Source organism: Zingiber officinale, chromosome 4A (assembly GCF_018446385.1).
Source record: "Zingiber officinale cultivar Zhangliang chromosome 4A, Zo_v1.1, whole genome shotgun sequence".
Taxonomy (NCBI): Eukaryota; Viridiplantae; Streptophyta; class Magnoliopsida; order Zingiberales; family Zingiberaceae; genus Zingiber; species Zingiber officinale.
Window position 1 is genome coordinate 4,424,379 of NC_055992.1, and position 68,392 is coordinate 4,492,770.

The window sequence follows — 68,392 nt, forward strand, 5'->3', positions numbered from 1 at the left end:
AAACTCAAATTTTGGATTTAGGGTTGGGCAATCAATTGGTGTAATTGATTGACCCCAAGCAATCAATTAGTGTAACTGATTGGGAGCTTTTTGGGGAGCACATAAGGTGCCAAAATAATTAGGCAATCAATTCTGATATCACAAATCGATTGGACAGTTTTTGCGAGGAAACAAGAATGGTGCTAAATTGATTGGGGCAATCAATTTAGCAGGACCAATTGATTAGGATAATTAATTGGGAGTGCTCTCTCATGAAAACAAAAGGCTTCGGAATCAATTCACTCGATCGATTGGGAAGTTATCAATCAATTGGTATTGGTTAGGCGAAAAAAGCTATTCTGTAAGTTTTCAATGATTGATCTAACTTGACAATCGATTGAGGGTAAGACCAATCAATTGGGAGACATTTTTTAGTCAAAAGGAACCCTAACAAAGGGGTTCTCGTGGACATTTCAAGGAGTCAGTTCTTGAGGGTATGGGAGGCAAGTACTGTTGCATTTCTTACCACCAAGAGATAATTCAAATTGAAAAAAGCAAGCAAAGTAAGGTTCATTGTTGTAAAGTCATTTTTGATTGTATTTATCTTTCCATTCTCGTTTTTTTGTTGTGCTCTTATAAGAACATCTTGTATAAGGTTTTTTCTCCTTTGGAAAGTTTCTAAAAAGGAGACATTTATAGTGGAGTTGTGAGTGAACCATTGAATTAGTCACCTTAAGGAGGTGGATCCAAGAAAAATCAAAGTATTAATATTGTACAGTCTTCACTTCAGTTACTGTTGCAACATCAAGTTTAAGAAGTGAATGAAACTATTCATCCCCTCTAGCTCATACGTGTCTTAACAGAAAATTTGGCAAAAAATTGCCAATGGATTTTTTTTACTTTTTATTTACACCGCAGATTTGGAACAAAAATAAAAGTATAAAATAAATTAAAGAGCCTGAGATGTTATATTATGATATTAGCATGTCATCTTTATATTTTTCTTTTCATTGCGATTATAAACTAATACAAATCAAAAATACAAATCAAATACACAAATGAATAGTTGTCCTATTCATTGCGATGAAATGATGAATTAGACCATCTAAGTATCTTAACACTATTTCGGTCGCTAATAACTGATCTTGTGATGAATTTTATAATGAAAGTTTTTTATTGTTAATTTTGTAACAAAAACTTTTTATTACTAATTTTGTTGTTGAATAGAAATGATTTCTAATTTTATCGCTAATTTTGTTATAGAATTATGGCGTATTTTTTTCTCACTAAAATTCGTAGCTAAATTCATATTTTTTTTATAGTGATTAGGTGAAATATACGGTGATTCTAATACAACATAGATAAAATAATAACAAAGTTAAAAATAATAGCCAAAAATATACTCGGTGAGTCAAAGCGACATGTAACTCCAAGAAAAAAATTAATCTTGATGATGAAATAAAAAAGTACAGGAGAAAATGAAGAAAAAATAAATAGTCTATAAGGAATTATATATTCGTAAGACTACAAAAAACTTTAAACAATATATACAATAGCCAACAAAAGGCTAAGAAAATAGTGAATGAAATAAAAAATACTATTTTTAAACGACTATATTGAAAATTAGATACAAAGAAGGGGAATGAGATGTTTACAAAATAGCTAAAGTGAGAGAGAAGAAGACAAAAGATCTTATCCAAACAATATGTATTAAAAATGAATGTAATAGGGTACTAGTAAATAATAGAGAGATATATTTTCATTAACTTTTTAATAAATGTTTAGGTGATTAACTTAACTTAGGTAAATTAAGTAGGTCAAATGAGTATAGAAATTTAAATTTTTATTATTAAATTTAAACTTCAGAAGTAGACAAAGTTTTAAATAAGATGTAAAATGGAAAAGTCGTTGGACTAGATGATATTTTGATAGAGATATGGAAGTGTCTAGGGAAACAAGGTATTAAATGACTTATAAAATTATTTAACATGATATTGAAAATAAAAAAAATACTTGATCAGTGGAGGGTAAGTACTTTAGTTCCCTTATATAAAGATAAAGAAAACGTATAAAATTGTGTAAAATATAGGGATATTAAACTAATGAGTCATACCATAAAATTTTGAGGAAAAGTAATAGAAAAAAGATTAAGAAAGGTGATCACGATGACTAAAAATTAATTTGGGTTCATACTTGGAAGGTCAACAATAGAAGTTATACATCTTCTTAGACAACTAATTGAAAAGTATCGGGAGCAAAAGTAAGATCTACACATGATATTCATTGACTTAGAATAAGCTAATAATAGAGTTCCAAGAGAAATTATATCAAGAATTCTAGAAATGAGAGGTGTTAGCATAACATATATTCAATTGATAAGGTTATATTTGAGGATATAACAATTCAAGTGAATACTTCAAGCAGATTAACTAAAGTATTTCCAATAGAGATAGAGTTACATTAAGGATTAACTCTAAGTCTCTATCTTTTTACACTAATCATGAACAAACTCACTGGAATGTGTAGGTATTTTTTTTCTTATATTGAATGAAACTATTTTATAAAATTTAGTGTTTATTTATTTCTAAATGTAAATTATTTGGAGTTTATTTATTTGAAGAACATTGAAAATTTGAAATGGAACAAAAATTGGGTTAATTGGTACCTGAACTGAATAACCCAAATTAGTTTCAGGTAATTCGGTTTGGTTTATAGTTAATTCGGTTTGGTTATTTGTTGGATTTAGAAAACTATAAAATCCAAATAACCCGAACCGAATAATTCAAATAACCCAAACCGATCCAAATGAACACCCTTAACTATTAAGATATGATATATGTTATTGATCTGGTAGCAAAGGAGGGCTTATGTACGGAAGGACACGTGGAGGTCAAGGTAGAGACGATCGACGTAAAAGGTGAGCCGAGTGGGAGGCCACCTTGCCGATCGGCCGCAGTAGAAGGCCAGGTTGGCAAGGAGATAACTCGGCTAAGGTTCGAGTTTCCGACGCTTAGGAATTCACATACGACAATTGATTGGGCCGAGCGGCCGCTCAGCTGGATCGTAGACCAACATAGGCGCTATTCATCCGAGCATATGACCGAGCGGCCCACTCGCTCGGCCCCTCCTGCGTCCCTCCGGACGACCAGTATGGCCAAGGCGCGGTCCCGCTCGGCTCGACCAGTATGGCCGAGCGTCTCTCCCGCTCGGCCCGATAAAAGACAGAAGGTGCAGAAGAGTACAAAGGGGACGACCAGAGATATCCTTTTTGAGATATGTGCCGCCGACAAACAGCATGGTCGGCGGCTGGACCAGACAGAAAATCGTACGGTGGAAGTTTCCACTGTCATGTCAGAGATATACTCGGACAGTTGCAGTATGGCGTCAAGCGTGCTTTTCTGACACATCCATTTTGAGATATGTTTGGGGAAGCGCTCACGCATCGAGGAGCATGCATGCGCCTCCCCGGGGGCCTATATAAGGACCCCCAGACTTCGACGGAGGTATGCAATCATATATACTATAGCTACAGTTCTCCTCATTTTGCTTCAGCTTTCTTCTCGCCTGACTTAAGCGTCGGAGGGTCATCGCCGGGAACCCCTTCCCGGCTCGACTTTGTTGCAGGTTCGCCGGAGGTCCACGTCATCCCGGCGTCTACGCGGAACCAGTAAAGAGCGCCACGTCCCCAGCTTTCATCAACTCATAGTTCGGACAGGATCAGTTATATTTTAGAGTGTCCTAAGACAATTGCCTTAGATATTGTATTATTTATTTGATAAATAAAATTCACTATTTGAATGTATATGATTTGATTTTAAACTTAATTAATGAAGTCCACAATACAATGATAGTATGAGAGAAACTATGATTAGATGATAATTAGTGGGTATTGTTGGAGCAATCTGGATACCTTAGGTTTTGATATTTGAGCAAAGGTTTAAGTTAGGTTTATTAATATATTTGATATGTCTATTGAGTGTGCAAGTATAGGAAAGTCCAAGTGAGATCTTTGCAAATGAAGAAAGTCTAAGTGTGAGTCTTGGTGGTATAAATCAAAGGTTGTAGTTTTGTCAACGTAATTCCAAGTATGACTTGACAATGGTTGAAGTCCCGGAGATGAGAAGTCTTTTGGCAAAGGAAGACCCGACAACAAGGACAAGACCGAAGGAAACTCCAGAAGGTAAAGAGTGAGGGATGGGGAGGCATCCGAGGGATGCAAGATTGATGGAGGAGGCTAGAAGGCTAGGTTTAGGTTGGTCAAGAAAGGATGAGTGCATGAGTGATTATTCTCAGGGGTAAAACCCTAAGTTAGGGAATCTAAGAATTTTATTTATGCAAAAATTCCCATGATTATGTGCCCTATCACATGCATGACATCATTTTCTTTTCATATTGTTATGAAAAATATTATATATCATGTCATATATACATCATTTATATATAATAGTTTTTCTTTTAAAAAATATTCATTTGATATATGTCATAATCATTAACATGCATTATTTTTACAATTAAAGATAATGACATTAATTGACATTGTAGGTAGGATGATCAAAGTTAAAATATCTAGTCAGAGATGCATAATCCCTTAGTTTAGAAAAAAAAACCTAATTTACATCTCACAAAAATTATAAGGTTGACTTGTATGTGTAATACATTATATACAAGTGGGATGTTAGAAAGATGAACAAAACTTAATATGTTGATTTAGTGCATCTTTTTGAGTTTTAGTATCATCAAAACAAATGATTATGTGAAGTCTAATAATGGAAAAAGTAAGTGTACAAGTTATGTGCATTTAGCTCAAAAATCATGGTTAAAAATTTATTTTAAAAATTATTTAAAATTATTTTTTTAGAAAACCTTGGTGAAATCTATCTTTTGATTGAGATCACTATTGATTAATTAGATATAAAGTAGAGTAAAATATTGAAATTTTTAATAGTTTCCAAGTTTATATCAATCTTTAAAAATAAGATGTATTTTCATAGGAAACTATTTTTCCCTAATAATATATGACATAAGTAATGTCTATGTAAATTTTCATGATTTTTCAATAATCATAGAATTATTTATGATTTTTTAAATTTTAATTTGAAATTAAAATCAAAAAATTCAGATATGGTAATTGATTGAATCAATCGATTGCTCCAATAGCTTAGAACAATCGATTGGTAGTGAATTTCCACAAGCAGAAACTCGCGGAATCAATCAAGTGATTAATTAGGACATTCCTTAATTGATTGGATCAATCGATTAAGACATAGAGTAATCAATTAATAGCTAAGGCTAATCGATTAGAAAGGGTGATTACCACCCAACGCCAATCAATTCAGGCAAGCTGTAATCAATTGGTAGTTGAAACCAATAGATTAGAATGCTATTTTTGGTTTAAGTGGTATGATTTTAGTCCATTAAACCACGTTTAGTTCATTTAACCTTTCATAACCCTAAGAAATGCTTTGATAAGAATTTAAGGGCAATTTTCTTGATGAAAATAAGAAATAAATGGTTAAAAGAGACTAATTTGAAGTTAAGGCGGAGGTTTGAATTCAACATTGAACTTTCAACCTCAAAAATTTTAATTTTGGTTTTTCTAAAGGTTTAGGAACTCCAAATCATTATTGGTGCAATGATAGAAGATTGTGAGTTCCTAAAGGTTTAGAAACTCTAAATCATTGTTGGTGAATGTATATTCTATATGTATATAATTTGATTTTAAACTTAATTAATGAAGTCCACAATACAATGATAGCATGAGAGAAATTATGATTAGATCATAATTAGTGGGTATTGTTGGAACAATCTGGGTACCATATATTTTGATATTTGGGCAAAGTTTTAAGTTAGGTTTATTATTGTATTTGATATGTCTATTGAGTGTGCAGGTGCAAGAAAGTCTATGTGGGATCTTGGTAAATGAGAAAAGTCTAAGTGTGAATCTTGGCGGTATAAGTCCAAGCATGTAGTCTTGCCAACGTAAGTCCAAGTATAACTTGGCAATGGTTGAAGTCCCGGAGATAAAAAGTCTTTTGGCAAAGGAAGACCCAATAACAAGGACAAGGCCGAAAGAAGCTCCAGAAGGTAAAGCGTGAGGGATGGGGAGGCATCCGAGGGACACAAGATTGATGGAGGAAGATAGAAGGCTAGGTCTAGGTTGGTCGGGAAAAGACGAGTGCATGAGTGATTATACTCAGGGGTAAAACCCTAAGTTAGGGAATCTAAGAATTTTATTTTTGCAAAAATTACCATGATTATGTGCCCCATCACATGCATGACATCATTTTTATTTCATTTTGTTATGAAAAATATTATATGTCATGTCATATAGAAATCATTTAGATATAATAGTTTTTCTTTTATAAAATATTCATTTGATATATTAACATGCATTATTTTTTACAATTAAAGACAATGACATTAATTGACATCGTAGGTAGGATGATCAAAGTTAAAATATCTAGTTAGAGATACATGATCTCTTAGTTTAGAAAAAAAAAACTAATTTACATCTCACAAAAATTATAAGGTTGACTTGTATGTGTAACACATTATATATAAGTGGGATGTTAGAAAGATGAACAAAACTTAATATGTTAATTTAGTACATCTTTTTGAGTTTTAGTATCATCAAAATAAATGATTATACGAAGTCTAATCATGGGAAAAGCAAGTGTACAAGTCATGTGCATTTAGTCCAAAGATCATGATTGAAATTTTATTTTGAAAATCATTTAAAATTATTTTAGAAAACCTTGGTGAAATCTATCTTTTGATTGAGATCACTATTGATTAATTAGATACAAAATAGAGTAAAATATTAAAATTTTCAATGGTTTCCAAGTTTGTATCAATCTTTAAGAATGGAATGTATTTTAATAGGAAACTATTTTTTTTCCTAATAGTATATGACCTAAGTAATGTCTATTTTCGATAATCATAGAATTATTTATGATTTTCTGAATTTCGATTTGAAATTGAAATCATAAAATTCAGATACGGTAATCGATTGGATCAATGAATTGCTCCAATCGATTAGAACAATCGATTGGTAATGAATTTCCACAAGAAGAAACTCACAGAATCGATCAAGTGATCGATTAGGACATGTAGGGGATTGGTGGCCGGCTTGAAGGGGGGTTGGATAGACGACACCCCCAAATCCTTGCTTCCTACACTATTGTTAGCTTGCGCAGCGGAAATACAAACAACAAACAAGCTAAAGACTAAAACTAAGAAAGGAAATGCAAACCGCTAACACGTTCGTTTAACGTGGTTCAGAAATTAGGGCTCCTACTTCACGGCGTGTCCTTGAGGTGGATGATCTCGATCAGTCGGTGGATTAGCCCCCTGCAAACTCCGGTTATCTCAAGTCGTTCCTTGTGGGTGGAGAAACCTCACCACAACACCAACCAAGACTTTTGAGACTAGTAGACTACTAATTAGGGTTTATCACCACTAATTTCGTCAGAGATAACCAAGCTTCCAAGCCTTGGTTATATAGGCCACGGGTTGAAAACCCCGCCTACCAGTCGACTGCCAAAACATGCAGTCGACTACCCTCTGTGAAAATTCGGTCGTTACATCCCAACGGCTCGATACCAGTCAAATGCTAAAACTAGCAGTCGATTGCACCACACTGACCGAACGAACAGAAGCATTTTGTTCGCTCCCAGTCGACTGCACCAGTCGACTGCTAAAATATACAGTCGACTGCTACAGTAACGCTACAGTGTCGCTGCAGTAAAACCCTAAAACTAGGATTTTACTCCGAGTACAATCTCTCGTGCACTCGTAGCCTCACCCTTATAACTCACTTGGCGCTTCTTTGCAGCCTTGACCTCTTGCCTTCAAGCCTACTTCCTTTGGCTCTCGTCCCTCGGATGCATTCAAGCCCACGGCTCGCCCCCAATGTCATCCTTCGCGTATGCCTCGAAGTCGCTTCCCTCGACCCTTGTCCTCGCTGCCTTGTCCACGGTCCCTCGGATGCTCCATCCTTCACCGGACCCGAAGCCATCAACCTGAGTCACATGTGTATCCTGCAAACCTGCACAACTCAAATACATATATCAAATACAAGGGTGAACCTAACTTAAACCCTTTGCCCAAACACCAAAATACATAGTCGCACGGACCATTGAGATTGCTCCAACAGGACATACCTTAATTGATTGGATCAATCGATTAAGACAGAGCAATCAATTAGCAGTTAAGGCTAATCAATTAGAAAGGGCGGTAATTAATTAACACCCAACGCCAATCGATTCAGACAAGCTTTAATCAATTGATAGCTAAAACCAATAAATTAGAATGCTATTTTTGGTTTAAGTGGTCTCATTTCAGTCCATTAAACCATGTTTAGTTCATTTAACCTTTCATAACCCTAAGAAATGCTTTGATAAGCATTTAAGGGTAATTTTCTTGATGAAAATAAGAAATAAATGACTAAAAGAGACTAATTTGAAGTTAAGGTAGAGGTTTGAATTCAACATTGAACTTTCAACCTCAAAAACTTAAATTTTGATTTTCCTAAAGGTTTAGGAACTCCGAATCATTGTTGGTGCAATAACAGAAGATGGAGCGTGTTTTAAGGGGGAAATTCTCCTTGAAGGCGTGATTTTTATTTTATAATAATTAAAGACAACAGAAGATTGGAAATCTTCATTGTGATGGTTGTTTGTCAAGGTTGAGCATAGAATACATTGACTCTTAGGAAGAGTTTTTGATATGTGTCAAAGGGGAGAAAATATAGGGTTCAAGTTAGGAACCCCTCATTTATCCTTTGACATTAGATGAAGAAGGGAGTTGGGTTAATATGGGTTATTCTAACTTAAATATATTGTCAAACATCAAAAAGGGAGAGATTGTTGGTGCAATCATCCTCGGGTTAAGGTTGTCCAATTTGGCTAAGTTTGAGTGGGTTCGAGCTTAAGTTTCAATGTTTCGACAATATGTTAGAAGAGGTAAGTATGTCAAGATTGACCGAATACTTAATTGGAAGTCCTAACGACAAGTTAGGTAAAGAAAAGTTCTAACTAAAAATTAGGCAAGGCAAAGTCCTAACTGCTGTTTGGCAAGGAAAATCCCTAACTGAGCTTAGGCAGGGTGGAAGTCTACCGAGTGACTAGTCCTAACTGTAGTTAGGCAAAGGAAAGTCCAAGTGGGTCAAGGAGGATCGAACGTTGGTAAAGAAAACTCCTAACTGCGGTTAGGCAAGGAAAAGCCCTAACTGAGATTAGGTAGGGTGAAAGTCTACAGAGTGACTAGCCCTAACTGAGGTTACACAGGAGGAAAACCTAAGTGGGTTAAGGATGACCGCACTTAGTACTTGAAAGCCTAATAGGCGGTTGGCAAAGAGAAAGTCCAAGTGGACACTTGGTGGAGAAGACCCAACAAGTCATAGTTACTGGAAGTTAGGAAAGGAGAACCCTAGACTCATATTAAGTGAGTTAGGGTTGGACAATCAATTAGGATAATCGATTGGGACATGCTCCAATCAATTAGGATAAATTCCTAATCGATTGGGAGCTTCGTGGAGCCAAAATCGCGAGAGCACAGAAATGTGCTAAATCGATTGGGCTAATTGATTAGGCAGTGTTAATTGATTGGAGGAATCAATTGAAGATGTTTTCTTCGACAAAATTGTGAGGTCATAGAAAGATGCTGAATCAATTAGATCAATTGATTGAGTCAATCGATTAGGTAGTGTTAATCGATTGGAAGAATCGATTAAAGATATTTTCTTCACAGAGAGAAGAAGAGTTGAATCAATTGGGAATTCAATTTCGATCGTGTTGATCAATTGGGCTTTGGGATAATCAATTAAGAATATCTTAATCGATTAGAAAGATTGTTTTTCTATTAAGAGCTATTTGTTGCAAGAAGCACATAAGGTTAGGGAATAGATTGGTCAATCGATTCAACCCAAGCCAATCGATTGGCCAGTGTCGCGAAGGAACAAAAGCTTAGGGAATCGATTAGGAAAATCGATTAGAAGCTTCTAAGTTAAAAAATAACTATTTTGCCAGTGTTCGAACTATTGGATGACGCAACAATCGATTAAAGGTGAGCTTAATCGAGTGGGAGGCATCGAAGAATCCTAGAAAAGGGGTTTGACTATGGTTTTTTGCTGTCGCTTCTTAGACGATTCAGAGTGAAGTGCTACTGCATTTTTGAGTCAACAAGAGGTTAAATCAAAGCAAGAAAAGCAAGATTCCTCGCTGTAATCATTTTCAATTTCTTTTGTAATCTAGTTTGTATTTTTATTGTATTTCTTGTATTTGAGCTTATGTGAGGCTTTTCCGCCTCCGAATTATTTCCGAGAAGGAGTGTGTTCATAGTAGAGTTGTGTGTATGGTGTGGCTCCTTAGATTAATCACTTTAAGGAGGTAGAGACCATGTAAAACGAAAATGTTAGTATTGCTTCAAGTTTTCCGCTGTAACATCAACAATAAGAAGCAAAAGAAACTATTTACCACCCCCCCCCCCCCCCTGGCTCCCTAAGTATCCTAACATCAATGACATAGAAAAATCTATATAGACAATCTCACCTAGTTAGATAAGACTTAATTATTATTATTATTAGGGTTTAAGGTTTAAGATATAATATTTAGCATTTAAGAAGTGAAAAAAAAAAATACACTAAATATATGCACGGAATATACAACATAAGGTAAGATTCCTATAAATATATATATAGGAACTCTCATGGCGGGCTTTGGTTTCAACTCTCTAGGCTACATCAGACGCCAATTGCATAAACAAGACAAATCTACGCACCATTTCGAAGTGTTTCAAATCGAGCCAAGTAGTTCGAAAGCTCACTTCAACCACCGCAAATGCTAGCATTATACATACCCTTCCATCGATTGACTAGCATAAATACTTGGCGGTGTGAAAGAGAAAAGGATTAAACTCGATCTTCACTTGAAATAATGGTTTCAATATATCTCAACAACTTTTATCACCTCCTTTTCTATTGAATTGATCTTAAAAAACTCATTGACTTTAATTTTCTTTGACTTTTGAATCATGAAAGTGCTCTGCCTCTATTCATACTCTCTCTATCTCTATCTCTATCTCTATCTATCACTTAAACTAATTGTTTCAATATATCTCAACGACTTTTATCTCCTCCTTTTCTATCGAATTATCTAAAACACCTCATTCACTTTGAATTTTTTTCTATATATATACATAACACATACATAGAAATGTTATCTTGCCCAACACCTCTTATGTACCCGTAAGCGAAATCTGACATGATTAAAATCTTTTTTTTTTTTTATTTCTCTCTATCTACATATAATAATTTTTCTATCTTTCCTCTTGAATTGAAATAAAATTCTCTCTTCTATGATTACATGTAACAATCATTACGGTATTGATTTCTAAAGATGGTGTAGTTACTGCTACCGTGTAGCGGTTATTGTATAACTATTGCTATAACGTTGTAGCAGTAGCAATTATTGTGTAGTAGTTACTATAATGTTGTATCAGTTACTATACAATAATTGCGACAACTTTATAACAACTACTGTATAGTTACAACAGCTATTGTATAGTAACAACTACTGTATAATTATAGCAGTTACTACATAATAATAGCTACAACCTTATAACTGTTATTATGTTGTAACAGTTACTGTGTAATTGTAGCAACTATTATGTAGTTGTAACAATTGTTGTATAATTGTAACAACTACTACACACTAATTGTTACAACGGTGTAGCAGTTACTATACAATAATTATTATAATGTTGTAATAGTTACTATGTTGTAGTAACTATATTATTATCAATAAGATTTTACCTTTAAAATTTAGGGGTTGAATTATAATATTAAGTAAAAAAGAAAATTGTAATTGAAAAAAAATGGATGGGGAAAGGATGTGTGGATCCGATCACCAAATCCTAGTTCTTGAGATGGCTAAATAAAATCTTGATAAATAATTTAAATTTACTGAGTCATGAAAGTTACTCGAATCAATAAAAATTTGGAACCGTGCTGATCGACACAATATAAATCCGCACGATAAGGACAAATAAGACTTTCTTTGCAATTTGTTCTACACGCCGTAAATACGAACTATGAAAATTTAGACTTTCCTTGCAACTATATACAAAGACTTTCTTGCATCTTAATTAAAGTCAATTGTTGTTTATGATATGATCTCTGTTTGATTAATTCCTTAGATATCATTATCTACTTAATATCGTCCATTATGGCTTTGAACTATTAATTATCGTCTCCTCGGATGAGTCTAGTGGCTAGCGTATGAGGTGTTATCATCATGAGGTATGAGGTTCAAATCTCGGTAAAAGTCGAAGTAAATGCTTCCCTTATGTGCTAGTCACTATTCCAAAGATTAGTAGCCGCCCATGATTTACCTCTTCCGTGTTGACTTTGAGACGGATTGACGGAGACACTGGGGATGAACGTATTCACTTTTTTATCATCGTGGTTACATGGTCACCGAGCAAACGTCTCGTGGCTAGCTTGGCCGCCCAGCCTTCTCGACCGCCTGTTCGAGCAACTGACAATTGTACACGGCGTCGATGACAATTGCACCGATTCAATTACTTCGTTTGTTCTACTGCGACGCCGCCTCTTGCCAAACTGGTTGCCATCGACGCCGCTTCATTTTAAATTTTAAACCTCGAAATATATGTAATCAAGGAATGAATATTCTTCCACTTTTTACCTAATCCCATAGATAAATTTCCAAAATATCTGACTCGTGTATCAATTAGACTTTCCTTGCAATTAGTCAACTGATTTTTTTTTCAGTCGAAACAATTTCATTATGTTTAAAAAATTCATCAACTAATTTTGATCAAAATTAGCTGATAGACCTAGAGATCTCGAAATGATATGATATCAGTTCTTATATGCTCTTCTAGTTCTTCTGATTATAAAAATACTATCCAACATTATTTTAACACAATATATTAAGAGTAGTAATTTTTTGAACATGAATTAGACTTTTTGATATATTCATGTTAAAAAATAACTGCTATGAATATATTAAGTCAAATTGATATTTGATAGCATTTTGTAAGTCTTTTGCGACCAACTAAAGGGGGTGAATAGCCTGCACAATAAATTCAAACAAAATACCTTCATCGAAACTTATAGCTTGATTAAAATAAATATTTGCATAAAGAATTAAGAATCTAATTAAAAGGAAGAGACACGGAAAGAGTTACTTAGTTTGCAATCAAAGAATTGCTAATCCAAAGAAATTAAAGCTCACTAAAAATCTCCTTTATGCAGAGTAATCTCTTACAGCAGTCAAAGCGCACAATTACAAAGCTAAATTCAAATGGAATCGTTTTCAAGTGTTGTATGTGTCGAGGTGCTCCGGGCGCCCGGACCAGATCCGGGCACTCGAAGTTCGGGCGCCTGGAATTGCATAAGGCACCCGGACCATAGTCAGCATCCTGTTGATTCTCGTTCAGGTCTTCCACTCCAGTTTCGCTCGCTTGGGTGATTTCGGTCATCCAAAAAGGGCTCACCCGAATCCATTTTTTGACCTTTTCGAGCAACCTTCCGCTCTGGCTTTTCATCCCTCGGAACCGCCACGCGCTTCCTTCTCGTTAGTCAGCGTATTCTTCCGCAGCACCTTGGTCCTCGGATGCATTGAGCCCAGCGACTCTCTCTCATGTCGTCCTTCTAGCTAGCTGCGTCTTTCGCTCGACCTTCTGTTCTCCTAAGTTCCTGCACACTTAGACACAAGGACATCAAAATATAACAGGACCTAACTTGACTTGGTTGATCACATCAAAACTACTACGAGATATTTATAATCTCCCTCTTTTTTATGTGAACAACCCCAAGTTAAGTTAGGGTGAACCACAAACAAATAACAGTTATAAAATTGCAAGTACATGTTTTAAAAAGTGTACCCTCTCCCTAAACTTAATCTTTAATTCTCCCCTGTGAGAACATTAAAAATAGGGTATTCCATGAAAATAACTTTAAAATAAATATAAATCAGAGTCTAAGAGTAAAAAAAAACTAATTATCATCTAGAAAACATCAAGACGTTTAAATTTTAAACATCTGAATAAATTATTTTTTGAAAAAATTAATCAAAAAAATTTAGACTTGGAAAAACTTTGAAAATTTTTATAATAGTTGAATAACATATATAAAGCCGATATAAAAATTTTATTAAAAATTTTATATTATTGAGTTTTTAATATTAAAAAATTTTATTTGGATAAATAATTTATAAAAAATTCATCGATAGTCACAAAATTAAAAAAAAAATCTCTTAGATAGAGAAAATTATAAAGTTCCACAGACAAAATAAATTTTACAAAAATAACTCTATGAGATATTTTTAAATAGACAAATATAATTTTTTTTAACAATTCAAAATAATTTAATGGTCATAAAAATTTAAAAATTTTCCTATTGATAAGTAATGAAATTCTCTTTCTCAAAAAAATTAAATTCTAATTAATTTTTAATGGAAATCATGCAAAGTAATTTATTTGTAAGCAAAAAAAATTAAAAAATAATACATGTATAACAATTTAACCTAAACATGATCTTGAAATCCAAAATAGATTCCTTCCTATCTGATTAATAAGAAATTTTTTTGAAATATTTTTTTGTGATAGTTTTCTGATTTGGTTCTTATGATATCTATAATATCAATTAAGTCCTGAGTAATTTCGAGCCGATTGAACATGTGAGCATGTAAAATTTTTCAAATTTTTTATTTCTATTTTCAGCTTTTCATTTTCAATTTTTATCTTGTCAAAATCTTCTAATCGACTGAATGCTGCCAAGGTTAGTTTTAATTCATCAATTTCCTTTTTATGTGTTTCTATTTTCAAATTCTAATTTACAGGCATTTTTGATAATATTTTTATGAATTTAAATAACTGGTCAGGAGGTAGAGACCGTACCTGACTTACCTTGCCAGCTTCTGATGCTCCCTCTTAGAACTACTTTCTTCTGATGTTGCTCCCCCTTCATCGATGATCTCGTTGCTTATTGCAGAAGAGCTTGCTTCGTCGTCTTCTTGGTGACTTGCCATCAATGCAAGTCTAGCTTAGACTTCGATCTCCGACTCTAACGACGTTTCGTCCCACGTCGCTTTTAGATTTTTATATTTTGACTGGATCAACTTCTTGTTCTTCTCCTTGTTCTTCAATTTGAGAGCAGTTGTCTTTGACATGCCCTTCTTCATGATAGTGATAACATCTTATCTTTCTTCTTCGTCTTTTATCTTGCACTTGACTAAACTTATTAGTTTTAAACAATTTTTTGAATTTTCTTATCATGAATGTCGTTTCTTCATCGTCGAGGGACGTTTCGGATTCTGGTTCATCCATTTTTACCTTAAGGTAATATTGTGTTTGGGCTCCTTTTTCCATATCTGCACATCTAGTTTCATGAACTTTAAATATAGAAAATAATTCTTCTAAAGTGCTTACCTCTAGATCCTTGGAGATGTAATATGTATCTACTAAGGATATTCATTCAGAAGTCCTAGGAAAGGCGTTAAGCTCATACCTTAGCGATTCTCGGTTGGTTACCTTTTCTCTAAAATTCGTAAGTCCAGTGATGAGTTCCTTGATCCTTGAGTGGAGGTGTGCAACGTTTTCACCTTCTTCTCATTTGTTTGATGTCAGACTTCATTTCATTCTGATTAGCTAGTATTTGCCCAAGAAGTTTCTCAAATCGGCTTTGTAGTGGATTTGACCGTTGTCCCGATTGTTGTCCAAAGTCTTGATTGTTCTTGTATGAGAAGTTGGATTGATTTTTCCACCCTGGGTTATAAGTATTAGAGTAAGGGTTGTTTTGCCTTTGGTTGAAGTTACCGATATCATCACACTGTTCTACATGAGATAATTGCATACTGATAGCTCCAAGAGGACAAGAATCCTTCAGGTGTTCTAAAACTCCACATACTTCATATTATATAGAAATTGCATTTACAGGTATATATTCATATTCTCAAATTGCTTTGAAAGAGAATTAAGCTTTGCAATAATCAAGTAATGGCATCCATATTATATTTTTTTGGGTATTTTTATTGCTCCTGAACTTCTTTCTGAAGCCCATTAATGATGGTTCTATGCCACACTTTCGATATTATCTTCTGCTTCATCAAGATCCTTGTTCATTAATGTGCCTCCCGCAGCAGAATCCAAGGAAACCTTTGTCTTATAATTAATTCCGTTGTAAAAAGTGTGAATCACAAGCCACTTTTCCAATCCATGATGTGGGCAGTCGGTCTCTCAGTATTCCCTTAAATCTATCCCAAGCTTTATAAAGAGATTCAGAGTCTGTTTGCTTGAAGCTTGCAATAATATTGCGGAGGTGTGTTGTCTTACTTGGCGAAAATAACTTATCCAGGAAAACCTGCTCACATTGATCCCAGGATGTGATACTATTTGGAGGCAAGGAATTTAACCAAGTTTTTGCTTGGTCTCTCGAAGAAAACTCAAATAATATTAATCTAATGACCTTTGGAGGAACTCTATTGATATGCATCGTGCTACATAATTCATTGAAGTTGTCAAGATGATGATTTGGATCCTCTATCAGACCACCTCCATACTAGTGCTATTGAACCATGGAAATAAAAGTTGGCTTTAATTTAAAGTGATTGGCCTCAATTGTTGGTCTAGAGATGCTTAATCTTGGCCCTTTCTTGTAAGACGCAACATAATCCTTCAGAGGTTTGTTTGTCATGATTCTCTATTCTTGCTCTTGTTGGTTCTTTCATAGATTCAGTCTTCGATGGAATTTCTGGTCGATCTCAAGATCATCGAGTAAAAGTTCTACAGTGTTTCGTCGTATACACAAACAAGAAGCAAACTAGAATTTGTTGTTTTTGAGTTTTTAAGAAAGCAAATTGTAAAATTTAAATTGCAGAATTAAAATGCAGTAATAAAAAGATAAAGAATAAAGGATAAGAACTAAAGAATTAAAGAACTAAAGCATTAAAGAATTGAAGTAATTGTCTAAACAAACTCTAATGCAAACAACTAGATTTAAAATACTTAGTCCCCGGCAATGGAGCCAAAAACCTGATGTACAAAAACCATAAGTGCACGGTCGTCGTCAAGTAATAAAATTTATAAGTCGATCCCATGAGAACTGAAGATTAAATACTAGTTGGTTTTACATTTCCAATTTAGATAGACAAAATTGATAAGTGTTTGTTTTTGAGATTTTCAACTAAAATGTGAAAATAAAAGAAAGTAAATTGAGGTCCTTAGTTCAGTGAATCTTCTAGGCCATTAGTTTCATTGTAATGGTGAATGTTGTGCTATGAATTTGCCCTTCCCTAGTTCTCTACTTATATGATTGCAGGACAATCTAAATTACTATAGAATACCACCCCGCGGCGGTGTATCCGAGTACTTCTCCTACCAATAATCAAGTATGTCATCAAGTGAAAAAGTAACTTAGAGAGTCTGGGTTTATAGTAGAGTACCTCCTATCACAAGGTCTCCCCCGGGTTTACGTCTCTAGATTACGTAGGTCACTTGCTTAGCATATGATTATGGAAAGTCCATGAGGTCTAGTGATAGATTTATCCATACATAGAATTATTCTCCCTTAGGAGGTTATATTCCATATAGAAGGATAGTTGTCTTAGATACTCAACGTTAAACAAGTATCCTAAGGTCATACCAAGCTATATCGGAATGTACACTCAAAAGACGCAACAATTCATGCATCTACTCAATGAAACTTCAGATTCATGTTCAGATTTAGACACACATCAATGTATTTATTACAGAAATGAGATCAACGCATATAGAAATGCAATCTAGTTAGATAAATTCATGTCCATAAAGAAAGTCTTCTAACAAGCATTTCATCAAATAGAACATATGCACACAAGCTTCATCAAACAAGGGAATTGACAATTCAATAGAGTTTACAATATCCACACATTATAATTACTTCCTACGTCCTAGAACAGTTTAAATCTACTCGATAATAGCTAGAAATACAATCGAAAGACTCATAATAACAGAAATCCAAGAGAATGAGGAGGGACTCTTATCCTTTGATGTCGAGTGAAACCTTTGGATGCAGATCTTGGCGTGCCGACAAGGATAGAGTAGTAGAATGGCCTCGGATCGCCCAGATGACGTCTCTGAATGTAAGGATTTAGCCTAGATGGTCTCCTCCTGTCCACCAAACTTCCCCCCCTTTGGAGGAGATGAAGTGCCCCTCTTATAGAAAAAAAAAATGATAATTCCAGTTAGTCTCATTGACTATCCCTGGGTGATCGACTCGAACCCACGGAAAGATATACGTTAAATGATATAAAATAACATATATAATCTATGCACATCAATCATTGCTCTCAATATATTCGGTCAAATTGATTTTTCATAGTATTTTTACAATCAGGAGAACTAGATGAACATATATGAACTAGTTTCATGTCATTTCGAGGTCTCTAGGTCGATCAGCAAATTTCAGTCGAAATTGGCTAATGAACTTAGAGATATCGAAATGACATAAAACCAGTTTCTACGTCTAGTTCTTCTGATTGTAAAAATACTATCAAACATCAATTTGATTAAATATATTGAGAGCAATAATTTTTTAAATATAAATTAATTTTTCGAACATATTATGTTTAAAAAATTACCGTTCTCAAGATATATTGGATTAAATTAATTTTTTATAGTATTTTTACAATCAAGAAAATTAGAAAAACTTATATGATATGGTTTTATGTTATTCTGAACTCTTTAAATTTATCAGTCGATTTTATTCGAAATTGATTGATAAATTTTTTTAAATACAGAGAAATAAATTAATTTGATGGAAAAAAAATCAGATTTTTTTTTAATCAATTTGATTTGAGGATGGGAATAAAATTAGAAGTCGGTATATAATTTAATAATTTTAAAATTATATTACGGGATTTGAATATTTGGAAAACTTATATAACGGGTTAAAGGCTGAACATTCTTTCGTCTATTTCCTTTTCGTGCGAATATTCAACGGCACGGCACTTTGAATTTTCGAAATATCTAACAAACCCGCGAATCTTCTCTTCGTTCGAATTCCAAGTCCCGAGGGAAGAAAATGAGCAGTTTTGTGAAAATGACAATAAGTAGTAATTATAATAATAAATTAAAGATGACTAATTTGAGGATAAGACTACTGCCGATTCTTTGCTAACGTTGACATTTACCCACCTTTTGTTTTTTTCTCTAGAAAAAGTTTAATGACGAAATCGTGATTTAGAAATTAAACTAACCCAACTCAAAATTCCTTTTTAGGTAATATAATGCATTAAAATTATATTAATCTTTATAATAAAATTATATTAATTAAAATGTTTTAATATTAAAATATTAAAATAAAATTATTAGTAGAGTATTAGGACTTTTGAAAATCTAAATTATTTAAATTTTTGAAAATTCGAATCGAAAAATATATTTTTTAACATGATTAACTTAAAATATTTATAGAAGCTTCTTTGATCTTAATATTGTCAATTCTAAGATGTGAGACTAGAGAATATGTCGTAGCTGAGTCTCGAACTCTAGATTATTGATTGTTTCGCTTATGAAATTATTAATAAATTTTGAAAATTATTTTTAATATGAATAGAAAAAAAATATTAATATAAATTTATTTTAAAGAGAGAAAATTTTTAATAAAATAGTAATATATATATATATATATATATATATATATATATATATATATATATATATATATATATATATATATATATATAAAATTCTCTTCTATATTACATATTATATATTATATTATAAATAACATCCGGATGTGAATGCTCTTAACGTCCACTCGTGCCCCACGGGGTTATCTCGGCTGATAAAGGCGTAGAAGTTTGCCACTGAGAACATGGGTTCGAGTCCGCAGGGCAACGGGGATTTATTCCCTATCCCTGTGCAAAAAGTCTCGGCCCACTGCGTACTTGCCACCGAGCTACCGTGATTTACCTCCCTCGTAATGATCCTGGGCAGGGTGCGGCGGGGACCCTGAGGACGAGGGTTTCGCCTTTTGCCACATTTTTTTGCCACCTCTTAACGTCCACTCGCAATTCAATTAGTCAACATCTGCATTAATCGGATTTTTTTTAATTGCCATTTTGGGCGTCTATTTATGTGGCTTTAGCTGTTGGCCACACAACGGCACCGATTTAGCAATGGCTGCCGGCCGCATCGACTCTTACCTTTTGGGCGGCGGCGCCCTCTTGCTCGCCCTCCACTTCCTACTCAGCCGGTGGCTCCTCCGCAAGACTCGGTCGCGCCTCCCTCTGCCGCCGGGGCCTCGCGGCGTGCCCGTGCTCGGCGCCCTCCCCCTCGTCGGCGCAAGCGCGCACTCGAACCTCGCCCGGCTCGCCGCCCGCTACGGCCCCATCATGTCGCTCCGCCTCGGCTTCCACCTCTGCGTCGTCGCGTCCGACGCCTCCTCCGCCCGCGCCTTCCTCAAGACCGCCGACGCGCAGTTCGCCCACCGCCCCGACCCCATCAGCGCCCGCGACGTCAGCTACCAGCGCCAGAACCTGGTCATGTCCGACGCCACCCCGACGTGGAAGCACATGCGCAAGCTGTGCAGCCTCCACCTGCTCGGAGGCAAGGCCCTCGCCGACTGGGCCCCCACGCGCCGCGCCGAGTTCCGCCGCCTCGTCGACTCCCTCCGCCGCCTCCACGACGCCGGCCAGCCGGTCCCCATCTTCGACCTGCTCATCTGCACCCTCGCCAACGTGGTGGGGACCATCGCCGTCGGCGGAAGGGTCTTCGACGACCACGGCGACGAGTCCAACAAGTTCAAGGACGTGCTCTCCGACATGCTCACCGGCGGCGCGCAGTTCAACGTCGGCGACTTTTTCCCCTCGATTGCGTGGATGGACCTTCAGGTACGAGTACCGATCCATAACAATCCGTGGGATCGCACTAAATCGCATTGAAATTGTATCCCCAATCAAAAATCCACTCCACGATCATCCGTAGGGTATTCAAGCGAAGATGCTCAGCGTGCACAAGAGATTTGATGCCCTGGTGACGGGGTTGTTCGAGGAGCACCAAAGAACAAGGGAGAGTCGCCGTGGCGCCCCGGACTTCATCGACAAAGTGATGGCTAACAAGGTGTCGGAGGACGACGGCGCCACCATTTCCGACGTCAACGTCAGAGCCCTCATTTTTGTAAGTTTTCTTCTTGGCGATTTATGAGCCTGTTTAAGATCTCTCGTCATCGTCATTTACTCAGCACAAAATTAAAGATTAAAAAAATATAGATAGATGAAAATTGACATGACGACGGCCATTTTCATCTATTGACTTTGTTGTCCGATGGGAATCTCACTTCACTTGGATCTCCCAATTAAAAGTAAACGCCGTAATCGAATGAATCTATAAACAAAATGGTGCAGGACCTGTTCACTGCTGGCACTGACACGTCATCGGTCGTTGTGGAATGGACCCTCGCGGAGTTGCTGAGGAACCCGGCGATCCTCCGCCGGCTGCAGGCCGAGACGGAAGCGGTAGTGGGGCGCGACCGCCTGCTCGAGGAGTCCGACATCCCCAATCTGCCGTACCTTCAGGCGGTGTGCAAGGAGGCGCTGCGCCTGCACCCGTCGACGCCGCTGATGCTGCCCCACTTCAGCCACGAGGATTGCGAAGTGGGCGGGTTTTTCATCCCCAAGCACACGCGGCTGCTGGTCAACGTGTGGGCCATCGGCCGCGACCCCGCCGTGTGGGAGAACCCGCTGACCTTCGACCCCGACCGGTTTCTCCCCGGCGGGAAAGGCGCGCGGTACGACCCTCTGGGCAGCGACGGCAACTTCGGGTTCATCCCCTTCGGGGCGGGCCGGCGGTCGTGCGCAGGCAAGCTGGTGGGGATGCTTTTCGTGCAGTACCTGGTGGGCACGCTGGCGCACGCCTTCGACTGGGAGCTGCCGGAGGGGGAGGAGGAGATCGACATGGAGGCAAAGCCGGGGCTGGCGCTCCCCAAGGCCGTGCCCCTCAAGCCCTTCGCCCGCCCGCGCTTGTCGCCGGCGGCGTATGTTTGAACACGGAACAGAATTCCGGCGGCCGTTAATTCCTCGGCATAATAGCGACAAATAATAAAAAAAAAATATTATAATACATAAGGTAGTTTCAAGAATGACAAGTTTGGGATTCGATAGATATTTTTATTGATCCCTTTTGTATTAAAATATAATAATAGAAAATTGTGGTCGGTCTGTTAAAAATTATCTTTAAAGAGGGGAATTCTGTTGTTGGATAGACAATAGATTTGTTATATAAATTTAAAGTCCGCATATCCATAAGATATGATCCGTGTTATATGTGGTTCAACAATATAAATGGATATTCCTTGTAGTGTGAGTCATCTTGTTGGAGCCGGTTTGACGTTTTGCTCCAATAATATAAATGGATTCGGGTTATTTGGATGAAATTTTTTTTTAAGCTTTAGTTTTGAACCTGAAAGATGGATATGCCTATTCTATTAGACTTTTGTAGCTTTCCATGTTTTCCTTTTAAAAAAAGATGTTCTTCTGGTTCTTGTATAACTTTTATATATCTATACTTTGGTGAAAGATCTGTTTTATTGAAAAAGAATTTATACAAAAGATCTGTTTTAATTGTAGTAACAGGTGATAATCCTGCAGCCAAGATCCTTCAATGGAGTAAGAGTCTCCTCAGCTTCTTCTTTGGTGGAGAAGAGGGTTTTAATTGTTCGTGCTTCATCGGAGACAGATGGGAATGAGGGTGGTGAATCTGATACGTGATATTGTTGAATAAGTGAATGGAGAATAAATGAAATAGAAAAAAAGTTTTATTATGAATGAGACTTTAGTCTCACATTGGAAGTTTCAAAGTAATTTTATTGGTTTATATTAATGATCATTAAGATCATTAACTCTGACTATTGATCCGAGCTCCTATATAAGGAGGTTTCGATCATGGACAGACTCCATTTTTTCCCTCCTCCTCTATCATGCAACTCCTGCTTGGCGGAGTACCCGTGATAGCAATCGGGTGCCACTCAGTTCAGCGTGACCACCAGTGCTTGGTCGGATTCACGGTCGATCGTTGTATGCTGGGAAATAGACGACCCTTGTAAGCCTCGAAGTTTGTCGGCCGGAGGTGGGCAAATCTGTTTGAAGGAAATTACGACTCACAGGCCTCGGTCAGCTCGCTCGGTCGGTCTCTTCATTCGACCGTCAGACTTCTCTGCCTGCTCGGGATCTTCGCCCGGCCTGTCAGCTAGCCAGGTCGGCCAATCTTTGTCTGACAATCCGACCTATCTGCTCGACCCAGCTGACCTGTCTGCTTCGACCGACCTGTCTGTACTGCTTGGTCAGTCTGTCTCGTCCGACCGACCTCTCTTGCTCGGTCTGTCTGTCTTGTCTGACCGGCCACTCCTACTCGATCTGTCTGCCTCGTCCGACCGGCTTCTCCTGCTCGGCCTGTCTATCTTGTCCGACCGGCCTCATTGTTCGGACGCTATGGTCACTCAGTCACTCTAAGGTTAGAACTTGGATAAAAATCAACCTCTGCTGGCAGCCTGAGATCATCTGCTCAAATCAACTCAACTGTAAATTGAATTTAAATTCTATGTAATTTTAAATCCAGCTAAATCCTTAAAATCTCCGACAACATATTATTTGTGTCCCACGGATACTCCACCAGAGCAATCACAAGAGGCTGTCCCACGGATACTCCACCAGAGCAATCACAAGAGGCTGTGTCGATGGAGAATCTTCCATTGGAGTCGAAGCTGCAACTGAAAACATAAGTTGAAGATGAAGCTCGCTAAAGGCTTCTAAGGAAGAGGCTTTTGCGGAAGGGAAGAATGAGGAAGAAGGGGCGATGGCCGCCATCGAAGATGAAGAAGCTCAAGAATGTATAATCAATGACGATGTAGATTTCAGGTTGGAGTTCTTTAGAAATTCTCCACTTCATTTTCTTTGACTGCTTAATGATATATACGTGCTTCACCTATCTTCATTATTTTATCTTCCTTCTTTATTTCGCTTGTTTGTTTGTCTTTGCATTTTGCTGACAAAAGTTCCAGCATATCTATGACAAGGAATTGTAGAGCCGAAGCTAAGACAATTTCCAGCATCACTATGTCAAGGATTTGTAGAGCCAAAACTAAGACAAATTTCCAGCATGTACGTTCACAAATTTGTTGGATAGATGTGAAGGGAGAAGAAGTGGAAGAGACATAAATTTTCATTATGAATGAGATTTTAGTCTCATATTGGGAGCTTTAAGGTAAATTGGATGGTTTATATTGATTTACATATGTTTTGATAATGTGAACAAATACATGGAGAGAAGTTTTCTCACATATGCAGGTGTACATGAGGGTGCAAATTCAGGATCTGGATTGCAATTTATGATTTTTATTAATATTGTACGAAGTGCATGAAAAATTAGACAAAATATCTGCAGAAAACGAAAGACCTAAGGATAATAAAAAAATATTACAAAACATCTAATGACGGATGACCTAAACGACTATGCCATAAGGAAATAGATAACGAGACAGACACAGAAAAGGTGGAAGGAGATGATAGCGGAGACGCAAATTTTGGCCAGTAATAGACATCATCTCTATGGACCCCGCTGACCAGTGTCGCTCCCGTACGACGATTCAACACCTGAAAATAGGAATCAAAGAAAAAAATGTAATAGGATTAATAGCACAAAGTACAGTGACAGAAATCAAACTTTTTGACATAAATGACACAAATAAAACATTAGAGAAAATTAAAGAAAAAGATGGAGTGGAGAAAGAGAAAGAACCAGTGTGTGTAATAGGTAGTCTAGAACCATCAACAATGACGACATTATCATTCCCAGAGTAAGGCTCATACAACGAGAGAGTAGTGAGATCAGTGGTGACATGATGAGAGACATCAGAGTCGACCGCTCATTCCCAAGAATTAGACAGAGGTGTAAAATGAACAGTAGTGTGCGCAAACAGTACTATACACTGGACGTGGACCACACGGAGGAGTCGGCAAAAGCAAAGCAAGCATAGAGAACAGTCATATGACCACACTAGCGAACAAAGTGACCTTGAACACCACAGATCTAACAGTGCCCATGATAACGATTGGGACTGGACATAGATAGATGTACAAGAGGACGCGCAGATAGGCCAGGAGTAGATAGGCATGGCTGATAGGACATCAACGGAACCTGCTGGCAACCACCATGATAGTTTGAATACCGATTGCAAGAATTCCCTACTGGAGCCACAAGATCAGTCATTGGCGTCAAAGATGGAGATGATGTCAAGACTTTTAATTGGGCTCCATAGCTGATAAGCTGCTTGAATAGCTCATCAAAGGTAATAGGGGCGTCACGAACTTGCAGAGCATGTGAGATATTACAATAATGTTGGCTAAGATCATTCAAGACACAAATGGAGATATCATCAAAATCAACTTTGACATTCATAAGCGCAAGAGCGTCAATATTGAAGGCGCTGGAATTCCGTTCTGTTTAAATTTCCCTGTACAAAAATTGTACAAGTACAGAACTTTTCCTAACAACCCGCATGTTCGATCAGACATATGTTTGATGAATCAAGCAAGGTCTTGACGGATCAAAGCACACCTTGATCGAAATACAAGATCGTTGGCCTCTTGTGTTGGTATTCAAAATCGATACAAAGAAAACTAAACTAATTACGCAATGGAATTAAAGAACTAGTTGTACCTTTCTTTTGTAGTTAAAGATCACTTGATCTTCTGTTATATTCCTCTCCTCTTCTTGGACGTCGTGTGAGCGACGATCTACCAAGACAAAAACCAGGCCTTCTTCTCTTCATCCTCTTCTCCAATCCGCTGGCCACCAAGAGATCCTAGCAAGGAGAGGCGCCGACCCTAGCAAGGAGGAGCGTCGACCATAGCAAGGAGGAGGGAGCGCCGACCCTTAGCAATTAGGAGGGGGCCGCCGACCCTAAGCAAGTAGGAGGAGAGAATTATGGAAATTAGGTTTTAGGGGGGCACCATCTACTCCCTTTAAATCCTTGTCGGCGACCCTAGGAAAGTAAGAGAAAAACCAAACCAAAACCCTAGTTGTGGATGTGAGGCTTTATATAGAGACTACAACAAGGGTCTAGAGGAGAGATTGGTTTAGGCCTCCTGATGGACTTGGGCTTCCTGTGTTCGGCCCGAACACCCAACTCAATTCCATCAATAATAACTCATACCATTAAAGGGTTATTATTGAACTACCGCACCAATCACATATTACAATATGGGCTCATTCTTATCATGAGTACGTTAATCTCTCTATGTTTAAGATATCGTATGCCCGTTAATTAAATGAGTTACTGATAACTCAATTAATTAACATATGAATCCAAGAGTAATACCGCTCAACTTTATTATCATGTCGGACTAAGTCCACCTATATGGTTTACATAATAATCCTTATGAGTTCCTCAAGGGGATATCATCAGCCTAAATAATTAGGACACAGATTCTTTTTATAATTAACAACACATCATATAAACAGTATTATTTCTCAACTCATCGGGTCTATTGATTTAACGAATAAATTTCACCCATTGATAAGTTAAAGAAATAAATACTAAGTATACGTGCTTGTTATTATATAGGGATTAAGAGAACACACATCCATAATAACAGAGGTTTTATTCTTTTATGTAGTCAGTACAAACCAAACAACCTCAAAATAGCACCACGCATTGCAAAGATACAAGCCGCAACAAAAAGAAATAAAATTTACAATTATCGATCATATATTCCACAAAGAAATTTACATGTAATCTAGATCGAAAAAAATGTAAAAAAATAATAATAATACAGCGACCAGCTGCATTTAATTATTACAATCATGCACACACAACAACCTCGACATGCCTGAGGGTTCAAATCATGCACAAACACAAAAGTCATAATAGTTGGATCTAGGATTCCTGCAACCATAGAGTTAATCTTTCTTGCACATCCTACTATTATCCTGCCTAAACTTATATGCGAGCAGTGCATAATTTAACCTAAAACCAATCACACAGAACCAGAAAACTTGCTCTGATATCACTTGAAGGCGCCGGAGTTCCGTTATGTTTAAATTTCCCTGTACAAAAATTGTACAAGTACAGAACTTTTCCTAGCAACCCGCATGTTCGATCAAACATGTGTTTGATCAATCAAGCAAGTTCTTGACGGATCAAAACACACCTTGATCGAAATACAAGATCGCAGGCCTCTTATGTTGGTATTCAAAATCGATACAAATAAAACTAAACTAATAACGCAACGGAATTAAAGAACTAGTTGTACCTTTCCTTTGTAGCTAAAGACCTCTTGATCTTTTGCTGTATTCCTCTCCTCTTCTTGGACGTCATGTGGACGACGATCTACCAAGACAAAACCACCCTTCTTCACTTCTTCCTCCTCTCTAATCCGCCGGCCACCAAGAGATCCTAGCAAGGAGGGGTGCCGACCCTAGCAAGGAGGAGGGGGTGTCGACCCTTGGCAATGAGGAGGGGGGTGTCAACCCTAAGTAAGGAAGAGGGAAGAATTATGGAAATTAGGTTTTAGGGAGCACCATCTACTCCCTTTAAATCCTTGCCGTCGACCCTAGGAAGGTAAGAGAAAAACCAAACCAAAATCCTAGTTGTGGATGGGTGGATGCAAGACTTTATATAAGGGCTACAACAGGGACCTAGAGGAGGAATTGGTTTAGGCCTCCTGATGGGCTTGGGCTTCCTGTGTTCGGCCCGAACACTTAACTCAAGTCCATCAATAATAACTCATACCATTAAAGGGTTATTATTGAACTACCGCACCAATCCCATATTACAATATGGGCTCCTTCTTATCATGAGTGCGTTAATCTCCCTGTGTTTAAGATATCTTATGCCCGTTAATTAAATAAGTTACTGACAACTCGCTTAATTAACATCTGATTCCAAGAGTAGTACCACTCAACTTTATTATCATGCCGGACTAAGTCCACATGCATGGTTTACATAATAATCCTTATGAGCTCCTCAAGGGGACATCATCAGCCTAAATAATTAGAACACAAATTTCTTCTATAATCAACAACATATTATATAAACAGTATTATTTCCCAACTCATCGGACCTATTGATTTAACGAATAAATCTCACTCATTGATAAGTTAAAGAAATAAATACTAAGTATACGTGCTTGTTATTATATAAGGATTAAGAGAACGCACATCCATAATAACAGAGCTTCTATTCTTTTATGTAGTCAGTACAAATCAAAACAACCTCAAACAGTCCTGCTCAATACACACATAGTGTACTAGTGTAATTTTATAGTCAAGACAGACTAATACCAAATTACACTACAACCGTTTCAATAGTTTGTCCCAATCCATCTTAGTTGTGAGCTACAATTTATAATTTATAAGGAACCGATAACATGATCTTTTGTGTGGCACCACACACCATATTATCTACAATATAAATTAAATGAATAACTGCATTGACATATATATAAAAATAAAATGCAAACATTTGACCAAACTGATTCTCATTTCAAAATATTTCAAAACAGATGTTTATACAAAAAACTAGGCTTATAGTATACATTCCAATAAATATTTCTTTTGATGTCCTGTATATAATCAGTGATAGATCTGTTACCCTGTTGACGGTTGGCAAGATTGTGACTATGAGTCATAATCCTGCTACATGAGGGAGCAACGTAGGTTCTCTCCAGCGTCTGTCATGCGTCTCTAGATGAAGCTGATGAAAAAATAAACTGCACAAGAGTAAGAGACATCGAACCTATAATAGTGTTGAGGAGAAGTTGATCCTGATGGAGCCAGAGAATATGATCAGGATTTGTTTAGGGAGCGTGGTGTCTGTAGGCGTTATCTGCGCAGGGGGGCAGTGGCGTGAGCCATCAACAAAACCTAGTAAATTATATCCGAATAGAAGAAACGTGAACTGCAAGCGCTAGGTAGAGTAATTGGAGGTGGTGAGTTTCAATGGTGCTTGAGCATTGACATTGAGAACCACAAGGGCGGAAGGTGAATCAGGAGTATTTGTGAGAGATAGCCGGCGAGTGATATCGTCGGCGGCAACCATTGTAGAAGACGGTTGATGGATATTGTGGTGAAAAGAAAAAAAAATTCTGTTAAGCTTAGCGCTCTGATATCATGTTTACGATAGAATTCATACACTTTATTAATGATAATATTGTTGGTGCAACATCCCTCAGGTCAAGGTTGACCTGGTTGACCAAGCTTGAGTCTTGGTTTGGGTTTCGATGTTTAACAATGCAAGGTTGATTGAAGAAGAGTCAAGGATGACCGGATACTTGACTGGGAAGTCCTAGTGAGTGAAGCTAGGCAGGAAGAAAATCCTGGTGAGTGAAGCCAGGTGAAAGACCTAGTGAGTGAAGCTAGGCAGGAGGAAAATCCTGGTGAGTGAAGCCAGGTGAAAGACCTAGTGAGTGGAGCTAGGCAATTGGGAAAGTCCTGGTGAGTGAAGCCAGGCAAGAGAAATCCAGATGGGTCAAGGTTGACCAGACATCTGGTGAGAGTCCAAGTAAGTCAAACGGATTGACCGGATACTTGGCACGAGGAAGAAAAGTCCAAGTGGGTCAAAGGGATTGACCGGATACTTGGTGGGGAGTCTTGGCAGGTCAAGCGAGTGACTAGATGCTAGGCATGATATACCAACAGGTCAAGGTTGACCGAATGTTGGTTTGAGAGGCTTAGGACTTGGTTTTGGGCAAAAACCAGGAGCTGGATCGATCAGTGGATCGATCCAGGCCTTTCCCAGCGAACAGAGAGCCTCTGGATCGATCAGTGGATCGATCCAGAGGTCCCAATCGATCAGCCGATCGATTGGGACGCTGCTGGTTCGCGCGATAAGCGCTGGATCGATTCGTGGATCGATCCAGGCGTTTTCTCCAGAGTACAGAGGCGCTCTGGATCGATCCGTGGATCGATCCAAAGCCTCCCCGATCGATTGGGAGTTTTCGAATCGATCGGGATCCGACCGTAGCGTCGTATTTGAGCTGCAGGCGTGCGATGGCTGTAGCAGCTCTTAACCGATTCATCTCAGATCTTCACCAGCTTCTCCACAACTCTTCTCAAACTCGAGATCGCCAGTTCTTGAAGGCTCTTGGAGGTTCTTCCAAGTCAAGAGGCTGATCAAAGCAAGAAGAAGAAACTAGGGTTAGGGTTTTTGCTCTCATTGTAAGCTTGTAAGCTTGTATTTCATTACCTTTCCCTTTCTTCTTGTATTGAGTCTTGTAGGGCTTCTCCGCCCTTGGTAGTTACCATAAAGGAGAGTTTTATTAGTGGAGGGTGTGTGTGTAGGTGTGGATCCTTGGACTAGTCACCTCTTGTGAGGTGGATACCAAGTAAACCAACCTTGTTAGCGTTGTATGCTTTTGTTTCTTATATTTCCGCTGCATACCATCAAAGAAACGAGCAACGCCAATGACGAGCACGCGACGAGCTATTCACCCCTCTAGCTACTTTTCGGTCCCAACAAATGTGTGGTATATAAATATCATTACAAAGTAAAAAATAGGAAAACAAATAAAATAAAAAAATATATAAAATACTATAAAATAAATAAGTATTTCCTAATAATAATTATTCTCTAACTAGAAAACAAATAATTAATAATAATTATTTCCTAATAAAAACTTGGGATGGATATAAAGGTAATGTAATCGTCTTATTAATGCATCCATTTTACCCAGAAGATCAATGACCACATGCATCTTGAGAGATGCAGACGACGAAGGTAAATATTTCGGAACATGTGGAAATGGAAGTGCATATCTCGGGAAATGGATACATTTATGGCTCTTTAAAAGGTCGCCCGCTCTCACAGGTGCAGGTATGCACACACAAAATTCAACTTTTCCTTACGCCTTTCTTTATTTCAAGCAAACTCTAACTTGAGGGTCAGAGTAGCTTACCGGGACTCCTCTCTGGTGTCATTCTAACCTTCTTTTGGAGTGCTTTCCAAGTCCTTTCATCTTCCTCATCGACGATCTCAAGAGAGTGTGCATAATAGGTCATTTGTTGACTAGTGACTTAACTATTCATGATATTTAACTACACCACCAAATAATTAGGGTTCAATTTTCATGTAGGACACATTACTACTAATGAAGCTGAAACGCCACTTCAAAAGTTATCCTATTTTTTGAATTTACTTGGTGTATATAATGTGGGACCGGTTATTATATATATATATATATATATATATATATATATATATATATTCTCGATCTACTATTCGTAATTTATTGAACCGGCATCATCCACGTCGAGGTCGATCTTCATCCAAAAAATTTATATAAAATTCATCCAAACAAGTAATCCAAATACTTGTCAATTGTCTGACTTATTACTTGATTAATTAAAAATATCTTAAGAACAAGTAGTGTGGTCATATAGTTTTTATACCTACCTAACCTCCTAAATTAAATAATTTTGTTTTTTAGTACAATTAGAGGGAGAACCCTTTCGTGTTTCCAAAGTCAAGGCGAAAAACAAGGGAAAAAAATCAAAGTAAATGAGTTTTAGATCAATCCTATAGAAAAGGACGACATAAATTATTTCAAGTCAAAAGGTACTTGTAGATCGAGTTTAATTCTTTTTTTCTCACACCGAGAAGTATTTATGCTAATCGAAAGCTATGAATAATGCTAGCTAGCTAGCATGAGAGTGTTATTTTAAGAAAAGTGCTTAGGGTTGTTTACAAAGATCAACATAATATAAATAGGGTTGTAAATGAATCAAGTATTTGTGAACAAATTTAGTGTTCGACTTTATAAGAATTTGTTTATGTTCGTTCAATATACATAAGATTAATTAAACAAACAAACAGCTTGTTAAGCTAAATAAATAAGTTTAATGAGGCAATTTGTTCTACTTCTACCCATTGCGATATGGTTTCTATTTGATTAATGAGGCATGAGTACGGTAATGGTGACAGCCCAGAGCAGCCGGTCGTCGGTTCGAGACCTCTCTTTAATGAGGATATTAAATAGCTTTACAAGTGTTTATAAACAATCATTAATTATAGAAAAAAAACACTTCAAATTTTAATTCATACTGAATTTACTAATTAAAACGAGAATTTTAACACAACGATAAATTTATTATCGCGTGACATTGAGATTACTAATTTAAGTCACGGAAATAACCTCTCGTAAAATACAAGATTCAATATTTCCGAATCTTGAACTGACGGGGGCTTTCTGCATCGAATAATTCTTTCTTTATCATTGAATTTACTAATAAATCATGGTGAGACCATCAATTGACTGGCTCAGATACAATTTAATGATAAGTGGCCTTGCTATGAACTATGAAACCGCGGTTACATGGTTGTCGGGCAAACGTCCCGTAGCCAGCTTGGCCGGCGGCCACCTCGATCGCCTGTTCGAGCAACCGACAACCAGACACATGGGGGTCGTAAAACCGATTTGTGGTCCAGTACTTGAAGGCTTCATTTGTCTTCCCATAAGTTCTCTACTATGGCGATGCCAGGACTTTGTATCCTTGTCTTTCTTCATACTCCTCCAAAACGGATGGCCGACGCTGCTTCATTTTACATTTTAAACCTTAAAATATATGCAATCAGGAAAGCAGGCTCTTGTAGAGTGAAGCGCGCAAATTAAAAGATGTCACTTTCAATTTCACAAACCCGCAAATCATATTCCCAGCGGAAGAAAACGAGGGGGTTTTTGCAAAAAAAAAACGATGAATAGTATTAATAATAATTGATTTTCTTAATACATATTTGAGGATAAACGTGAAAAATGATTAATAATTTGACGATAATTAAGACACTAAACTTGACATGCACTCATCTACCTTTTTTACTATAGAAAAAGTTCGATGACGACATCATGATTTAGAAATTAAACTAACCCAACTCAAAAACCCATTTTCATATATTTTATTTTATTTAGAATATTAGAAGGATCTATTCCATTAACGTCCACTGAAATTCAATTAGTCAATGTTTGCATTAATTGATGAATTGGTAAAGGGTCAATTTACAGCGGACTATTTTCTTTGATGAATTAATTTTTTTTTTAATTATCTTTTTGGGCGTCTATTTATGTGGCTTTAGCTGATGCCTTAACAACGGCAGTGATTGAGTAATGGCTGCCGCCCGCATGGACTCCTACCTTTTGGGCGGCGGCGCCCTCTTGCTCGCCCTCCACCTCCTCCTCAGCCGGTGGCTTCTCAGCAAGCCCCGGTCGCGCCTCCCGCTGCCGCCGGGGCCTCGCGGCGTGCCCGTGCTCGGGGCCCTCCCCCTCGTCGGCGCAAGCGCGCACTCGAACCTCGCCCGGCTCGCCGACCACTACGGCCCCATCATGTCGCTCCGCCTCGGCTCCCACCTCTGCGTCGTCGCCTCCGACGCCTCCTCCGCCCGCGCCTTCCTCAAGACCGCCGACGCGCAGTTCGCCCACCGCCCCGACCCCATCAGCGCCCGCGACACCAGCTACCAGCGCCAGAACCTGGTCATGTCCGACGCCACCCCGACGTGGAAGCACATGCGCAAGCTGTGCAGCCTCCACCTGCTCGGAGGCAAGGCCCTCGCCGACTGGGCCCCCACGCGCCGCGCCGAGTTCCGCCGCCTCGTCGACGCCCTCCGCCGCCTCCACGACGCCGGCCAGCCGGTCCCCATCTTCGACCTGCTCATCTGCACCCTCGCCAACGTGGTGGGGACCATCGCCGTCGGCGGAAGGGTCTTCGACGACCACGGCGACGAGTCCAACAAGTTCAAGGACGTGCTCTCCGACATGCTGACCGGCGGCGCGCAGTTCAACGTCGGCGACTTTTTCCCCTCCATTGCGTGGATGGACCTTCAGGTACCGATCGAAAACAATCCGTGGGATCGCACTAAATAGCATTGAAATTGTATTCCCAATCAAAAATCCACTCCACGATCATCCGTAGGGTATTCAAGCGAAGATGCTCAGCGTGCACAAGAGATTTGACGCCCTGGTGTCGAGGTTGTTCGAGGAGCACCAAAGAACAAGGGAGAGTCGCCGTGGCGCCCCCGACTTCGTCGACAAAGTGATGGCCAACAAGGTGTCGGAGGACGGCGCCACCATCTCCGAGGTCAACGTCAGAGCCCTCATTTTCGTAAGTCTTCTTTGCACGAACAGAAGAGCACTCGGGATGATATGCTGAAGAAAAAAAATTTTTAAAAAAATTTAAAAATAAATATATAAAATCATTATCCACCGTTTTATTTCTTTTTGGTCTCATCACAAATGTTTATTCTTAAATTTTTCCTTGAATTTTTTTTTTTTTAGCATATTATTTTTCTCATTTTATTATCCTGTTTAATATCTCTCGTCATCGTTATGTCATCGCCATGTCATCTCTGTCGTTTTCTTTACTCAGCATAAAATATTGTTAAAGATTAAAAAATAGGAAGAGTGATAATTGACATGCCGACGGCCATTTTCATCTATTGACTTTGTTGTCCGATGGGAATCTCAGTTGGATCTCCCAATTAAAAGTAAACGCCGTAATCGAATGAATCTATAAACAAAATGGTCCAGGACCTGCTCACTGCTGGCACTGACACGTCATCGGTCGTTGTGGAATGGACCCTCGCGGAGTTGCTGAGGAACCCGGCGATCCTCCGCCGCCTGCAGGCCGAGACGGAGGCGGTAGTGGGGCGCGACCGCCTGCTCGAGGAGTCCGACATCCCCAATCTGCCGTACCTTCAGGCGGTGTGCAAGGAGGCGCTGCGCCTGCACCCGTCGACGCCGCTGATGCTGCCCCACTTCAGCCACGAGGATTGCGAAGTGGGCGGGTTCTTCATCCCCAAGCACACGCGGCTTCTGGTCAACGTGTGGGCCATCGGCCGCGACCCCGCCGTGTGGGAGAACCCGCTGGCCTTCGACCCCGACCGATTCCTCCCCGGCGGGAAGGGAGAGCGGTACGACCCTCTGGGCAGCGACGGCAACTTCGCGTTCATCCCCTTCGGGGCGGGCCGGCGGTCGTGCGCAGGCAAGCTGGTGGGGATGCTGTTCGTGCAGTACCTGATGGGCACGCTGGGGCACGCCTTCGACTGGGAGCTGCCGGAGGGGGAGGAGGAGATCGACATGGAGGCAAAGCCGGGGCTGGCGCTCCCCAAGGCCGTGCCGCTCAAGGCCTTCGCCCGCCCGCGCTTGTCGCCGGCGGCGTATGCTTGAACACGGAGCAGAATTCCGGCGAACGTTAATTCCTCGATCGGCATAATGTGTTATAGCGAATAATAGTAAAAAATATAATAATAGATCAGCCGATCATTTAGATTCAAGAAAAAAAAGTTTGTGATTCTATAGATATTTTTATTGTTCCCTAAGTTTTAAGATATGTACCGTCTTATATTGTTGCCACAACAATATAAATGGATTCGGGTTATTTGGAAGAAAAAAATTTGTAAACTTTAGTTGTGAAAATGAAAGATGGATATGCCTATTCTGCTATTCTATTAGACTTTTGTAGCTTTTCCATGTTTTCCATTTTCATAAAAGGTGCTCTTCTGAATTCTGATTCTTAAAGATCTGTTTTACGTTCTTTCATGATGATGTAATAGCTAGCACATAAGATATTGATATCATTAGATCCAGGTTCGAATCTTGACATAATCGAGATAAATGTTTTCCTTATGTACTAGTTACTATTCCTAAGATTAATAGTTGTCCATAATTTACCTCTTTCGTATTGGTCCTGAGATAAATTAGCAACCTCTTCTATATTGATCCTGAGACAGATTAACAGAGATGTTGAGGATGATCATATTCATCTTTTATCTTTTACCACCTTGAATGATCTGTTTTATTGAATAAACGGACCACTAAGCTACGATTTCATTTTAAGCAAATGGATCCGGATCGCACTGCTAAATGGACCCGGACGAAGCCCTTTAGCCCGATAAAGACTCCTTAAATATCGGTCTTATCCTCGCGGGTGCGGCCCATCCACTTGGGAGGCGGATATGGCTCGTCTTCTCCCTTGCCTCTCCTTCGGTCCTTCGTCTCCCTTTGCTTCAACGCATTCCATTTCGCCAGTTCCAAGTAAGTAATCTCTCGGCGCCTTTCTTCGATCTATCAGCCGCATGGTTTCTCTGGTGAAATCTTGAATCGATCTGTTTCTTTTGCTGCTGGAACTTATTCCTATTTGGGGAATTTCTGCAAACATTTGGTGCGTCTTTTTTTTTTTTTTTTCTCTGGTTCCTTGTTTTCGCACCAGATCTTCTGTTCTTTCTTCTCGGTTACTTCATATTTGATTAGGTATAGATTTCGGCCGATGATTTTTTCCATTTGCTTAAATCTCTCCGTGTTCTAGTTCTTGTTATTGGAATGTTCGGATCTTTTCTTTTTTCTGATTTGATTTACACAATTTTTGGCTGCAGTTTTAGTTCTGAGGTTGCAAAGGCACATCATCCCGCAGCCAAGATCCTTCAATGGAGTAAGAGTCTCCTCGCCTTCTTCTTTGGTGGATAGGAGGGTTTTAATTGCTCGTGCTTCATCGGAGACGGATGGGAATGAGGGTGGTGAACCTGGTGATACTCCACCAGAGCAATCCCAAGAGGCTGTGTCGGTGGAGAATCTTCCATTGGAGTCGAAGCTGCAACTGAAACTCGAACAGAAGTTGAAGATGAAGCTCGCTAAAAAGATTAGGCTTCGAAGGAAGAGGCTTTTGCGGAAGCGAAGAATGAGGAAGAAGGGGCGATGGCCGCCATCGAAGATGAAGAAGCTCAAGAATGTATAATCAGTGATGGTGTAGATTTCAGGTTGGAGTTCTTTAGCAGTTCTCCACTTCATTTTCTTGTATTTTGTAATGGTAAAAGTTTGCCTGAATCTTATTGCGTTTTGTTTCTCAACTTTCTTTGACTGCTTAATCATATAGCATTTGATTGATGAAATAGCCATAACCCATAAGTAGAATCTTAATGATTGTATAACAAAAGAGTCACAGTGACTGAAATTCTTTGTGATTGTAGAATGTATATATAACTGGCTTTAACCTCTCTTATTAGGAAACTGAATACATTGTTCTATTAGATTCATAAACACGAAGAGGTGCCAACAATTCATGTTATATATTCATTAGGAACTATATGTTGAGAAGTGAAGATCTTTCATATTTATAGATTTTGGTGACAAAAGTTCCAGCATCTTTATGTCAAGGATTTGCAAAGCCAAAGTTTAGACAAAAGAAATACATATAGGAATGAGGAGTCTGTATTGTTAGCAAATTTTCATTTTAGATTTCTCTAATAATTCTACAAGACATTGAGACAGAGAGTAATAACATTTGAACTACAAAATAAAGTTTAGCAGAGATATAACCTCATCATGAATGATCTACTAAAGAAAAAAACTGTTTATCTTTATTTCACAAGTAAATTCTGCCTGTTGCCGCTATCAGACTGTTGTTTGTCCGTCATTTGATTGGCTGGAGTTACCATTTGTAGCTTATGAGCATAAAGCAAACGGATTGCCGGTCATTAGATCTTAATACAACTTCGAAGCAGGATATATTGCTTGTTTTCTCATGATGTCAGTCATTGAACAATTTACCATGATTAGATCTTTGTTTCCCATTTTTCACATACTAGGATCATGTCTGAAATTGATAGAGATGGTATGCTGAGTAGATGGACCTGGTGTTGATTGTGTGAAGACTCTAAGTTAGAAAAGATGACTCCGAATGGTCCTGCATATCCAAAGGAGTGTTAGCAATCAAATCAGGGAGAGGGTCTCTGATATAAGCACTCCAACATTCAAGTCAGTGATCCAGTTGAAGACGATGAATAGTAAATGAACAATAGGATGAACAATAGCTACAAGTATGTAAAATTATATAGTGTTGCATAGCGTACCTGCATTTATAGACGAAGAACTCTTTTATTGTGTTATTGTTTGTCTATGCTTGAATCTCAAAGTACTTTTAAAAAAGGACAAACTATAAAGATGCTTTGACACCTTTCCTAAAATGGATCCACAATTCCTATGTTTGACAGGGTGGAAGTTTCTAATGTTCAACTTATATATAGAATATTCTTTTTCATAGGTAACATAAAATGCAAAAAAAGAATGTGAGGTCGTTGGGTTAAGAGACCCTTAATATGCGTAACTAGCCAACCGACCAAGCCTCTCATGTAGTTTGATCAGTTGTCGCTTGCAAGAGTGACCCGGTCGGATTTGAGGAGTGTTGTCGAGGACCCGTCCTTCGCTCGGCCTCTCCGTTTGGCACTAAAGTTTGGTTGGACCAAGTGTCCAATTTGTCCGATCAGATCATAGGTCCAGTCTACTAGATCACCCGACCAAAATAATTAATCGTGCTAGCCCCGAGTGATCAAGTGGACATTGCTTTAGATGGCGTTGACTCGGCTTAGAGTCTTATCAATATTGAAGAGCTCGACATCCGACCGGACCAAGGGACCAATCGAGTGATCTCTTTGTCAGTACGATCGTCTGAGTTGTCCCTGAATGGACTCGCAAAAAAGGGTAGACTATAAAGATGCTCTGACATTTTTCTTAAAATGGACTCACAATCCCTGTGTTTGATAGGATGGAAGCTTTTAATATTCAACTTGTATATAGAATATTCTATGTCATACGTAGTACAAAACGTAAAAAATGAATGTGAGGTCGTTGGGTTGAGGGGCCTTAATATGTGTAACTGGCCAATCTATTAAGCCTCTCATGTAGTCCGATCAGCTGTTGCTTACAAGAGCGGCCCGGTTGGATTTGAGGAATGTTGCCAGGGACCCGTCCTTCACTCGGCCTCTCTGTCTGGCATTAGAGTTTGGTCGGACCAAGTGTCCAATTTGTCCGATCAAATCATTGGTCTGGTTTGCTAGATTACCCGGCCAAAATAGTTAACCGTGTTAGCCCCGAGTGATGAAGTGGGCATTGCTCTGGATGGCACTGACTCGACTTAAGAGTCTTATCAATACTGAAAGGTTTGACATCCGATCGGACCAAGAGATCAATCGGGTGACCTCGCTGTCGGTACGATCATATGAGCTATCCCCGAATGTTAATCTTTTCTTATTTTTGACCGTCATATCAGTCGGCCTTCTAAATTTTAACCCGACTCAGGCCCCACCTTAGTCACCACACAATATCGTTTCCCTGGTTTTTTCACATACTACATTTGTATGCATTTATACACAATGTTATTTCCCTGGTTAGTTCCACTGTTCTAAGACTTCTGTGGTTAAAGGTCTCGTTGAGGACTTATAGTTCAGAGGAAGCTTAAAAAGAGAATTACAGTACATTCTTCCGTGGGGGTACCTTAAATCAATACAATCCGGTTTAAACAGTGGCAGTGCGTCAGAATCAAATTCGACCAGGTTGCTTTCTCGCCTCTTTAACTCGAGTATAACAATTATGGGAGGAGTCACCGAGTAAAGCAAAGAGAAACTGTTACATACCATGATAACGGAACGAGAAAAAAAAACACGTGATAAAGGAAGAAGACGGATTTAACACGTCCGATCCCCATCGGACGCCTTGGAAAGGTGCCCTAACGAAACAGCTGTAATCTGTTTTATTATACAAGCCGTTACGGATCACATAACGTCCTCAAGCGATGGGAAAATCGTCGGCAGCGGGACGAGGTCCGTCACCGGCTGCCGTCCAGCGATTTGGTCCAGGAACAGCGCCGACGTGTCGAGGGTTGGCAGGCGTATCTGCTGCGGCGCCGCCATGGGCGGCGGCGACGGCGGCGGCGGCGAGTCTGATGGCTCGAGCCCCGCCACGCCGGTGGCCTGCTGCACCATCTCCCGGAAGTTTGCGGGGTCGGCGCTGATGTAGGTGATCGGAGACCGGTTCGCCACCGCGCCTCCGCGCGGCTTCCGCTTGGGCTTGAAGATTTTCCCAGAGGTCGGCGCGCGGGGGTTCCGCCGGAGGGTGGCTGCAGGGGGAGGGGAGGAATCAGAGGAGAGGGAGACGCGGAGCGCGTGGGTGATGGCCTCGGCGTCGCCGGCGTAGGCGTCGGTGATCCACGCCATGGCGGGGGGCGGCGGCAACACTGGCGATTGAGTTGACTGTTGAGGTTGATTAAATAGGCAAATGAGGGGGTGACGACGGGAGGCGGAGCCATCGGGTTCATCGGGCCACGTGGCGCCACTCTAGTGGAAACGGATAACCGGGGTTTATGTCGCTGGGTTTGGTTTAAATTAATTATTTTTTTAAGTAGATTTAAATATGAAAAATGTTATTTAATATTATTAATTAATTAGGAGGATCAATCAGTGGTGCCGCATTTGGTGAAGGTATGAAGATTTTTGTCGCCAATTAATTAGTTAACACGAGCAAGTCGTTATTGGACGCATAAATAGATGGGTTTAAAATGATACATATTGACTTCTGAATGTAACGATAAAGAAGGACATCACAGATATCTAGAATATGTGCGTGCCCATTAATATGCTTTTTTATTAGCAACAACGTGACAATCTTTCAGGTATACTGACTTCAATTGTTTCAACCCTTTGAATTCTATTGTCGGCTTATTTAACGGCAAGTGGGCAGAGAAGAGGGTGGAGAGGGAGCAGAGACTCTTTGCGGTGGAAAGAAAATATCCATACTGCCCCTAGAGACACTGCCCCTTCCCCTCATTTCAACCCGGATTATATTTTTAGGATTTGAGATTTAGAGTTTTAGAATTTAAGGTTTAGATTTTTTTACATTAATTATCAATCTTTTTACACCCTATATATATATATATCCTAAATTTTAATCTCTATGCCCTAAAAATATAATTAGAGTTGTTGAAGTGAGAGGGGAAAAAAAATCAAAAATTTGTTGAAATATATCGAATCATATTGATTTAATGGTATATCAACAATTTTAGTCCGATATTATTTCGTACTAAATTTTCAGTATCAATATCTATAAGAGATTTATATTAAAAATTTTAGTATAATATACCGATATAAAATTTTACTATAAATAAATTTATATTATATCAAAAATTTGATATATCAAAATTTTAATATGATATACAATATGCAGTTTAGTATTCGGTATACCGTATTAAATTACTCCTAGAGATTATAATACCTCACAAGTCGAGATTTTGATCTCTCCCCTATGCTTCTATTGTGGTAAATAAGTGGGTTTTTCAAAATCCAAGCTTTACTTATGGAGAATTATTTTCCTAACCTTACGAATTCTACAAATAAAAAGAACTAAAGTAAAAGACATAGTAACATTGATAATGATATAGAAAATAAATGCATGAAATAGAGATGAAAAATTGGAATACAATGGAATTATCATCATCTCTATCTGATCCTCCTAATCCAATGATCCTTGAGAAGAAGAGAAGATTGATCTTTTAAAGGAATTAGGTTAACAATGTTGTAATCTTTACACTAATGAGAACGTAAAAATTCGCTAAGTACTTAATCTAACGGAGATCAAATCGAATACGTGGTGGACTTCGCTTTTGGCATAGCAAGCCTCCCACTGGAAGGCCCACACGATGGGCTATTAGCTCAGTGGTAGAACACGCCCCTGATAATTGTGTCGTTGTGCTTGGGCTATGAGGGCTCTCAGCCACATGGATATGTGTTCATCAGCGTCTGATCTGGAGATGTGGATCATCCTAGGCACATTAGCATAGCGTACTCCGCCTGTTCGAATCGGAGTTTGAAACCAAACTTCTCCTCAAGGGGATAGATGGGGCGATTCAGGTGAGATCCAACATAGATATAACTTTCTATTCACTCGTGGGATCCGGATGATCTGGAGGGACCATCGCAACTCCTCTCTTCTCGAGAATCCAGGCATCCCTTATCAGTGTATCCGTTATTAACTCATCAATAATAACCGCGTGAGTTAATTATTAGGTTTTACACGTGTAATAATTTAAACCCTCAATAAATATAAATTAGATCTACATGTCATAGATTCGAACACAAATCGCATATGAAATGGAATAAAATTCAACATTCCTGTCTTTCCCTTAGAATTTCCCGATGGTAAACAAGGCCTAAGGGTGAAGATCATTGACTTTTACATATAATCATAAAAATATTTTTGATAATTTACTCTAACTGCCTAGTCAAATTTTCAATTAAAATATCTGTCTAACTTTCATATTTATCAAGATATGACTTATTAATAGACTAATATGGGCCAATTGACTATTTAATTTTCTATGCTCTCTTACTTAACAGTCTAATGAATTCGTGATAAAATAATTTAAGGTTATGTCAATTTTAGAAATTCATAATTCTCTATTTATACTATGAAATTTATACATGAGAGCATGATTACACTTAGAAAACTACAAGTAATAGGATGAGTTAATTTGAAATGTCTAAGATGTCTAAGGTTATTAATATATTTGGATCAAAATTCACTAATAATTTTAGAAACCTTAAAATCATTTCAAATGAGGATCATTACTCTCGGAAATCTTCTTAGTGTAATCATGTCTTTAGATTTAGATTCGACCATTTAGAGATGTAAGTTTTTTAAATTTTCACAATTTTAGAATAATTTAGCACAAGCTCACTAAAAGACCTAAATTTTGTGAACAAAGTAAATAATACAAATAGACGGTAAAAGACAACACAAAACGAAGGAGAGAAAGAGGTAGCCGTAAAAGGAGGCTAGCAAATTGTATTATCAAGAAACTTAGGTTTACAAAATAAAAGGAAATATATATAGATAATAAAATAATAATAAAAGACTAATCTACATTTATATAATAATAATTTATCATATACTAATATCCTCCTCAAATTCACGATGCACTAACAGAAAGCATTGAGAGTTTGTCAACTAGAAATTGAAACTGTGCAGTGGAATACGCCTTGGTGAGCAAGTCTGTAATTTGCATGGAAGATGAGATAAATGACAAAGTGATAGTACCGTTCTGATAGTGATGGTAAGTGAAATGATAATCAATCTCGATATGCTTGGTGCGCTCATGAAAGATAGAATTACAAGTAATTTGAATGACACTGGAGTTGTCACAATGCATAGGGGTAAGGTTCAAGAGAAAAACACCTATATCAGCAAGTAGCTAACGTAACCAAATAATTTCAACAGTAGTAGAGGTCATAGCACGATATTCTACTTCGATAGAAAAATGAGACACAACATCTTGCTTTTAACTCTTCTAAGAGATATGGGAATCTCCCAAGAAAACACAATATCCTGTAGTAGGCTTACAATTTGTAAAATCACCACCCCAATCTGCATCTAAATAGGCACACAACTCAAAGGTAGAAGTAGAAGGATAAAGAAGACTATGAAACTAGGTACCTCGAAGATATCGAAGGATGCGAAGCATAGCTCCCCAATGTACTGAAGTGGGAGAAATAACAAACTGGCTAACAATATATACAGTATAAGCAATGCCAGGTCTAGTAATGGTGAGATATACTAGACTGTCAACTAGAGTGTGATATAAAAATGGATCTGGCAAGGGAACACTATCAGTAGAAGAGTACCGAGGATTAACCTCAAGCGGAGTATCAACAGTGCAATTGTCAGATAGATAAGCTTGCTCCAGAACGTCATCAATATATTTGGATTGCGAGAGAAGATAGCCACGAGGAGAATAAGCTACTTTAAGTCTCAAAAAATAATGTAGAGGACTCAAATCTTTCATAACAAACTCACGAGTCAAATGCAATTTCAACTCTTCTATTCCACTTAAATCATCCCATGTAATAATCATGTCATCAACATAAAGAGAAAGTAATGTGTTACCTAACGAAGTACAATGAACAAAAAAAGCAGAGTCATGCTGGTTTGGAAGAAAGCCAAGAGATCCAATCACAATGGATAACTTGTCAAATCAAACTCGAGGAGCTTGTTTTGTTAGAGTGTATACTAAAAGCCTAGCTTTTGTAAACATTTATTTTGAAATAAAGAGTCATATTGGTCAAAAATATCTACATTTATATGTTAAATGTAGTTGTTCAATTAATTTATATTGTACATAACATAGTGTGTGGTGTCACACACAGAAGATCATGTTATCAATTCCTTATAAATTATAAACAGTAGCTCACGACCGAGATGGAAAGGAACAAACCATCAGAACAGTCGTACTGTAATTAGGTATTAGTTTATCTTAACTATATAATTACACTAGTACACTCTAAGTGTATTGAGTAGGACCATTTAAGGTAAGTTTTTTTTATACTGACTTAATAAAAGAACTAGACCTTAATTATTATGGAAGTGTGTGCTCTTAATCCTAATATAATAACAAGCACATATATTTAGTATTTATTTCTTTGACTTATCAAAGGGTGAGATTTAGTTCGATAAATCAATAGGTCTGATAAGTTAGGAAATGATATTACTTATAGTGTGTGTTGTTGATTATAGAAGAAAACTGTGCCCTAGTAATCTAGGTTGATAATGTCCTCAAGAGGAGCTTATAAGGATTGTCATGTTAAACCCTACAGGTGGACTTAGTTTGACATGACGATAAGGTTGAGTGGTACTACTCTTGGACTAAGACATTAATTAAAATGAGTTGTTGGTAACTCAATTAATTAGTGGGCATCCGATATCTTAAACACAAGGAGATTAACACACTCATGATAAAAAGGAGCTCATAATGTAATTTGAGATTAGTGTGATAGTGCAATAATAACTCTCTAGTGGAATGAGTTATTATTGATGAACTTGAGTTGTGTGTTCGGGGCGAACACGGGATACTCGAGCTCGTCGGGAGGCCAAAACCAATTTCTCCTCTAGGTCCCTGTTGTAGCCTCATTAATGTCTCATATCCACTCATGAAAAGACCATCTTGGTGTCCAAGAGGGGGCCGACCCATGGCTTGGTGACCAAGCCATAGGGTCGGCCACTTCCTCCTCAAAGGGGTCGGCCTCTTGCTTGGTGCCCAAGCAAGAAGGGGGTTGGCCACATAATTCAAAGTATGAGGGGTGTTTTGAATTTTTAAAATCTTCTCTTTGTAGATATCTACAAGTTTTAAAAGAGAGATTTTAAAATTATAAAACTTTTCTTATTTGAATTAGGCCACATGGTTTAAAAGAAAGTTTTAAAAGTTTTAAAATTTTCCTTTTTTAACCATCCACATGGTTTTTGAAAAGAGAGTTTTAAATTTAAAACTTTCCTTTTTTGTAACCATATTTAAAAAGGAAATTTTAAATTAGAAGTTTTAAATCTTAAAACTTGTTTTAAAAATTTTAAAACATCCACATTAGGAAATTAAAAGAGAGCTTGTAAAATTTTATAAGAGCTTTCCTTCTTTGCTTATAAAATTTTTACAAGATATATTTTTCTTCTTTTAAGGGTCGGTCACCCTGCTTGGTGCCCAACAAAGGGGCCGGCCATTCAATCAATTAAGAGGAGAAAAAGGAATTAAAAAGGAGGAAAGTAAAACAAGAGGAAGATTTTAATCTTTTATAAAAATCTTTCCTTATTTGTCTTAGGCAAGTATTATAAAAGAAGGGGAGGAAAGGCCTCATAATACATCAATTCTTATTCTCTTGCTTGTGCTCTCTCTTGTGGCCGACCCTTTCCCCTTTCCTTTCCCCTTGCTCTCTTTTGTTCTTTGGTGGTGGTTGTGGCCGAAACTTAGAGAAGGAGGAGGAGCTTTTGGGTGGTGTTCATCTTAGAGGTTCGTCGCCCACACAACGTCCAAGAGGAGGCGAGGAATACAGCAGAAGATCAAGAAGTCGTTGTTAGGACCAAAAGTAGCTAGAGGGGGGGTGAATAGCTCGTCGCGTTCGCTCGGTGCTCGGCGTTGCTTGTTCCTTCAAAGATGTGCAGCGGAAATACAAAGAACAATCACACAACGCTAACACGGTTGGTTTACTTGGTATCCACCTCACAAGAGGTGACTAATCCAAGGATCCACACCAACACACACACCCTCCACTAAATAAAACTCTCCTTTATGGTAACTACCAAGGGCGGAGAAGCCCAACAAGACTCAATACACGAAGAGAGGGAAAGGATACAAGAAATACAAGCTTACAAGCTTACAATGAGTATAAACCCTAACCCTAGCTTCTCTTCTTGGCTTTGATCTACCTCTTGACTTGGAAAACTTCCAAGATCCTTCAAGAACTGGCGATCTGAGCTTTGTGAGTGCTGTGGAGGAGCTGGCGAGAAATCTGGAGTGAATCGGAGAAGAGATACCGCAGCCATCGCACGCCTGCAGCTATAAACGACGCCAACGGTCGGATCCCGATCGATTCGAATGTTCCCAATCGATCGGGGAGGCTTTGGATCGATCCATGGATCGATCCAGAGCGCCTCTGTGCTCTGGGAAACACGCCTGGATCGATCCACGGATCGATCCAGCGCTTATCGCGCGAAGCAGCCGCGTCCCAATCGATCCACTGATCGATTGGGACATCTGGATCGATCCACGGATCGATCCAGAGGCTTTCTGTTCGCTGGGAGAAGCCTGGATCGATCCACTGATCGATCCAGCTCCTGGATCGATCCCCTGATCGATCCAGTACTTGGTTTTTGCCCAAAACCAAGTTCCAAGACTCCCAAACCAACATCCGGTCAACCTAGACCTGTTGGTACATCATGCCTAGCATCTGGTCACTCCCTTGACCTGCCAGGACTTCCCACCAAGTGTCCGGTCAATCCCTTTGACCCACTTGGACTTTTCTCGTCGTGCCAAGTATCCGGTCACTTCCTTGACCTACTAGGACTTCCACCAGATGTCTGGTCAATCCCTTTGACCCATCTGGATTTCCTCGTGCCAAGTATCCAGTCAATCCTTTGACCTACTTGGACTTCCCAACACCGGATGTCCGATCATCCTTGATCCATCTGGATTTTCCCTGCCTGGCTTCACTCACCGGGACTTTCACCTAGCTTCACTCACTAGGGTTTTCCATCCGCCTAGCTTCACTCACTAGGGCTTTCACCGCTTCACTCAACGGGACTTTCACCTAGCTTCACTCACTAGGGTTTTCTCTGCCTGCTTCACTCACTGGGACTTTCACCTAGCTTCACTCACTAGGGTTTTTCACCTGGTTTCACTCACCAGGACTTTCACCTAGCTTCACTCACTAGGACTTTCACCCAGCTTCACTCACTAGGGTTTTCCTACTGCCTAGACTTCCCAGTCAAGTATCCGGTCAACCTTGACCTACTTGACTCTTCTTCAATCAATTTCTTATTGTCAAACATCTAAACTCAAACCAAGACTCAGCTTGGTCACCCAGTCAACCTTGACCCGAGGGATGTTGCACCAACAATCTCCCCCTTTTGATGTTTGACAATACCACAATAACACTTACAATACCACATGTAAGTTAGGCTAATCCTATAGCCTCAATCTTCATGCCACTAGGTAATGAACATATAAATTAAGCTCTTCATTCTCCCCTACGAGGGCACACTCCTCTAGGTAATGAAAGTCTAACTTACACCCATTCATAGGTCCTTTCATTCTCCCCTATTGGCACACATCAACCCATCTTTGGGCACACATCAACCCATGCCCCAATTTTGGGTACACATCAACAAATCCATTTGTTGACGACTCTCCCCCTGAAGAGTTACTCATCATTGTTCACAACATCACTCGTTGTGATCAACACGATAATGAAGGTCCCATACCCTTCATTTATCCTTAACTTCTCCCTCAATGTAGACAAATACCCAACCTTGAGCATTATCTAACCACTTGAGTTCCCACTTGAAATAATGGGGATATCCACTCCCCATTTCAAGTTCAAAAGCTCATACATGAGCATTTTCTTTAAAGAAGGTTAACCACCTTCCAAGGTTCATGAAAAGTAATTTTTCATGTCTTTAAAGAGTCCCTCCCCCTAAAGACATGGTGGTGACTTCTGTCATTGCACCAACAATGACTTGGAATCCCTAAACCTTTAGGAAATCCAAATTTAGAAGTTTTGATGTTCAAATACTCAAAATTTGAAACAAACCTCAACCTAAACTTCAATGAAGCCTTCCTTAACCAATCCATCCTTGTTTTCACATGAAAACACCCTTTAAATGTATACAAATGTATTTTAGGGGTTTGGAATGGTTACCTAGACTCAAAGAGGTTCAGAGATGCTGAAATCAAGCCTTCCCAGCCAAAATCAGCAACTTGGATCGATTGGAGTTGGGTTCCAATCGATTGAACCTTTCTGAATCGATCCACTGATCGATTCAGACTACCTGGATCGATCGGCTGATCGATCCAGAGACTTGCCTTCTGAATCGATCCACGGATCGATTCGGGCACTCCAATCGATCCATGGATCGATTGGAGCTCTGATAGTTGCTGAAATTCCATTTCAGTCAATTTCAGAAACCCCTAGAAAATTCTACAAAAATCCAAAAATCATGAAATTTCGTGTAGATGTTATTTAGGGCATATACTATCAAAGAAAAATAGTTTTTTATGAAAATACATCATATTTTCAAAGATTGACACAAACTTGAAAATTTGCAAAAACTTTAGTGTTTTTCTTCAAGTTTGTGTCTAACTATTCAATGGTGATTACTATCAAAAGATAGCCTTCACCAAGGTTTTCCAAAAACATTTTAAAAACATTTTCAAAACCAATATCCCATCATGTTCCTTGGGCATAATGCACATGATTTGTACATTAGCTTTCCCAATGATGGGAAAACACATAACTATGTGTTTTGATGAACCTAAAACTCAAAAGAATGCACTAAATCAACATCTTGAGCTTTGTTCATCATCCTAACATCTCACTTGTATCTAATGTGCACTAATCACATACAAGTCACCTTATAGTCTTTGTGAAATGTAGATTTTGGTTTTTGCCCTAATCTAGGGATCATGCATATCTATCTAGGCATTTTAGAAATATTAGACATCCACCTAGGATGTCACTTGTCAATAAGTGTCGTTAAATGCCATTTGTCCTTAATTACAAAGAATTAAATTTAACGCATGATTATGTTATGGCATACATCAAAGTAAAATAATTTTCAAAAGAAAAATATTCTATAACTACATGATGTATGAATGTCATGACATGGTATTTTTAGATTTTTCATAATAAAACATGAATGCAAAACTAGACATGATGTCATGGCATATGATGGGCAAACAATCATGGCAAGATTTAGCATACATAAAATATACCTAGATTAACTATCTAAGTATCCTTAAAGTCTTAGCTAAACTTACAACTTAAACCTAGATTGCCTTAAAGTGCTTCAAGAGAATGCCAAAGCCTAAATTGGCATTTCTAATTTCCTTGATTTAATGTATGCCAATTGAAACTAAACATGTCCTCAAATGTTGGCATATTCCATTTTTCCTCAAGAGTGATTACATAAATCAAGGCCCGGATTGTCTTAAATTTCCAAGAGAATACCAAAATCCCAACTTGGTACTTCTCAAGGTTTTCCCAATTTGTGCCATTTTAAGATAAAATCAGTTTTTCACCATTAGACACATTTTACTCTTTCAAGGAGTAATCAATAGGTCCATTTCATTTTCAAAGGTTAACTAAAACCTTGAAAATGCTCCTTGAGTGTCAATTTCCTCAAAGTTGGGTTAACTACCCTTCTAATCGGAGTTGACACTCTCTAACCCATCTATGGGGTAGAGAAGATGCTCCTAGGAACCCAACACCTATTGGTGCTCCTTGGATGCTCTAGGTACTCACTAGGGATAACTTCCCTGGATACCTTCCTAGTGACCTTGTTGGGCTTCTTAGAAGCCTTGGTCACATTTTCTAGGTCAACTCTAGGGATAGCCTCCCTTGTGACCTTGTTAGTGACTTTCTTAGACTTCTTAGAAGTCTTAATCACTTTGGTTGCAAAGATACTTCTAGGGATATCTTCCCTTGTATCTTTGACTTGACCTCTAGACTTAGGGTTTGTTCCATAGCTATATGGAACCCTATGATAACTAGGCACATCCTTTTTAGCTTTGGGTTTGTATCCCAAACCTCTATAGCCATTGGATGACCTTTGTGCACCTAGCCCTAGGTATTGCTCATTTTGCCCTTTAAGGATATTCTCCATCCTTTTTAGGGTCTTTTCTAGTTTGTCAAGTCTTGACCTCAAGACTTGATTTTCTATCATTAAATCCTTAGGTTTTGGTCCATGAGCATTTTTGATCTTGGGCATGTGTCTATTTTCCTTAGTGTTCCCGCCCATGTGTCTATCTACCTTCCTAACCTTAGGTTGGGTAGTTTTGGCATGTAGGGCCACATGTTTTTCCTTAAAGCCCTCATGCTTTCTATTCTTATGGTAAATTGCATTAAAATGATATAAGTTAGAACTATCATGCTTTTTACCATAATGTAAAGGGGTAGGCTCAATAAATGTTACCTTCTTCTTTACCTTGGAGGCTCCCCCTTGACGAATGCCTCCTTGAGCCTTGACCATCTTCTTCCCCTTGGGGCATTGACTTCGGTAATGCCCCTTTTGATTGCAAGAGAAGCATATAATATGCTCCTTGCTCTTCTTTGTGTTGGGGATGATCTCCTTGGGCTTCGCCTTGCCCTTTTGTGCCACTTGGCCCTTCTTCTTGGCCAATTTAGGGCACTTGCTCTTGTAGTGCTCATGTTCCCTACACTCAAAGCATATAATATGATTTTTATTTTTAATTGAAATATTTATACCTTTGCTTGTAGGGGTGGCATCTTTTCCTTTGGATCCGGAGATAGAAGCTTCCTCTTGATCCGATCTTGATTCTCCTCCATTTGATTTTTCTTGACTCGTGGAGGTAGAAGCTTCTTCAATCTCTTCATCTCTTGACCCGGATGTAGAAGCTTCTCCTTCTTCTTGATCCGGTGTCACCAAGGATTGCTCTCCCTCAATCCTAGAGGTGGAGGCTTCATCATCTTGAATATGAAACAAGGAGTATGCTCCCTCCTTGTTCCCTTCGTTGCATTCCCTTGAGGATGAAACTTCTTGGATTTCCTCTTCCTCGAAGGTTGAGCATCTCTCAACCTCGGAGCCCTCCTCTTGGTCTTGCTCCAAAGAGTCACCCTCTCTGGATACTTCTTGCTCTTGTACAGTGGAGGGGATCTCTTCATGAAGCTTGGCCAATTTGCTCCATAATTCCTTTGCATCTTCAAATTCTCCAATTTTGCAAAGGATGGTGCTTGGCAATAAATTTACCAAGAGCTTGGTCACTTTATCATTGGCCTCGCACCTTTGGACTTGCTCTTTGCTCCACTTGCTCCTCTTGAGAACTTTGCCCTTTGAATTTCTTGGAGCCTCGAAGCCTTCCATTAGAGCAAACCATTGCTCTATCTCCATCATAAGAAAATTTTCAATTCTTGATTTCCAAGAATCGAAACTCGTGGAAGTGTATGGTGGAGCCACCCTTGTGTCAAATCCAAGTCCATCTTGGAATTGCATCTTGAAGTTGAGCTTTTTGATATCTTTGACTTTGACAATTTTTGCTTCAACTTCTTCACCCTCTAGCTTTTCTTGTTATGCTTGACCCTTCCGGCGATGATTCCAGTGAAGAGCGGCCTCGCTCTGATACCACTTGTTAGGACCAAAAGTAGCTAGAGGGGGGGGTGAATAGCTCGTCGCGTTCGCTCGGTGCTCGGCGTTGCTTGTTCCTTCAAAGATGTGCAGCGGAAATACAAAGAACAATCACACAACGCTAACACGGTTGGTTTACTTGGTATCCACCTCACAAGAGGTGACTAATCCAAGGATCCACACCAACACACACACCCTCCACTAAATAAAACTCTCCTTTATGATAACTACCAAGGGCGGAGAAGCCCTACAAGACTCAATACAAGAAGAGAGGGAAAGGATACAAGAAATACAAGCTTACAAGCTTACAATGAGTATAAACCCTAACCCTAGCTTCTCTTCTTGGCTTTGATCCGCCTCTTGACTTGGAAAACTTCCAAGATCCTTCAAGAACTGGCGATCTGAGCTTTGTGAGTGTTGTGGAGGAGCTGGCGAGAAATCTGGAGTGAATCGGAGAAGAGATGCCGAAGGAAATGAACGCCTGCGGCCTTTATCGACGCCAACGGTCGGATCCCGATCGATTCGAATATTCCCAATCGATCGGGGAGGCTTTGGATCGATCCACGGATCGATCCAGAGCGCCTCTGTGCTCTGGAAAAACGCCTGGATCGATCCACGATCCACGGATCGATCCAGAGGCTCTCTGTTCGCTTAGGAGAAGCCTGGATCGATCCACTGATCGATCCAGCTCCTGGATCGATCCACTGATCGATCCAACACTTGGTTTTTGCCCAAAACCAAGTTCCAAGCCTCTCAAACCAACATCCGGTCAACCTTGACCTGTTGGTACATCATGCCTAGCATCTGGTCACTCCTTTGACCTGCTAGGACTTCCCACCAATTGTCTGGTCAATCCCTTTGACCCACTTGGACTTTTCTATTCATGCCAAGTATCTGGTCACTCCCTTGACCTACTTGGACTTCCATCAGATGTCTGGTCAATCCCTTTGACCTATCTGTATTTCCTCGTGCCAAGTATCCAGTCAATCCTTTGACCTACTTGGACTTCCCAACACCAGATGTCCGATCATCCTTGATCCATCTGGATTTTCCCTTGCCTGGCTTCACTCACCAGGACTTTCACCTAGCTTCACTCACTAGGGTTTTCCATCTGCCTAGCTTCACTCACTAGGGCTTTCACCTGGCTTCACTCACCAGGACTTTCACCTAGCTTCACTCACTAGGGTTTTCCTTCTGCCTGGCTTCACTCACCAGGACTTTCACCTAGCTTCACTCACTAGGGTTTTCACCTGGTTTCACTCACCAGGACTTTCACCTAGCTTCACTCACTAGGACTTTCACCTAGCTTCACTCACTAGGGTTTTCCTTCTGCCTGGCTTCACTCACCAGGACTTCCCTGTCAAGTATCCGGTCAACCTTGACCTACTTGACTCTTCTTCAATCAATTTCTTATTGTCAAACATCTAAACTCAAACCAAGACTCAGCTTGGTCACCCAGGTCAACCTTGACCTGAGGGATGTTGCACCAACAGTCGTTGCATACAAAGAAATGTATAACTAGTAATTATTTTCCGCATCATGCTAGTTTTTCTTTGTATGAATTCCAAACACAAGAGGCATATGATTCTAGAGTTTCGAATTTGTGATTCGAGTTTGTGTTTTTTTTTCGAATTTGTGATTTGATTGTTCTTTTTGGTTAAACCTAGAGTTATATAAGGAAATTAAATATTAGATTTCTTTAAAAGGCTTTGTCTAGGCGGTGGTGGATGATCTCATACCCAAGAAGGACTAGTGTCTCGCCATGCAGTCCTTGAAGCCAATTTTGGAAATTAATATTTAATTGAATTTATAACATAGGTGGATTTGGATCAATAATATTAAGCATCGTTTGCGATCCAAATCTAAACCATTAAGAATAGATAAGTTAAATTTGGAATCAATAATGTTAAGTTCCGTTTACGATTCCTAATTTAATTTCTAAAGAACACAATAGGTTATTTAGGAAATGTTCGACACTTGTATAAAATTTTTGTACAATGGAACCGGTACGATCTTCTGAGGACCAACCAACATGTTTAAGGCCATAAAGACATGCTTTAATCTGTAAACTTCACCAAGGTTGTGAGTGACACCTGGTGGAGGCACCATGTAGACTTCTTTTTGAAGATTTCTATTTAAAAAAGTATTTTTAACACCCATCTGAAAAATAGACCACTAACGAACTAATGCAACTGCAATGAGAATATGAATAGTAACTGTTGGGACCTTGACACCGCTAGAGGGGGGGTGAATAGCGTCTCACCCAAAACGTCGCTTCCTACAATGGTTAGTATGCACAACAGAAATATAAGACAAACACTAACAAAAGAAGGCAAACCTAACACGTTGTTTAACGTGATTCAGAGATGAAACTCCTACTCCACGGCTGTCCGTAAGGTAGACGATCCTGATCCGTCGGTGGATGACTCCCCGGAAAACCTCCGGCTAGCTCGAGTAGCTCCTTGTGGGTGGAGAAACCTCACCACAAACTCGCACAAGCTCTTGATCACTCAAGAAGACCTTGGAGACTCCAATAGGGGTTAACCACTTCTATTTTCGTTAACTTTGGCCAAGCACCCCGAGCTCTATTAAATAGAGCTCCGGAGGAAACACCTAGCTGTGTTTCCCGCCACCAGTCGACTGGTAAAATCACCAGTTGACTGGTACTAAGTGGAATTCGACCGTTACAGACCACTGGCTTGATACCAGTCGACTAGTAAAAGTACCAGTCGACTGCTCCACATGGGTTGAGTGAACAGAGACATTCTGTTCGCTAGCAGTCGACTGATGAAAATACTAGTCGACTGCCACAATAACTACTACAGTACTTGTACAGTAATTGCTAAAGTAAACCCCTAAACCTAGAATTTTATCCTAAGTACAATCTCTCATGCACTCGTCCTTGCCCGCATAACCTAGATCGACCTAGTCTTCTAGCCTCCTCCATCAGCCTCATGTCCCTCGGATACCTCTTCATCATTCACGCCTTACCTTTTGGAGCTTCCTTCAGCCTTGTTCTTGTTGTCAGGTCTTCCTTTGCCAAGAGGTCGCACCTCCGGGACTTCATCCATTGCCAAGTCACACTTAGACTTACATTGCCAAGACTACATGTTTGGACTTATACCGTTAAGACTCACCCTTGGACTTACCTCCTTTGCCAAGATCACACTTGGACTCTCCTTGTTGTACCTGTATCCTGCACACTGACAATGCATATCAAATACAACAATAAACCTAACTTAAACTTTTACCCAAATATCAAAACCTATGGTACCTAGATTGCTCTAATAGTAACAAGCTTGGAAACTAGAGCAAAGATTTCCTCATAATTCATACCATACTATTGAGAAAATCCTTTAGCAACCAAACAAGCTTTATACCGCTCAACTAACCCATTAGATTTACTTTTTGTTCCTATACACCCATCGAGAACCAATTGCACGCTTCCATAAAGGAAGATGAACAAGATCCGAGGTACTTATTTGACACAAAACAGAAAGTTCTTTCGTCATAGTCTGCTGCTAAAGCGGATCAAGAACAGCTTCTCTATAAGAGAAGGGTTCAGACAATTGGTGAATAGAAGCCAAAAAGGAAGAAAAAGAACCAGAATAAGTAGAATACACAAAATTAGGTAATTGAGTAGACTTACGAGATTGTTGAGGGTAACGAGGAGGATTCCCTATTACAAGAGCATTATGGGAAGCAGTAGGAGCAGAGGGATCATCGGGGAGCTAATGACCAGAATCTGTATGAGTGTCAATCCTTCAAGTAGCATCATTAGAAGAAGAGGTGCTAGGGTAACCTAATTATGGGAAAACATGAGATGTCATATCCTCAGAGTCGGTGCATAAAGGATCAATATAAGTGAGATCAGATTTTTGGAGATTAGGAGTCTCAGAGGGAATGGAATAGAATGGAATGTGTTCATAAAAAATTACATGGCGTGAGACAAAGTTTTTGACTAACTGAATCATAATATCTATATCTCTTTTGACCCTCGCTGTAGCCAAAAAAACACAAAGAGCAAACCGAGAACTAAGCTTACTACGTTCAACATGAAGATGGAGGACAAAACATGTGAAACCAAAAACTCTTAAGATAGAATAATTAGGTACAGAACCATATAGTTTTTCAAAAAGAGACAAACCAAATGTCATAGAAGATGGAATTCTATTGATAGAATAGACTGTAATAAGAATAGTTTCGCCCCAAAACTCGCTAGGAACATAAGTAGATAACAGGAGAGAACGTACAGTTTCAACAATATGTCTATATTTTCTTTCAGCACCACCGTTTTGTTTAAGAGTGTCAGTACAAGAACTTTGATGAAGTGTACCATTTGGGCAAGTAGTTCAAAAAAAAATATTGGATGTATATTCACCACCTAAATCACATCGAAAGCATTTAATAACAACATTATGTTGAGTTTTTACCATGGCACAAAACATTTGATAGATACCAAGGAAATCAGAATGATATTTCATAAGATAAATCCAAATGTAACAAATACAATCATTAATAAAGGAAACATAGTAATTGTTGGTACCCTAAGGTTATTTTGATATGATCAAACAAGTTAGGTTACGTCCTGTTGTATTTAACCTTGTGTCTAAGTATACAGGAACTTAGGAGCATAGAACGTCGAACAAAAGACGCAGCTAGCGAGAGAGACGGTACGGGAGAGAGCCGACAGGCTTAGTGCATCCGAGGGATGAGGTGCTATAGAAGACTACGCAAGCGGACGAGAAGGAGGCGCGCGGTATTTTCGAGGGACGAGAAGCCAGGAGCGGAAGCTTGCTCGAGAAGGCCAAAAGTTGGGTTCGGATGAGCCTTATTCCAGATGGTTGAGATCACCCAAGCAAGAGGAACCAGAGTGGAAGACTCGGACTGAGGTGAGCAAAATCGGAGCAGAAGGCCCGGACTGAAAAAGTCAACATGATTGACTTTCTAGGTCCGGGCGCCCGAAATCGAAGTTTATCCGGATCTCGTTTGACCACAATCCGTTATGAAGGGGATAAAATTTTATCCCCCTCCAGGCGCCTAGAACCCTTTCAGGCGCTCCGAGAAAAGCTATATAAGCAACCTTGCTCCAAAAGCTAAACATCAACAAGAAAGATCAATACAACACATGTATGTTGTTGGACCCCGTGGTAGTTTTGATGTGATCAACCAAGTTGGTTAGGTCCTGCTTTGTGTTTGATCCCTGTGTCTGAGTGTGCAGGAGCTTAGGAGCGCAGGAAGTCTAGCGGAAAACACAGCTAGTGAGAAGGACGGCATGGGAAGGGAGCCGACGGGCTCGGTGCGTCTGAAGGACGAGAGAGCTGCGGAAGAGTACACCGGTGGGCGAGAAGAACGTGCGCGGCGTTCGAGGGATGTTAAGCCGGGGAGGAAGACTACTCGAGAAAAGGCCAAAAATTGGGTTCGGGTGAGCCCTATTTCGGTTGGCCGCAATCACCCAATCAATCGGAGCTTCGGAAGAAGAAAGAAAGCCAAAAGGGGCTGAAGAAGCTAGCCAGAGGCGCCTCAGACCAATGCTGAAGGCGCCTCAGCTGCGTCCACTGTCTGAGGCACCTCAGACAGCTTGGAGGCGCCTCAGACCCAGTCCGAGGCGCCTCCAAGGTTGTTTGAGGCGCCTCAGACCCAGCCAAAGTGTCGTTTGCAACCGGATAGAGTTTTATCCGGTCAAACCTTATGTAGGCGCCTTGAACCCTCTTGGAGGCGCCTTCAACACTCGGGATAGAGTTTCCAGGAGCTATATAAAGGCTCCTGGAGCTAGGAAATAATCATTCAACTCAGTGATCAATTCCTAGCAACTTATAAGCATTCTTAGTGTGTAAAAAAGACTTCTCCGCCTACAGTGAAGGAGATTTTTCTAGTAGAGTTGTTCGACTGCCTTGGATTAACAACCCCCTGGGTTGTAACCAAGTTAAACTTCTGGTCTTCTTTTATTCTGCTATTTTAGATTTTGTTGTTGCTATTTATTTTGAGTTGAAAGCCTTGAGAAGGGTATAGTTTTAATTTTCAGGCAATTCACCCCTCTCTTGCCGGTCTCCGCTGCACCTACAATTGGTATCTGAGCGAGACCGCCTCAGAAGGACTAACCGCCGACTGAAGCACAACGATCAAGACGATGGCCGGAGCGAATATTCATCCCCCGAAGTTCGACGGAGACTTCGCGACGTGGAAACACCGGATGGAGGTATTTTTTAAATCGACTTCGATATTTTACTAACTATGAAATATGGTTTTGAAGTTCCGAAAGACAAAGAAGAGCATCAGTGGAGCAAGAAAGAGCAAGCCGAATTTGTCGCCAATGGAAAGACAGAGTTCCACCTGCTTAGCGTGCTACCACCACAAGAGGTAAGTCGGATTGGAAGCTACAACTCCGCGAAAAACCTCTGGGAAAAATTCCTTGAGCTTCACGAAGGTATCTCGGAAGCTAAGCTAGCGAGGCGCGACATCCTTCGGACCCAGTTAACGAACCTTCGGATGAACAACGGTGAGAAGGTAGCGCAACTCCAAGCAAGGATCAAAGAGCTGATCACGCAATTAACCAATCTTGGAGAAGAAGTAACAAACCGGGACTCAATCCAATACGCGCTCAACTCCTTCCCGAGAACTCAAGAATGGGCGTCCTTAGTAGATGCGTACTACATCTCTAAGGACTTCGAGGTAAGTACTCTAGAAAATCTATTTTTAACATTTGAACTTCATGAATCTCGGATTGCATAGCCCATTAAAGTGGAGAAAGCAAGTCAGAACATTGCCTTAAAGGCAAGAATAAACGATTCTGACTCTGAAGCCTCGATCGATGAATCCGAAGCTGCATTAATGGTAAGATGATTTAATAAATTTTTTAAATCTAACAAATTTAGATCGCAGAAGCATGAGCGAAAAAGGAGAACGGTTCATTGCTACAACTGCAACCAAGAAGGGCACATCAAGGATGACTGCCCGAAATTAAAGAGCAAGCAGAAAGAAAAGGAAAAGGTCAAGTACAAGAAGCCAGAATACTCAAAGCACAAGAACCTGAAGGTCACTTGGTCAAATTCGTCATCTTCCGAATCAGACATCGAAGCCTTCTCTGGGTTAGCGCTAATGGCTAACCATCAGATTGAAGAAGAGTCAAGCTCAGAGATGAGCATAGATGAAGGGAGAGGAACATCAGAAGAGGAAAGCTGCAGTGAAGGGGGAGCCTCACCAAGTCAGGTAAGTAAGGTACGTAATCTAACCTTGACTCAGTCTTTTCGCTTTATTAAGTCTCTTTCTAAAGACTTATTCAAATTAGAAAAAGAAAATGCTGAATTGAAATTGAAATTAGCAAAAGCATGTCCACTTGAGATGTACGATAATCTAAAATTAGAAATTAAAAATTTGAAAACTGATGCATGCTTAAATAGATTTCCAAAATCAAAATTAAGAATTTATGAAAAATTGAACTGGTATATAAGAAAACATCGGGGTCAACTTAGAAGAGTGTTCAAGAACTATGTACCCCCTAAATTTTTTAATAACCATGTAGGAAGGAACCTCTATTGGGTTCCGAAATCTGTGCTAAATTAATTTAATTAATTAAAAGTTTACAGTGAGAAAATTAAACTTGGAGTTTCTTTATGGAAGCTTTGTCTAAGGAAGTGGTTGTTGCTCCAATAACCAAGAAGGCCTAGTGCCTCGCCACGATCTAGAAGCCGAAATATCGAAATAAAAATGTTTAATTAACTTTCTGATAAAAGCATTAAAATTAGAATTAAATAATACTTTGAAAAGTTTTTAAACATTTTCTTAGAAATTCTTTAAATTTTTTTTAGAAAAATGTCTCTTGAAAGTTTTACTTAGAAATTTTTTTTGAAAAATTCTAAAAATTAATTTTGACTTAGAAATTATTTTTCTAAAAATTAATTTTTGACTTAGAAATTATTTAAAACAAAAAAAAATTGACTTAGAAATTATTATGAAAAATTCTAAAAATTTATTTTTGCTTAGATATTTTTTTCCCTTAGTATTACCCCGTGTTTGCTGTGATCAAAGGGGGAGAGAGAAGTACAAGTTTAGGGAGAGAGAGAATTTTTTTTGAAAAATTCTGGTTAAATCTTTATTAAGTAGTTGCAATTTTATTTATTACAAATTTATGCTAAAATATGTTAGTTTAGTAATTTTCTTTTAAAATTACTTTTTGTCTATCTTTATCCTAACTTGAACTTGGGTTGATGCACATTAAAATGGGGGAGATTGTTGGACCCCGTGGTAGTTTTGATGTGATCAACCAAGTTGGTTAGGTCCTGCTTTGTGTTTGATCCCTGTGTCTGAGTGTGTGGAAGCTTAGGAGCACAGGAAGTCGAGCGGAAAACGCAAGTAGCGAGAAGGACGACACGGGAAGGGAGCTGACGGGCTCGGTGCGTCCGAAGGATGAGAGAGCTGCGGAAGAGTACACCGGTGGGCGAGAAGAACATGCACGACGTTCAAGGGACGTTAAGTCGAGGAGGAAGGTTGCTCGAGGAAAAGACCGGAAATTGGGTTCGGGTGAGCCCTATTTTGGTTGGCCGCAATCACCCAATCAATCGGAGCTTCGGAAGAAGAAAGGAAGCCAAAAGGAGCTGAAGAAGCTAGCCAAAGGCGCCTCGAACCAATGCTAAAGGCGCCTCAGCTGCCTCCACTATCTGAGGCGCCTCAGACAGCTTGGAGGCGCCTCAGACCCAGTACAAGGCGCCTCCAAGGTTGTTTGAGGCGCCTCGGACCCAACCAAAGTGTCGTTTGCAACCGGATAGAGTTTTATCCGATCAAACCTTATGGAGGCGCTTGAACCCTCTTGGAGGCACTTTCAACACTTGGGATAGAGTTTCCAGGAGCTATATAAAGGCTCCTGGAGCTAGGAAATAATCATTCAATTCAGTGATCAATTCCTAGCAACTTATAAGTGTTCTTAGTGTGTAAAAAAGGCTTCTCTGCCTACAGTGAAGGAGATTTTTCTAGTAGAGTTGTTTGACTGTCTTGGATTGATAACCCCCTGAGTTGTAACCAAGTTAAACTTCTGGTCTTCTTTTATTCTGCTATTTTAGATTTTGTTGTTGCTATTTATTTTGAGTTGAAAGCCTTGAGGAGGGTATAGTTTTAATTTTCAGGCAATTCGCCCCCCTCTTGCCGGCCTCCGCTGCACCTACATATGCATTCACCGTTCTGTTTTAGCTTTCTCTTTTCTGTGTGTTCATTGTTGTAAGAGGCTTCTCCGCCTGAAAGAGATTCTTAGTGCGCTTTAACTTCCTTGGATTAACAACTTCTCCAGTTGTAACCAAGTAAATCCGCTGAGTCTCGTCTTTTTAGTCTTTTATTTATTTCTTATGCAAGTGTTAAATTAAGTTATAAGTTTAAGGAAGGTATTTTTGTTTTGATTTGTGCAAGGAATATTCACCCCCCTCCCTCTAGCCGACCGCCAAAGGTCCTAACAAGTGGTATCAGAGACAGGTTGCTTCGGGAGGACTAACCATCGATCGAAGCAAAGACGATAGCCGGACCAAGCATCTACCCACCAAAGTTTGAGGGGGAGTTCCAGAGCTGAAAAAAAGAAAATGGAGGTATTCTTTAAAACCGACTTTGAATTAATTTTAATAATGAAATTCAGTTTTGTAACACCCGAAGGAAAGGAAGAATATCAGTGGACGAAGAAGGAGCAGGCCGACTTCGTGGCAAATGGCAAAGCAAAGTTCCATCTGCTGAGCGTTCTACCGCCACAAGAAGTCAACCAGATCGGCACCTACGACTCAGCAAAGGAGCTTTGGGAGAAGTTCCTTAAGCTATACGAAGGGATGTTCGAAGCCAAGTTCGTGAGATGAGATCTGCTAAGGAATCAGTTAAGCAACATAAAACTGGAAGCAGAAGAAACAGTTGCATATCTTCACTCGAGAATGAAGGAACTAATCACCAGACTCACAAATCTCAGAGAAAAGGTAAGCAACCGAGATTCGCTAAGGTACGCGCTTAATGCATTGCTAGATCTACTAAGTAGGCATCATTAGTAGATGCTTACTATCTTTCTAAAGATTTAGATTCTGTCACCTTAGAAGAAATGTTTTCAACATTTGAAGTCCATGAAACGAGATGTGCAGATCCAAAGAAGGAGCCGAAGCACAACGTTGCCTTTAAGGCAAGGATGGATAAACGAGATTCAGAAGCCTCTCTGAACGACAACAAAACGATAATGATGGTAAGATAATTTAAAAAATTATTTAAATATAGAAAAATTAATCATCTGTAGGGTAGAAAGAAAAGAACAATCAGATGCTACCACTGCAACAAAGAAGGTCACGTTAAAAACAATTGCCCCAAGTTAAAGATCAAGCATAAGGACAAAGGGAAGAACAAGAAGTCTGTCCAATCCAACAAGTACAAGACGCTAAAGGCAACATGGGACGGAACATCATCCGAATCAGAAGTCGAAGCTGTTGCCGGACTTGCGTTAATGGCAAGTCATCAAGACGACGAAGCAAGCTCGTCTGAAATGAGCATCGAGAGCATCGATGAAGGGGGAGCAACATCAGAAGAAAGCAGCAGTTCAGGGGGAGCTACGGATAACGAGATCGACAAGGTAAGTCAGGTACAATCTCTTCCTCCCGACAAGTTGTTCAAATTTGTTAAGTTATTATCTAAAAATTGTTGTAAATTATAAAAAAATAAAAAGTTAGAATTAATTCTAGCAAAATCTTGTCCATTAGAAGAGTTTGACAAAATAAAATTGAAAAATGATAATTTGCAAACAGAAATAGTATACTTGAAAAATCGAGCATGTTCGTTTAATCAAAACAATAAAATATATAATAATTTGAGCTGGTATTTCAAATACCACAAAGGACAAATTAAGAAAATTCAAAGAAATACATACCCAAAAGATTTTTAATTAATCCAGTAGGCTAGAACTTATATTGGGTTCCAACATCTTGTCTAAATTAAAATTTAATTAGACTTAAGGTTTTCAGAGAGTAGATTAAATATTTAATTTCCTTAAAAGGTTTTGTCTAGAAAGTGGTTGTTGCTCCAATAACCAACAAGACCTAGTGCCTCGCCACAGCCCGAAAGTCAATTAATGAAATAAAATATTTAATTGACTAACTGATAAAGCATTTAATTGTAGTTAAATAATGCTTTAAATAGTTTCTCAATTTTTTTTCGATCTTTTAACTTAGAATTTTTTTTTAAAAAAAATGACTTAAAGTTTTTTTTTAAAGTATCAGCTTTACTTTACAAAATGACTTTTTACAAATTTGTTTAACTTAGGAAATTTTTGATATTTTTTTTGATGATATCAAAAATATTTTTTTATTTATAAAATTTTTATTCTAAAAATTATTTACATTGCAAATTTTTCTAAGTGATATCAAAAATAATTTTACTTAGAATATTTTTTTCTATCAAAATTTTTTTTTTTAATTTTCAAAAACTTGATAAGTTTTTCAAAATGTTGAAAATCATTTTATATTGAAATAGTCACCCTTAGATTTTTTTATCCCATTTTTTATGTGATCAAAGGGAGAGGAGGGAAGATTAAGTCTAAGGAGAGGTGGTTTAACCTTTTTAAATTTTTGCACTTTATTACGAATTTATTGCTTTTACTTTATGTTAGTTTATCCTAACTTAACTTGGGTTACCCACATCAAAAAAGAAGAGATTGTTGGTGCCCCAAGATTGTTTTGATGTAATCAAACAAGTTAGGTTAGGTTTTGTTGTGTTTAACTTTGTGTCTAAGTGTACAGGAACTTATGAGCATAGGGTGTCGAGCAAAAGACGCAGCTAGCGAGAAGGATGGCACGGGAGAGAGCCAACGAGCTCGGTGCGTCCAAGGGACGAGGTGCTGCGGAAGAGTATGCGGGCGAACGAGAAGGAGGCGCACGATGTTTCCGAGGGACGAGAAGCTAGGAGCGGAAGCTTGCTCGAGAAGGCCGGAAGTTAGGTTCGGGTGAGTCCTATTCCGAATGACCGAGATCACCCAAGTAAGAGGAACCGGAATGGAAGACCCTGACCTAGACCTGACCACGGTTCGGAACCGACGGTTCGACGGTTCGGAACCGCCGGTTCGACGGTTCCAGGCAGGTTGACCCTTAACCTTAACCGCCCAAGACGGTTACGGTTCACGGTTCAGAACCGCCGGTTCATGGTTCGGTTCACGGTTCGTCACGGTTCAAGATTAATATGTTAAAAAAATTAAAAATTAAACATTAAACATTAAACATTAAAAATTAGAAATTAAAATTTATTAAACAAAGGGCTTGCACTTATTTAAGTTGCCTACGTATCCCTTTAGGGGAATCAAAGCCCACGTAGTTCTTTTACATTTTTTATCCTTTTACATTTTCATTCACTTCCATTTCCTGTTCCTGTCGTATTTGTTCCTTCAGTATCAAAATCTTCAACTTCGTCATCTGAAAGTTGCATTCCTTGGATTCTTTTCTCCGCTCTGGTCCAATCGTCCAGTAATGCTTGGGCTTCCAAGGAGTCGGGAGACAAAGTTGATCGTCGTTCATCTAATATGTTGCCGCCGGCACTGAACGTCTGCTCCACAGCAACAGTTGACACTGGACAAGCTAAAATTTCTTTTGCGATCACGGAGAGAACGGGAAAGCTTTGAGTCTTCTGTGACCACCACTTTAAGATATCGAAGTTTTCGCTATCTGCTTCATTAAAATCAAAAGAAGTCGTAAAATAATTCTCAAGTTCCTGTGTGGAACTTGAGGATCCCCGTGGACGTTTTGTCCGTTCTTTTAATAAGAGTTGTGCTTTTGTAAGTTTTAAATTACTACTAGTAGTTTGTTGAATTTCAGAAATATTAATTTGTGTTCCATATTTTGCATAATATTGATTATAAATATCATATAAATAAATTCTAACATTATATATAATATTAGCTGGATCAGGGAAGAAGAATCTTTAATTGGAATTAAAGCATCATAATATAAAGTTAACATTTCTTGTAAAACTTCTAATTTAAATCTAGGATCTAAAGCAAATGCAATTAAATAAATTTCAGGAATTAAATAAAAATATTTTTCCCATTTAGTTTTCATAGCTATGATGCAAGGAGATAAAGATTCATTATTAATATGTTCATTTAAAACTAATACTATATTAGAAAAAATTTCTAAAACTAATTGAGCAGTGGGATAATAAACACCGGAAAGTTGTTCGGTTGCATCATTAAATACTTTTAAAATTTCACAAATACTACTACAAATATTCCATTGTTGTGAAAATAAATATATATTAGTATTAGTGTTTTGTGCAAAAAATGAACATAATAATTCTTTATATTGAAATGAATCTTGTAATAATTGGTATGTTGAATTCCAACGTGTTGGTACATCACGTGGAAATTTTTAGGTCTCATTCCATTAATTTTACAAAACCTACCCCATTGTTTCATTATAGATGGATGAGACCATAAATAAGAAATTGCAATTCTAATTGGTTTAATATAACTTTCTAAAATTTTAAACCATCTTGAACACATAAATTTAAAACATGGCATACACAACGAATATGAAAAAATAAACCTCCAATAATAGGTTGACAAACAAATTTTAGATCATCTATACAAGCGGTATTAGAACTAGCATTATCTAATGATATTGAAAATATTTTATGAGTTAAACCATATTCTTCTAAAATTAAACATAATAATTGTGCGATATTATGAGCATTATGTGATTCATCAAAAACTCTATAAGCTAATAATCTTTTTTGGAGGTTCCAAGAGTTATCGATCCAATGGCAAGTCACACCCATATACGAATGTGTTTTCCAATGATCACTCCAAATATCGGAACATAAAGAAACTTTATTATCTAATTTACTAAATTCATCAATTAAATTCTTTTTTCCTTGTTTTATTAATTTTTTAATTGTACGAGTAAGTGTAGTCCTAGGAACACGTTTAGCACATGGATTAAGAGATTCTTTACAAAAATCTTCAAATGTGCATTTAGATCCAAAACTAAAAGAAAGATGTTCTACGGAAACAAATTTAGCTAATGATTCTCTTAATTTATTATCCGAATATAAAAATAAACCGGAATCGGTACTACCGCTAGTTGAAGAAAATCTTGATAATTGTGTTTGAGAACGGTCGAGTCCATATTCCGTCGGGTGCTTCGTTTCTACATGTTGTTTCAACGACCCATAGCTGCCGTCGGCTTGGAATTTGTAGGAAGCATTGCAGTGCTTACATTTTGCACGCATTTCTCCCGACGGAAGAGTGACCTTCTCAAAATGTTTAGTAAAAATAGAAGACTTTAGAGGAGGAAGTTCCCGAACCTTAGAAGTAATTGCATCGGTACTTCCTTGTGTTTCGGGTGTCGGATTCGGAAGATGCTCGATCTCATCATCGGTAGATTGAATGTTGGGGTCCTCCTCTCGCGGATTCATTATTTGCTTTCCCTTCCGAGCTCGAGATGATGCACCTCCGGGGCCTCCTTCCATTGTAATTGAAAACGAAAGCGCGTAGAGATTAGAGAATACGAAAATGAGATTAAGAGTAGAGAAGATGTGTGTGAAAAATGATGAAATGAGCTCTCTATTTATAGAGTTTTGATGGTAACGGACACTAAATCATAGCCATTGATCAAAAAACGGGCAAATGATCCTAACCGTTGAAAAAAAATACCTAAAAAATCCTCCCAACGGCTACGAACCATCGGTTAACCGGCGGTTCAAGCCATTTTTAAAAATAAAAAAAAAATTACGGCTGAACCGCCGGTTCAACCCGCCGGTTAACCGGCGGTTCGCCGGTTTTTACATCTAATGAACCGGAACCGGCCCGGCAACTTGCCGGGCCAGTTCCGGTTCGGCCCGGCGAACCGGGTCAACGGGCAACCGGCCCGTTGACCCGGTTACGGGCCCGGGCCGGGTCCGGGCCAGACCCGGCCCGGGGTCGGGTCTACCCTGACCGAGGTGAGTGAAATCGGAGCAGAAGGGTCGGACTGAAAAAGTCAACATGGTTGACTTTCTAGGTCCGGGAGCTCGAAATTGAAGTTTATCCGGATCGTGTTTGACCGCGATCCATTGCGAAGGGAATAAAATTTTATTCCCCTCCAAGCGCCCCGAGTAAGGCTCTATAAGGAGTCTTACTCCCAAAGCTAAACATCAACAAGAAAGATCAATACAACACTTGTACACGTTCACTGTTCTATTTTAGCTTTCTCTTTTTTGTGTGTTCATTGCTATAAAAGACTTCTCCGCCTGAAGGAGATTCTTAGTGCGCTTCAACTTCCTTGAATTAACAACCTCCCCAGTTGTAACCAAGTAAATCCGCTGAGCCTCGTCTTTTTAGTCTTTTATTTATTTCTTATGCAAATGTTAAATTAAGTTATAAGTTTGAGGAAAGTATTTTTGTTTTGATTTGTGCAGGGGCTATTCATCCCCCTCTACCCAACCACCAAGGGTCCTATTAGTAACGAGATCCACCAAGTGTACGAATAGGAGATGGGTCCCACACATCAGAATGAACTAACTCAAACAGTGCAAGAGAAACAGAGGTACTTCTATAGAAAAGTAAAGCAGAAAATTTTGCCAATTTGTAGCCACAACAATCTAAAATATCATGAGTTTACAATTTTCCTAAATGTCCTCTAGAAGGTAAGTATTTCAAACGAGAAAAAGAAACATGTCCAAGACGAGAATGCCACAAATAAAAAATAGAAGAAGTAGAGCGTAACCGAAAGGATGATAAATTAACACTAGAAGCTACAACATCTGGAACTTTCAGCTCTTCTAATACATATAGTTCCCCCTGCCTACGACCTATCCAAATCAACTTCTGAGATCGCAGATCCTGCACATAACAAGAAGATGAAGTAAAAAAAAAACTGAGAGGCCAGAATCACATAATTGACCAACTGAGACAAGATTCAAAATAAGATTAGGAATATGATATATATTAGACAAAGAAAAATTAGACGTATAAATAAAGTCAATACTAGCTAATGACATGGGAGAACCATTAGCGGTCATGACTGACATAGAAGGTGATGAATTTATAGATATAAAGAATTACATTAGGTGGCATATGATGATAAGCTCCAGAATCAAGGATCCAAATATGGGAATGTATACCTGAGGTACCATTAGAGGACAAACCTATGTGAGAAGAGGCAGACATGACATGTGACAGAAATGCAAGAAACTTCTAAAACTATTTGGTAAGAGCAACGATTATGGCATTGGATGATTGAGTCACTCCAGAGTCTGTAAGAGGAAATGCTGCTGCTATGTTGGTTTCTCCAAGTTTAAGGAATCGTTGTTGTGGTTAACTATCGAATTTCCATAGAGATGGCAAAATCAATTGTCACATTTTTTTAGTCGTCAGGTGGATTAATGAACTCAAAATACGATCTCCACCGTTCAAAATGTAGCTCTGGATGTGAGGAACGTTGTCTTAAAGTTTCAAGGCGATCCAATGGTTGAAACTCAAGAAAATACAATTCTTCTATAGCCGTCTCAAAGAATTCTGAAAATAAAACTATTCCACGATTCACCAAAAGAGGAGATGAGGAGATGGATTGGCTCTAATACCATGTGAACAAAGCAAATAATGCAAATAGATTGTAAAAAATAACACAAAGCGAAGGAGAGAAAGAGGTAGCCGTAAAAGAAGGCTAACAAATTGTATTACCAAGAAACTTAGGTTTATAAAAAAAAAGATATAAATAGATAATAAAATAATAATAAAAGACTAATCTATCCTTATATAATAATAATTTATCATATATTAACAAATTTATCATTGGTACTCACCAATACTATTAATATTTAAAAATTTTAGATATTGCAGACTCGTCAGCAAAACTACTAATAACCTTAAACTTAAGAGTTACTTCAAACTAGAATCATTATACTTCTTTGAGATTGTAACAATGCTCGTAGACTTGGATTTCACATCCTAATTTTTA

General features: G+C 38.9%; 4 protein-coding genes and 1 non-coding gene across 5 annotated transcripts; 4 read left to right on the forward strand and 1 right to left on the reverse strand.

The window, feature by feature from the left end:
* The first annotated feature begins 16,213 nt into the window (after window positions 1–16,213).
* LOC121974034 lies at window positions 16,214–16,324 on the forward strand. The gene has a single exon (XR_006109915.1). It is a non-coding gene; the product is annotated as a small nucleolar RNA R71 (small nucleolar RNA).
* A 3,795-nt stretch (window positions 16,325–20,119) lies between these two features.
* Window positions 20,120–22,242, forward strand: LOC121969332 (flavonoid 3',5'-hydroxylase 1-like). Its single transcript, XM_042519368.1, has 3 exons — window positions 20,120–20,873; window positions 20,968–21,159; window positions 21,387–22,242. The coding sequence occupies exons 1-3, from the start codon at window positions 20,160–20,162 to the stop codon at window positions 22,023–22,025; spliced, it is 1,545 nt and encodes a 514-aa protein (XP_042375302.1). The 5' UTR covers window positions 20,120–20,159; the 3' UTR covers window positions 22,026–22,242.
* Window positions 22,243–33,122: 10,880 nt separating this feature from the next.
* LOC121969333 (flavonoid 3',5'-hydroxylase 1-like) lies at window positions 33,123–35,470 on the forward strand. The gene is made up of 3 exons (XM_042519369.1): window positions 33,123–33,848; window positions 33,937–34,125; window positions 34,551–35,470. Exons 1-3 carry the CDS (start codon window positions 33,135–33,137, stop codon window positions 35,187–35,189), a joined length of 1,542 nt encoding a protein of 513 aa, XP_042375303.1. The 5' UTR covers window positions 33,123–33,134; the 3' UTR covers window positions 35,190–35,470.
* Window positions 35,471–35,904: 434 nt separating this feature from the next.
* Window positions 35,905–36,865, forward strand: LOC121969334 (50S ribosomal protein 5 alpha, chloroplastic-like). The gene is made up of 2 exons (XM_042519370.1): window positions 35,905–36,056; window positions 36,395–36,865. Exons 1-2 carry the CDS (start codon window positions 35,978–35,980, stop codon window positions 36,751–36,753), a joined length of 438 nt encoding a protein of 145 aa, XP_042375304.1. The 5' UTR covers window positions 35,905–35,977; the 3' UTR covers window positions 36,754–36,865.
* A 2,700-nt stretch (window positions 36,866–39,565) lies between these two features.
* On the reverse strand, window positions 39,566–40,006 carry LOC121969119 (calmodulin-binding protein 25-like). Its single transcript, XM_042519041.1, has one exon. The coding sequence runs from the start codon at window positions 40,004–40,006 to the stop codon at window positions 39,566–39,568; it is 441 nt and encodes a 146-aa protein (XP_042374975.1).
* Between the last annotated feature and the right edge of the window lie 28,386 nt (window positions 40,007–68,392).

Excerpts from the sequence above, each read along its gene's own strand:
- LOC121969332 (XM_042519368.1), top strand. The coding sequence starts at position 20,160 with ATGGCTGCCGGCCGCATCGACTCTTACCTTTTGGGCGGCGGCGCCCTC. Across the intron at positions 20,874-20,967 it reads TTGCGTGGATGGACCTTCAG|GGTATTCAAGCGAAGATGCT; the intron begins GTACGAGTACCG and ends GATCATCCGTAG. Across the intron at positions 21,160-21,386 it reads ACGTCAGAGCCCTCATTTTT|GACCTGTTCACTGCTGGCAC; the intron begins GTAAGTTTTCTT and ends AAAATGGTGCAG.
- LOC121969333 (XM_042519369.1), top strand. The coding sequence starts at position 33,135 with ATGGCTGCCGCCCGCATGGACTCCTACCTTTTGGGCGGCGGCGCCCTC. Across the intron at positions 33,849-33,936 it reads TTGCGTGGATGGACCTTCAG|GGTATTCAAGCGAAGATGCT; the intron begins GTACCGATCGAA and ends GATCATCCGTAG. Across the intron at positions 34,126-34,550 it reads ACGTCAGAGCCCTCATTTTC|GACCTGCTCACTGCTGGCAC; the intron begins GTAAGTCTTCTT and ends AAAATGGTCCAG.
- LOC121969334 (XM_042519370.1), top strand. The coding sequence starts at position 35,978 with ATGGCTCGTCTTCTCCCTTGCCTCTCCTTCGGTCCTTCGTCTCCCTTT. Across the intron at positions 36,057-36,394 it reads TTCCATTTCGCCAGTTCCAA|TTTTAGTTCTGAGGTTGCAA; the intron begins GTAAGTAATCTC and ends TTTTGGCTGCAG.
- LOC121969119 (XM_042519041.1), bottom strand. The coding sequence starts at position 40,006 with ATGGCGTGGATCACCGACGCCTACGCCGGCGACGCCGAGGCCATCACC.